The 69781-nt window shown below is 48.9% G+C and overlaps 1 long non-coding RNA gene across 1 annotated transcript; it reads left to right on the plus strand.

Annotated features, from left to right (window-relative positions):
• Positions 1 to 38197: 38197 nt before the first annotated feature.
• LOC117047606 lies at positions 38198 to 60594 on the plus strand. Its single transcript, XR_004426696.1, has 3 exons — positions 38198 to 38585; positions 38888 to 38889; positions 60425 to 60594. It is a non-coding gene; the product is annotated as an uncharacterized LOC117047606 (long non-coding RNA).
• Positions 60595 to 69781: the final 9187 nt, after the last annotated feature.

Raw genomic sequence — 69781 nt, forward strand, 5'->3', positions numbered from 1 at the left:
CTCTTAATATATATCCCTGCCCTTTGCCCTGTGCGATTTCTCAATCTCAAACCAATGCAACGTACCAACTCCACGCCCATTGCGACACAATCCCTCTGGCAATCTAATTGTCTGACGTGTTTCTTTTGCTCCTCGTCTGTGACCTGGGAAAATCCCGCCTGATCCCAATGGCGGTGGTTTTGTTGGCAAGCGCAGCGTGAGCGACACAGGAGAGAGGCGATACAGGAACGAGGTAAAGCGATATCTTTGTATCAGGGCATCTTCTGTTGGTGTAAAAGCTTTAACATGACACAGAGCTCGCTAGGCAGGCCTCAACAGCTGGGCCCAGGGATGATTTCTGTGCAGCCTAGAAATACACCCAAATAAGTTCTTCTGGCAAAAGATGGCAATTCATTGTCCTTGCTTTTTCCCTCTGACAGGGTACTGACAAGTTGGAACGTGTCCAGAGGAGGGCAACCAAAATGGTCAAAGGCCTGGAAACGATGCCTTGTGAGGAACGGCTTAGGGAGCTGGGTATGTTTAGCCTGGAGAAGAGAAGGTTAAGGGGGGATATGATAGCCATGTTCAAATATATCAAAGGATGTCATATGGAGGAGGGAGAAAGGTTGTTTTCTGCTGCTCCAGAGAAGCGGACACGGGGCAATGGATTCAAAATACAAGAAAGAAGGTTCCACCTAAACATTAAGAACTTCCTGACAGTAAGAGCTGTTTGACAGTGGAATTTGCTGCCAAGGAGTGTGGTGGAGTCTCCTTCTTTGGAGGTCTTTAAGCGGAGGCTTGACAGCCATCTGTCAGGAATGCTTTGATGGTGTTTCCTGCTTGGCAGGGGGTTGGACTGGATGGCCCTTGGGGTCTCTTCCAACTCTAGGATTCTATGAGCCACGCTATTCTCTACTTCGGGAAAAAAACAGGCCCCATCCCAGCTCCTCATCAGCGGCTCATCCCTTCTCAAGAGCCACCTCCTAGGTTTGCTAAAGCCCTTTCCCGTTTTAAGATAGGAGTGTGAAGCCTTTGACCTGCCAGTTATTGTTGGACTAAATTCCCATGAGCTCTGGTGCAACCTGTTGTTGTTTTTTTCTTAATGGTTGATGCCCAGAGAAAGGGAACTACATCATCCAAACTGGTTCCAAGCAACTTGAAGTTTTCCTCACGGCTTATATTGAAAAGCATTTGCATTCAAGGCAATGAGCGAAGCAGGGGTGCCTTCTGAGACAAGCAAAGGCAGTTTTAAATCAGTAAAAAAAAAGGAGAGATAAGTTTAAAACGAATGACTTAGCAACCTAAGGAGAGCCTTCTGGATCAGGCCAAAGGGGGCTAATCCAGTCCAGCATCTTGTTCCCACACTGGCTACCCAGATGCCACAAGGGAAACCTGCAAGCAGGATTTGAACACAAGATCACTCTCCCCTTCTTTGGTTTCCGGCAACTGGTACCCAGAAGCATCGCTGCCTCCGACCGCGGAGGAGAGAACACAGCCATCCTGGCTAGTATCCACCGAGAGCCTTATCCATGGATATCTCCAGTCCCCTATTTGCAACCATCCAAATTGGTGGCCATCACTTCCTCCTGTGGCAGTGAGTTCCACAGTTTAATCTAACCTCCTTGAACTCGGTTCCCTCCAGGATCTTGTTGGGCTCCCGATTCCCATCAGCTCCAGCTAGCAGGGTCCATAGTTAGGGAGGATGAGATTCTTTGGCCAAAACATCTGGAGGCCACCACACTGGGAAGAGCCAATCAAATATGAACACTTGCAGCCCGAGCAAAAGACTGGAGGACATGTTATGCATTTCCTTATTTCAGCCCAAGGGCTTTATTCCCTTGTGGGAAACCTTCCTGAGAGAGGTAGGACTCTCATCTCTTTGCAAGAAGCAACATTTTAGCCACGCTAAAGCTGGGTTTCAGTACCAAACCGGTTCAAGTCCTCTCCACCCAAGCAAGCAGTTCATTTTGTATCCCATTATAAAATACTTTACTGATATAACCCTGAAGAATGGCAGCCATCAAAACCACAGATTGGACTTTTTTGGGGGGGGGGCAAACTTAACTAGATTGAGCTGTCCTGGAGGGGGAAGGCGGGATTTCGTTTTTGCCCCCTTTCCATTTTGTTGCAATTGTTATATATTGCAAATTAATAAACCCCTTTTTTAATAAAAGGACACATCCCAGCCAGGCCAAAGCCCTTGAGGAGGGGGTGGTGTGTGCCCTGCAGTCACTCACAAGGCCTATCCACAAAGGCATGGAGGCCTGAAGTTCTCCACAAAGGGAGTCCTCCATCCCCAGCTGTTTGGTCCAAGCACCTGACGCCCGAGAGATATACTGCCACTAAACATGGAGGTTCCATTGAGCTTTGCCAGCTGGTCCAATCCGTTTGAAAAGCCACCGGAGGCCGCTGTGGCTTCTCAGGGCAACAAGCTCCACAAGGCACAGTTAGGCACGGGTCATTTCAACCAGACCATCTCTCTCTATCTGCAGAATCCCCTTGTGTTCCGGAGGGAGCAGTCCAAAAATGCTGCCTGCCTCTCCGGGAAAATCCCCCTTGCCAGAGGGTTTCTGGCATTTCCCCTGCCTGTTTTCCTCCAGCAGAGGTTGATTTGCCATGCTCACGCCTTACATGGTCAAAACGGCCTTCGGGGAAACATAGGAATTTTGGGTCCTGACGTCAGCCCGCAGCCAGGGTTTTGGGTAAAGTGCAGGAGGAGGCTCAAAGGGGGTGGGGAGAGGACAGGGGGGGGAGGCATTAGACCAAGAGCAGGAGCTCCAGGCACATTTCACATTCGCTTGGGGGGCTGACCTGGACGCCCCTCCCTCCCTCCCTCCCTCCCCTTCATTCCAGGGATTCACCTGGAGGAAAGGAAGCAGGCCAGGTAAGGTGTGGTGCCAGAAGATGCTGCTGGCAAGGTAGGAGATTTTAATGGGGGGGGGGCTAAGAAGGGTGGGATGTATATTGAAGTGATTCAGAAGGAAAAGACAATGGGAAGAAGGGAACAGAGTGGAAAAGTAGGAGAGGGAAAGGATTAAGGAGGAAGGAGGAGAGGCGAAGATGGAGCGGTCCATGGCAGGTGAATGAATGAGAACGAGAGGCAGGGTGGTGCAGTGGTTACAGTGTAGGACTAGGACCCGGGACACCGGGGTTTGAATCCCTCCCCCACCTATGGGGTACCAGTCGCTGCCTCTCTCAGCACAGCCTACCTGCTATGTATGCAGGCAATGCTTTGAACAGCTGCCGAGACGCAGCCTTTTATCCTGTCAACAGTCCTGTGGTATTGCTTTAGTGGCAAAGCGACAGAGGTCCCTGCCCCCAGGAAACTTACAATCTAAAGTGAGACAGCAGGCAGCCCAGTGGAGACAAGGGAAGCGAATGTTCAGAGGCAAATGAGTTTTGTTGCGTTCAGGGATAAGGACCGGGGAGGGGGGAGGGGGCTGATGAGAAGACTTCATGAGCCAGGCTTCATTGCATTTTTGTGCCAGTCGCTGCCTCTCAGCTGGACCCTACCTCGCAGGGTTGTTGTGGGGAGTAACTGAGGAGAGGGAGACCCATGAACACCACCTTGAGCTCCTTGGAGTGGAAGGTGAAGACATGAACGCTATATATGGTAAACAATACTACGCAAGCGACTCAAGTCTTGATAGCTCAGCAGGTTAGAGCGTGGGGCTGGTAACGCCAAGGTTACAGGTTTGATCCCCGTATGGGGGCAGGTGCAGATTCCAGTATTGCAGGGGGTTGGACTAGATGACCCTCAGGGTCCCTTCCAACTCTACAATTCTAGGATTCTATGAACTCAGTAAAGGCAGAATGTAATCTGGTCTCCGTTGTAAGCATCGCGCAAGCAAACCCTGGGATGGAGGTTGGCCACTGTGAGAACAGGATGCTGGACTAGTAGGGCTGCTGCTGGCCTGATCCAGCCAGGCTCTTCTTATGAGAAGGGAGGCCATGGAAGAGGAAATGAGCAAAAGGAAACTGGGGGGAAAGCAGAGCATGGCAAAAAGCGGGCTGGATTTCGAAAGCGGGAAAGAGAAGAAAGCAGTGAGCAGGAGGAGAGAGAGAGAGAGAAGGTTGAGGGCAGAGCAGGGCAGCACACCGCCATAACTCAGGCACGTGCTAGCTAAGTAGAACCTCCACGTATAGGCACAGTCTACCTGCCACAGTCCCAGAAGGCTGGGAGTGGTGTGGCCTTCCCTCCCTTGTCCTAGGCATCCTCTGGACTAGACGCACCTGGCTCCCAACCACCTTGGGAAGTGCAAGGCTGGGGTCGGGTGAGCCCTTCCTTGGTCCTACCCGGCAGGGCTCATTGCGGGGTGAAATGGGGCTGGACTGAGTGCAGAGGGCGAGGGAGCAGTAACACTCCCCCCCCACACACACAAAAGAGGCTCTGCCGTTTGTAACAGGCAGGAATTCGAAGGGCTAAGCCTCTGCTCGATGCAAGCCGGCCTTTTCCTCCCCAGGGGAAGTGAAAGCGGCAGGGGAAGTGGGGCGAGGAGTTAGGTTGGGGGCGTGGCACTGGGAGGCTGGAGTCGGGCGCACCCTTTCCCCCTCGGTCCCAACTTGCAGGGGAAAATGGGGCTGGGGTTCGCAGAAGGAGGCAGCAGAACCCCCCACCCTCCAGGCCCTTTCCAGAGGCTCTGTCCAGCGGCTTCAACCACGCTGGCATCTCCAGCGAGGGGCTGGGAGAGGCTCTCTCCTGGCTGATGCCCCGGAGTAGTAGTGCGGGAAATATTGAGCTGGGTGCAGCAACGGGCAGCTTCCTCCGTTGCAACAGGCGGGAATCCCACCGGTCGAGCTTCCCCCGGCGCCGGAGGGGGGCGGGAATAGGGACCGCGGCAGAGGCTGCATCCCTCCATCCTTCCAGCCTCCTCCTGCGCTCGGCGGCGGCGGGCGGAGCGAAGCGTCCGCGGGGCGGAGGCTGCTCTGCCGTCCGGGCTGCGCTGGGCTGGCTCGTCCGCCGGCTCCTCCTCCTCCTCCTCCGCTGCTCCGCCGCCTCCTCCTCCTCCTCCTCCGCCGCCGCCCGAGGCTCCCTCCCCGGGCCCGGCGCCGTCCTGCCCGCCCGCGCAACGCTCCGCTCCGCCCGGCGCAGGTACGCCAAGCTGCCGCGCCTCCCGGGCGCCGCGATCGCCGTCGAGGGCGCAGCATCGCCCGCTTGGGCTGCCCCCCCCTGCGGAGTCGCGGACGGGGGTGGGGGGGAGGGAAGGGGTGGGGTGGGGTGGGGGTTCCCAGAGGTCCCAGCTGTGCAAAAACCCCCCACTTTCTCCTCTCTCCGTCTGCGTGGGGATTTTAGGGAGGGGGAAAAGCTTGGGCGCCCCACCCCCCGGAAGGAGGATCCGGGAGGGGGGAGTTAAGGGAGTTGGGGGGAGGGAGGAAACGTGGGGGCACCGCCCCCAAGGAGGATCTGGGGAGGGAAGGGAGTTAAGAGAGTGGGGAGGGGGACTTTGGGCAGCCATAAACCCCCAAGGAGAATCTGGGGGAGGGAAGAGAGTTGTTTTGGGGAAGATATGGGGCAGCCATGCCATGAGGATTTTGGGAGGGCTTGTGGTGTTAAGGGAATGCAGGAGGGCACCTGGGACAGCTCCCCCCCCCATAAGGAGGACGTGGGAAGGGGAATTAAGGGAGTGGGGAGAGACTTGGGGCAGCCCCCCCCCCCGAAGGAGGGTGAGTTAAGGGAGGAAATATGCCCCCTCAAGGAGGGAGGACCTGGGATTTGGAGTTAAGGCACTGAGGGGTTGTGAGCCCTTTTGGGGTCCGGGGAGGGGGTGCCCAAAGAGTCAACGGGGGGGGGGGGGTGGCTGCGGCGGCTGCTGGCCTCCTTTGCAAGTGAATGTGGGCTCATGGCTCAAGGAAGAGACCTAGCTTTGTGGCTGAGAAGTTGCCTTTTTCAACTTTCAACTTTCCCAAACGAGGGATGCTAAAAAGTTGTATCTTGACTTATATATTGTGAGTTACAAAAGTTGTAATGTCAGCTATTTATTGCTTTTATTTATTTATCATTGTCATTGTTATTATTTAGCATTGCTCGACATTTTCAGAAGGCAGAATTAAACATTCTCTGGTTCCCCCCCCCCCCCTCGAAAGCAGCTGATGTGGTAAGCCTGTGCCAAGCTAAATGTTGCCCGGTTGCAAAAATAACAGCAGGTTTGAGTTCATCCCACTCAAAAAAATGTATTCTAAAGAAATTGGCAAAAGTTAAGTTTAATCCCCTGAAAATGATACGCCCTGAGTGAAGAAGGTTGGACTGGGTGAGACCCCTGGATTGAAACCCTGGAGAGCCACTGCTGCCGGCCAGTGCAGACACTGCTGGGCCAGATGGGTCCCATGGCTGGACTCAGTACAAGGCAGCTTCCTGGGCTCCTGCCTAAATCAGCCTGTTATCATGAGGACTAGAAGCTTACTTGGTTTTGAAGCTTAGCAGGGGAGCATCTGCTTGCCGCTTGCTGTGTTCTTAAGGGGGGGGAACAAGGAGAAGGAGCCCCCAGGCTGACCCATCTCCAGGCACCGTGCCCCCAATTTATTTATTTATTCCTAGAATCGCAGAGCTCTGTGATTTTATGAGTTGAAATGGGCTCCAAGGGTCATCTAGTCCAACCCCCTGCAATGCAGGGATTGCACTAAAAAATCGCCGACAGGTGGCCGTTCAACCTCTGCTTAAAAACCTCCAAGGAAGGAGAGTCCACACCTCCCAGAAAAGTCAAACAGTTCTTAGTGTCAGAAAGCTCTTCTGAATGTTTAATTGGAATCTCCCTTCTTGTAATTTGAAGCCATGGGTTCGAGTCCTACAATTCCAGAGCAGGAAAATACAAGCATGGTCCCTCTTCCATGTGACAGCCCTGGAGATATTTGATTTGTATACTGCCCTTTCATCCAAAGATTCCCAGGGCAGTGTACAACACGAAGAACATAAATTTATGGACCACCACCACCACCACCACCATCATCATCATAAAAATCATAGAATTGTAGAACTCCCTGCAGTGCAGGAATATTCCCCTGTGGGGATAGAACCCACAACATTGACAGCCCCACCATGGAGCTAACCTCCTTGCACATAATACAACAACAATAATAGATAGCATAATAAAATTATAATCACAATAACAGTCCCCTCAGCTATAACTTTAAAAGGACATAGATCATTTATAGGCCAAAGGCCTGGGGAAAGAGGAATGTTTTCTTCCCGCCAGGTGCCTAAAGACATGTAATGATGGCACCAGGCGGGCCTCTCTGGGGGAGAGCATTCCACAGTCAGGGAGCCACCACTGAGAAGGCCCTTTCTTATGTAGCCACCGTGCAAACCTCTTGAGATGGGGGGACATAGAGAAGGGCCACTGATGACAATCTCAGGGTCGGGTTGGTTTGTATGGGGAGAGGCGGTCCTTGAGATAATGTGGTCCTGAGTCACGTAAATAGCCGGAAACTCACCAGATAGCCGGAAAACATTATTATCATGGCTGTGAAGGTTATTGTGATTACTGGGTCATGCATTCAGACTAGATGATGCTGAACTTGCTAGGCCCGCGGAGGTCTGGCTCAGCCAAGGGGCCGTAGCTCAGCGGCAGGACATTTGCTTGGCTTGCAGAAGGTTCGTTCCCTGCTGGCATCTCCAGGTTGGGCTGAGAGAAAGGCCCTGCCTGAAATCCAGGACAGCTGCTGCCCGTCGGTGTAGACAATACTGAGCTGGGTGAACTAATGGTTTGAGGCAGCTTCGTAGGCTATCCTCACCTGCACAGAGTCAGGAGCAGAGACTGCCTTTCTCCTGGTTGCTGGGTGCGAATTGCAAAAAGGGTCCTGTGCATAAAAAAAAGAGAAATGGGCCTGTGATAGCTCAGCTGGTAGAGCATGAGACTCTTAATCTCAGGGTCGTGGGTTTGAACCCCACGTTGGGTAAAAGATTCCTGCGCCGCACGGGGTTGGACTAGATGACCCCTGGGGTCCCTTCCAACTCTCCGATTCTGTGATTTCTATGAACACGTGGCTGAGCATTTCCCTTTCTTCATTTAAGAAATCGTATGTGCCACCGAATTGACAAAAGCCTCCAAGCGGTTTCTTTGCCTATTCCGATCTATTGCGTTTCTATCCCGCCTCTTTTGTCCAAGGAGCTCAAGGCAAGCACACGTATTTTCCCCACAAACAGCAACCCTGCGAGGTAGGATGGCTGAGAGAAGGCCGTGACCGGTCTCACACCTAGTGCACTTCGTGGCTGAGTGGGGATTTGAACCCAGGTCTCAGCCTGACAACTGCAGCACACGGGCATCTGGTTTACATAGGAGGATACAAAACATTGGTTAAACACTCCAAAAAGAGGAGATGTAAAAATAAATTAATATTGAAATATAAACCTGAACAGAAGCTTAGAAAAAAAACCACACACACACAATGCATGTAATGGCATGTTAAAGTTGTGTGTCTGGGTTAGCTTGCCTAAATTAAATACATAAATACATAAATAAATAAATTATTTTGTCAGGCGCTGAAAAAATTCTGCACAAGTGTGTAGCAATCTTTCAGCTGCACTCTTTGCTGCAAGCGCAGAAGCTTATAATTTCAGAATGGGAAAGGGACCCCCAGGTGTCATCTAGCCTAACCCGCTTGCGAGGCAGCCACAACTTAATCTCATATCTGGGTAAAGGGTGTGATTGTGTGTGTAATATTGCCCCTATCTGAGTTTAAGGGGGATTTTTTTTTCCTGCATAGACTTGTGACCTGCCCAGCTGTCTGGCAGCCCCTCAAGGAAGGGCTCAAGAGACCTGCTTTTGGGGGGTTTGTGGTGCGCTACCTAAGACTGCATAGTCACAAAGGGAGGAGGTTGCAAGAAGCTTGTGGGTGACCATCAGTTGTGGTGACCATAGATGTAGAGTTTGAAAGGTGCCGAAATCCTTGTTAGGCTTTGTGCAGGCCTGTTTTATGGATGACGCCAGGTGTGCAGAGCTCAGGTGGGCTTTTTGTAGGGTGGGTGGGGGGTGTCCAAAGGAAAGGGTGTGGGCTCTCCATCTATTTGTGGCTGGAGAAGGGCAACGGTTTGGGTTTTTCCGTTGCCTGTGGCGATCTCGCTCATTTCGACTGTGCCGCTGTCTTTCTCGGCCGACCAGTTTGGTAGGTTCTAACTTTGCAAAAACCTCCGAAATCTGTTGAGCGGAGAAGAGGGAGGGATGAGTGTGTGAACCGCATCTAGCGGTGCTTCAGTCCAGCCGCTTATTCCCCCAAAAATCTCTCGGCAGCCCTTGCGGCCGCTGGTGTGTGTATTGATTTGACACATCCCAAAACACCCAGACGAGACTCCGTTCAACCTGTTGAACGGTTCGGCTTGCCCCACTTGGAAACTGGGACTGGTAACTTTGCCAGCTCGAAATTGTGTCTGCTGAAGTGGCTGAGTCAGCGAGAGGCTATCTATGTGCAAATTGATGCCAGAGATGTGCAAACGTGACAAAAACATACAGGTCTATGACACATCGATGTGAAAGAGAGTGTGTGTGTGTGTCGGGGGGGGGGAAGAGAAATGTCTGTTTTGAAATGCCAATCTCCAGATTGTTATGGCGGGGGCCGATGCCCTAGTTCATTTGGCTTGCGAAATAATTTTATGGCACAACATCTCTCGGTGTCAATAATCTAGAAAGAGTGCGCTTGTTTTGAGTGCCTGTTAACTATATGGGGTGTGTGTTTCGGGGCAGGGGAAGCATTTCCGCTGATAGAACTGAGCGAATGGTATGGGGGCAGGTGTGCTTCGACAGGCAGAGGCTGCGCATGCCAAGGTCATGCCATGCCAATATGTGCAGCAGATATGAGCAGGGAATGGCCGTAGCTCAGTGCTGGAGGAACATCTGCCTGGCAGGTAGAAGGTCGCAGGTTCAACCTGAGAGCCAGTGTGGTGTAGTGGTTAAGAGTGGTAGATTTGTAATCTGGTGAATCGGGTTCGCGTCTCCGCACCTCCCCATGCAGCTGCTGGGTGACCTTGGGCTAGTCACACTTCTCTGAAGTCTCTCAGCCCCACTCACCTCACAGAGTGTTTGTTGTGGGGGAGGAAGGGAAAGGAGAATGTGAGCCGCTTGGAGACTCCTTCGGGTAGTGAAAAGCGGGATATCAAATCCAAACTTTTCTTCAAGCCCCAGTGGCATCTCCGGGAACGACTGGGAGAGACTTCTGCTTGAAATCCTGGGTGTGGACAATTCTGCGGTAAACTTGAGCACAGAATCCTGATCTCACAGTGGCGAACCCATTGCCTCTTGTTTTCTCCTACTCTGGAGGGTAGGACTCGAACTCACGGCTTCAGGTTACAAGAAACAAGATTCCAATTCAAATTCAGTGGGGGGGGGAACTTTCTGACAGTAAGAGCTGTTCGACTGTGGAACAGTCTCCCCTGGGAGGTGGTGGACTCTCCTTCCGTGGAAGTTTTAAAGCAGAGGTTGGATGGCCATCTGTCTTGGAGCTTTAGCTGTTATTCCTGCATTGCAGGGGGTTGGACTGGATGACCCTTGGGGGTCCCTTCCAGCTTAAAGATTCTTCTGCAAGCAGGATTGTGCAGATAACGTTTAATGGATAGAGTTCTACAGGATGTGTTGCTAGTGGGTGCGAACGGCCAAGATCCGAGGACCGCCCAGGCACACACTTTCAGATGGTGCAGACGCCAGGCACCTTCACTTGGTCGCAAGGGGCTGATACCCAGGTGCTGAATGCGCCTGGCAAATTTCAAACACAGGAGCAGAGTTGGTGCGCTCGCCCCACAATGCTGTGTATTCCTGTATTAGAAGGGGGCTCGGCCGTCACATACAAGACTAGGTTAGCCTTCACCAGCTTTGCGCCTGATGGGCATTTGCTGGGAATGATGGGAATTGTAGTTCAAAATATCTGGAGGGCACCATGTCTGCAAAGGCTGAACTAAGTAGCCTTTTTTTGTAAATGATTTTTATTATTTTATACTATACTACTACTAAAAATAAAACATACATTCCCATACATTTTCCAATTCTGGCTAACATAGCTGTGACTTCCCTCAGACCTTCCACATGGCTTTCAGAATTATATCTTAATATTATACTTCTTTAATCTACCATTGCTTACATTATCATAAATCCCATGCATACTCTAACTACCATACTTACAATAATATTTCTACACATTAACTACAAAGCTTCTTGCAGTCCTATTAGCGTATTCAGCTGCAAATTGTCTTTCAAATAGTTCGTAAACTTAAACCAGTCTTTGATGAATTTCTGGTCCCGCTGTTCCCGGATTCTTCCTGTCATTTTGTCCAGTTTTGCATATTCCATCAATTTCAATGCCCAATCTTCTTTCGTCGGTATTTCTTCTTGTTTCCACCTTTGTGCTAGCAAAATCCTAGCTGCAGTCACTGCCTATTGGAAAAGTTTAACGTCCTGTTTTTCAATGTCTGTACCTATAATACCTAGTAAAAAGGCTTCAGGTTTCTTAACAAAATTATATTTCAACATTTTTCTCAACTCATGATATATCATGTCCCAATATGCCCTCACTAAACTAGGTAGCCTTATCCTTCTGCGCATAGTTGTGTGCATGGCGTTATGGACCCTGTTAGTCTGCGGTGTCTGTTTCCCTTGCTATTTCCTTGACAGGACAGGGTGCATGGTGTGTTCATCTCCCCATTTCCATGCCACGTCTCATCTGCCTTTCCACATGCGGGGGGAAAAGATATGGGGAGGGAGTGACTGTGTGTGTTTGTTTGTGGAAATGGGATTCAGTTTGCATCGAAAGGTGAACTTACCACATTTGCACTTTTCAAAACAATACGTGAACTGAAACGGAACCAGCCTTCAGAATTTGCAGTTCTCTATATCTTGTGGGTGCTGTTCTCTGGCTAAGGAGGGTGCAGAAAAATGCACCCGCTAGGGGACAAAATGTGTGTGTTGGTGAAAAGAGCATGCAATAATGCGTTACATTTGGGGAAATGGCTTTGCAGAAATATTCCTTGCAGTAGCACCTTAGAGACCAACTAAGTTTGTTATTGGTATGAGCTTTCGTGTGCATGCACACTTCTTCAGACACCTTCAGATACCTTCAGATACTTCTTCAGAAGTGTGCATGCACATGAAAACTCATACCAATAACAAACTTAATTGGTCTCTAATGTGCTACTGGAAGGATTTTTTTTAATTTTGTTTAGACTACGGCAGACCAACACGGCTACCTACCTATAACTTGCAGAAATATGTACAGGCAACCCTCATTTTAGGGGCTACTGATACATGCGCGATAGCTCACAGCGCCGATCCCGGAAGTAACCCGGAAATGTCATAAAAGGTGTTGCTAGAAGGGCAAAGTGTGGGAGGGGTGGGGTGGCATGGGGGAAGTAATAGTACCACTGTCTTCCGCTCTGGTCAGACCTCACCTGGAATGCTGTGTCCAGTTCTGGGCACCACAGTTCAAGAAGGATACGGACAAGCTGGAAGGTGTCCAGAGGAGGGCAACCAAAATGGTCCAAGGCCTGGAAACGATGCCTTGTGAGGAACGGCTTAGGGAGCTGGGTATGTTTAGCCTGGAGAAGAGAAGGTTAAGGGGTGATATGATAGCCATGTTCAAATATATAAAAGGATGTCATATAGAGGATGGTGAAAGGTTGTTTTCTGCTGCTCCAGAGAAGCGGACACGGGGCAATGGATTCAAACTACAAGAAAGAAGATTCCACCTAAACATTAGGAAGAACTTCCTGACAGTGAGAGCTGTTGGACAGTGGAATTTGCTGCCAAGGAGTGTGGTGGAGTCTCCTTCTTTGGAGGTCTTTAAGCGGAGGCTTGACAGCCATCTGTCAGGAATGCTTGGATGGTGTTTCCTGCTTGGCAGGGGGTTGGACTGGATGGCCCTTGGGGTCTCTTCCAACTCTAGGATTCTATGATTTTCAGACTGTTTCAGTCGTACTCAATATCACACAAGCTCGCAATGACCCGGAATGCAACCCGCAAGCAAATCAGGGGTTGCCTGTATATTAGGCATAACTGGGCATACCACGAAATATTTGTACCAGCAGAAATCCACATTCTCAATGGTACTTACTTTTGAGTAGATTTGTGCAGGACCATGGAATAAATGTACTTACGCATGAGCAAACCCTTCTGAGCTCTGAGACACCAGCTTCCCGTTGCTTAGGATTGCCATCTGAATTAAAGCTGTAAACGACACAGGTGATGGAAAAATGGAAGGCCCGGTGGTTTTTCCGAGGCATCTTATGTCTGGGCAGTTGGCCTGTCCCTTTCCTAAGGTGCAGGGTAGAGGACCAAAGATCTGATTCTCTCTCTGTCGCTTGCGGTTGCTTTTAGACAGAATGCTCTGGCAGAAGACCCTGGCAAAGTCTTAATGCACATGGACCTATCTGAATTGCCAGCAGGGCAGTGAAGGTCTCGAGGAGGAGGAGGAAGAGGGACCCTGCCAACTTTCTTACAGTTTACGAAAGCATCCTCAGCTCGTCAATTGTTGCTGGCTCTCTCGAGGCCGCCAGGTGAGTGGCTTCATTTCTGAAGGCTTCGTGGTTTATAGGTACTGGGTTGAGCTAGGCAAAGGACAGGACAGGTAGCCACGTTGGCTCAAGAAAAATGCCAGATCCATCGTCAGGCGAGCCTTTAATTAGACCTGCCAAATGTCACACAATAGCATTTCAACACTGTTTTTAACACTTTCCCGAGCTCTTAAGGCTAGAACTTGTGGATTTCCAGAAAAGCTGAATGTTGGAAGGTTTGGGAGCAGGGCCGGTTTGAGGTTTGATGAGGCCCTCAGCTCCTGAAGGTAATGGGGCCCTTTATATGTCCAGCTGTCCTTTGACAACAACAAATTTTCACTGTTTTTTTGTGTTGAATATATGCTGTATGGTAATTGATGGAACTAATAGGTATCTCAAGCAATTTGCACTTGTTGCCATGCAATCAGTCCATGCAGAATGTAGGCACCCTATATATAGAAAGGAGCAAACCAGTGATATTTGAGGGAGCAGGCAGGGCTCATGACTTACATCCTAGGAGCCTACACAACACAAAACATAGTTGCTATATGCAGGTTTTATTCTACTTGTATTTTATATTTTGGAAATGTACATCCAGTGTTTTTCTCCTTTAAATTTTTTGGGACCCCTAAGAGAGTGGGGCCCTAAGCTAGAGTTTGTTTACCTTATATGTAAATCTGGCACTGTTTGGGACAGATGAAAGGAGGGATGCCTCACAAAGCGCCTAATTAAACTGTGGAACTCCCTCCCACAGGAGGCCGTGACGGCCACCCATCTAGATGGCTCCATGGAATCGTAGAATTGTACAGTTGGGAGGGATCCTGAGGGTCATCTAGCCCAACCCCCCTGCAATGAAGGAATGGGAGGATCGGACAAATCCATGGGGCAGGAGAGGGCTATCAACGGCTTCTACAGTTGCAGGCAGCAACAGTTGCATGCTCACGTCCTGGTTGCGCCACTGTGGGAATAGGATGCTGGACTAGATTCCTGCATTTTGGGGTGTGGGTTGGACTGGATGACCCTTGGGGGTCCCTTCCAACCCTATGATTCTATGACTAGATGGGCCATCGGCCTGATCCACAGGGCTCTTCTTAGGTTTTCGATGTTGAAGCAAGTGGGAGGACAGTAGGAGGAAACAAAAGTGGTTGATATGGAGTTTTCATTTAGTCACAGGGTGTGTGGGAGGTGGCAGTGGATGACTAGATTATCCTGCACCATGCAGGTGCCAGGAAGCATGTGCCCTGAACCCAGGCTTGCTGGGACAAAGAAAATTACAGGGGTCGATCACTTTCGAAATTATAACATCCAGCTGTCCTTGGGATCTTAGGCAGAAGGCACAGATTGTCTGGAAGATTGAGAACAGAGGCAAAAGTGAAACTAGACAGCATTAATAATAATAATAATAATAATAATAATAATAATAATAATAATAATAATAATAATAATAATAATTTATTTATACCCCGTCCATCTGGCTGGGTTTCCCCAGCCACTCTGGGCGGCTTCCAACAGAAGGTTAAAATACAATAGTCTGTTGGTGTCGTGTTCGCCTCTTCGTGACCCCATGGAGCAGAGCATGCCAGGCTCCCCTATCCTCCACTGCCTCCCGCAGTTTGGCCAAACTCATGTTAGTAGCTTCGAGAACACTGTCCAGCCATCTCGTCCTCTGTCGTCCCCTTCTCCTTGTGCCCTCCATCTTTCCCAACATCAGGGTCTTTTCCAGGGAGTCTTCTCTTCTCATGAGGTGGCCAAAGTATTGGAGCCTCAACTTCAGGATCTGTCCTACCAGTGAGCACTCAGGGCTGATTTCCTTCAGAATGGAGAGGTTTGATATTCTTGCAGTCCATGGGACTCTCAAGAGTCTCCTCCAGCACCATAATTCAAAAGCATCAATTCTTCGGCGATCCCCAGCCACTCTGGGCGGCTTCCAACAGATGATTAAAATGCAATAATCTGTTAAACATTAAAAGCTTCCCTAAGCAGGGCTGCCTTCAGACGTCTCCTAAAAGTCTGGTAGTTGTTTTTCTCTTTGACATCTGGTGGGAGGGCGTTCCACAGGGCAGATGCCACCACCAAGAAGGCCCTCTGCCTGGTTCCCTGTAACTTGGCTTCTTGCAGCGAGGGAACCGTCAGAAGGCCCTCAGCACTGGACCCCCCCCCCCAAGGCATGGGAAGGTCAGGTGGTACCCGGTGCGGAAAATTTCTTGTCAACCCCCCCATTGATTCCCCCCTGCAAAAATGGTTTTACGTTATTTCATATTTTCTTACAAAGGAATAATAACAAGTAATAATAATAATAATAACCTTTTATTTATATGCCGCCCTCCCCGGCCGAAGTCGGGCTCAGGGTGGCTAACATCAGATACATAACATTGGTATGAAAACAAACAATAATTAAATTACCTCCTAAAAACATCTCAAAATCACATTAAAGTCTAATTAGATGGCTTTCCACAGGGTTAGGGTTGGGAACAGTAAGTGCTCCACTGAACTGAAATTTCAGCCTTCACGACATAGGAAAACAGCCACATAAATTTTGGTGGAGGAGGGTCAAGATATTAACCGATTTGCATGAAATTTCATATATAGCTATATAATCCCTAGTATAGTAAGATAAAACCTTTGGAGCAGGCATTTTCAAAAAAGTTTTTTTTATGAACCGCCCTAGTAAGGCAGTAATTGTTCCTTGATAATTTGTCACCCCTCCATTATGGAACACGGGGCTGTCCACCCCCTACGCCCCCCCTTGCTATGCCCCTGCCAACAGGTAGATTGTGATCTATCGGTAGATCACTGGACGTCTGCGCTAGATCACTGGTAGATCACTGGCTCTCCCCAAAGAAGCTGAACAACTCTGGCTCTCCTAAAAAAGGCTCAACATTTTACCTCCTCCCTGAAAAAACTCAACAACTTTGACCCAAACCCCAAAAAGGAAGGTAGATCACTGCCAGTTTTTAACTCTGTGAGTAGATCGCAGTCTCTTGGGAGTTGGCCACCCCTGCTCTATCAGATCCCAGGATTCTGGCCAGGGGAAAAAAACTCATTTGGGGCTTTAATTCCTCCCAGCACAATTACAAAACTGAAGAGCGAAGACTGACATAAATTCTCTAGATTCAGGTATCTGAAGAAGTGTGCATGCACACGAAAGCTCATACCAAGAACAATTAGGGCAGTAATTGTTCCTTGATAATTTGTCACCCCCTCCATTATGGAACATGGGGCGGCCCGCCCCCTACGCCCCCCCCTTGCTACACCCCTGTGTGGCTTGTCATCAGCTCCCGAGAACTACCTAGGCAGGGCATGGGAAAAAGCACCCCACGATCTCCGCAGTGCCAACACGCTCCTCTCCAAATGGTCCACACCCTTCCGATTGCTGCAGACAGTTTCCTGCCTCCTTCCCTGTTTTCTTGCCTGACAGCCGTGTGAATTTCTTCAATGCAAATCCTCTGGCGGGATGTTCTGCGCTGTGCCTTTTGGCGCTGTCCCTGCTGGATTTATGGATTTCGTTTGTGGGAGAGCAGAAATCGGAAGGGCGTTCCTCCCCCTCGTGGCGGGAGAAGCATCCTTGCTGTATCCAGACCTTCCTCGAGAGGCTTTCTATTCTGACCGCCTCGTCTTCCCTTCTGAATGTGACCGTTGACCCAACTTGGTGCCCCAGCTTGACAGATCTTTAGCTGTGGCCTCGCGATCTACAACCAAGTCACTAGAACCATGGGCTCCCATCGAAGCTGAATTTTGGAAGATTCAGGACAGATAGAATGAAAGGTCTTCTTCTTTTCGCGGCAGGTTGTTAAACTATGGAACTCCTTCCCACAGGAGGCAATGATGGCCACCAACCTAGATGGTTTTAAAAGCTTTTCACAGAGGCGAAAGAAGTGTGGCTCATTGGACATGACATTGTATGTTGCTTCCTGGCCAACAACACAGAGTGAAAGCTCATTAAATCACCAAAATCATCCAATCCCTCTGCAAACAATTTAGGACGAAGGCTTAACAAACAGGTCATTGGGAAGCACCTCTCAGATCTCATGAAAATGATCGACTCGTGCCTGGGCTGTAGTGCTTTAGACCATTTGAGAAGTCCCACCCAAGGAGGGAAAAAATGTGCATGTAGAAAAGCAAGATGTCAGGGAGAGCTTCCCCCTGAGTTGCTGACTTTCTGCATGCAAGGAAATTTTTATTTGTGGGATGGAGCATTGGTTTGAACTAGGTCACACCCTGTTTTAGTGATGACCCACTGCTTAGAACTCTTTGTTCACACACTCAGCGCCTGGCTAGAGGACAGGCAACTTGACGGAAAACAGCAGGCGATAAAGAGTTTTCCAAACATGGGCATGAGACAGCAGAATGTTGCAAGCGTTTTATATCGAAGGAATTGTGGGCGAAATCTGAAAAGAAGAAGAAGAAGAAGACGTTTCGAATGTGTGTCCATGTGCCCCTCCCTCTCCCCCTCCTGGAGAGCTTCTGTCTTTTGCAAAATAGAAGCAAAACCAGCCCCAAACAGAAGATAAAGTCAAACTGAAAACCACAGACCCCAAAACCCCCCTTGAGACAACATGTTTTTGGTGCTGCAAGTGCATGCCCGAGAAACTGGGTTAGGCGGGTGTGATAATTTGGTTGCTTCTGCTCAGGAGGCCTGGAGGAATACAGCATGCGGTTATGTTACTAATCCTGATACCAAGAAGGTTGCCTGATTGTCGAGATTAAAGAGCATTTAAGATGAATGTCGGAGACACTTGAGTTGCAATCCTGCCTTAATCCCGAGGAGATTAAGCTCGGCGGTAAAGCGCAAGTTTTGCAAGCAGAAGGGCTCAGCCTCAACCTTTGGCATCGCCATCTGAAAGGTCTGTAGAATCATAGAATCACAGATACGCAGAGGTTGAAGGGGCCCCAAGGGTCATCCAGTCCAACCCCCTGCAATGCAGGAATCTCAGTTACAGCATCAATGACAGATGGCCACCCAACCTCTGCTTGAAAATCTCCAAGGAAGGAGAGTTCACAACCTCCTGATGGAGTCCATTCTGAGCAATTCTTACTGTCAGAATCATAGAATCATAGAGTTGGAAGAGACCACAAGGGCCATCCAGTCCAACCCCCTGACTTATAGTTGCGATCTCCTTCTTTGTCCTACGCTCCAGAGCAGTTTGTTCCCTCTTCCGTGTGATAGCGCTTCAGATATTTGAAAATGGCTCTCATATCTCCTCTTAGTCCTCTCTTTCCCCGGCTAAACATACCCAGCTCCTTCAACCGTTCCTCATCAGGTTTGGCTTCCAGGCCCTTGATCATCTTGGTCTCCCTCCTCTGCACACCTTCCAGCTTAGAATCCTAGAATCCTAGAGTTGGAAGAGACCCCAAGGGCCATCCAGTCCAGCCCCCTGCCAAGCAGGAAACACCACCAAAGCATTCCTGACAGATGGCTGTCAAGCCTCCGCTTCAAGACCTCCAAAGAAGGAGACTCCACCACACTCCTTGGCAGCAAATTCCACTGTCCAACAGCTCTTACAGTCAGGAAGTTCTTCCTAATGTTTAGGTGGAATCTTCTTTCTTGTAGTTTGAATCCATTGCCCCGTGTCCGCTTCTCTGGAGCAGCAGGAAACAACCTTTCACCCTCCTCTATATGACACCCTTTGATATATTTGAACATGGCTATCATATCACCCCTCAACCTTCTCTTCTCCAGGCTAAACATACCCAGCTCCCTAAGCCGCTCCTCCTAAGGCATCGTTTCCAGGCCTTGGACCATTTTGGTTGCCCTCCTCTGGACACGTTCCAGCTTGTCAGTATCCTTCTTGTCAACATCCTTCTTAAATTGTGGTGCCCAGAACTGGACACAGGGCACCAGATTTGTTTCCTAGATGTCAAAAGACCAAAGGAAGCAGTGCTGGTGGTTCCAGATATCTGACATGCAGTTTCATAACCTTTTAGAAGGAGGCTGAAACTCACTGGGAGGGCAAATGTTCTGCATGTGAACAGCTTCTCTCAAAAGGACTTCAGGCAGTTAGATAACTCTGCATTGGTGGTTCCCAAACATTTCTGGGCTGCTGCCCCCTTGGTTCCACAAACTCACCCCCAGCTTCCCCTGTAAAAAGCATTATTCAAAACAGTGGTTTGCACAACCCCCTTATCTAGCAGGCAATTCCTATGTTCTTTATAAAGAGCTCTGAGTCTCCATTTTGGCTTCTGGGATCTTTCAAACTGTATTTGCGAATTTTGTAAACCACAACAGCAACATGCCCACCCGGGGGGGGGGGGAGGCTGAGTGCTTTCGCTTGGTTTCCACTTGGCGGCTGTAACGTTTAAATGGGGAATCTTCAAATATCCGCAACTCTGACGATTGTGAAGCAAACAAGGTGCATTTGCTTGTTGCAGATAAATACTCCAAGGAGCTTTGGGGAAAGTGTGTGTGTGTGTGTGTGTGTGAGAGAGAGAGAGAGAGAGAGAGAGAGAGAGGGAGAGAGAGAGAGAGAGAGAGAGAAAGAGAAAGAGTGAGAGCGAGCCAGTGGCCCACCTAGTCCAGCATCCTGCTCTCACAGCTGAACAGTTGACTGTGGGAAACCTGCAAGCGGGATTCGAACCCAAGAGCACTCTCCTCTCCTGCGGTTTCCAGCAACTGGTGGTCAGAAGCATGGCTGCCTCTGCCTGCGGCTCATACTTTTGCAAAGGAAAAGAGCACAGTGCAAGAAGCCGGCAGCTACCTTGGAAGATGGAAGAGCAATGATGAAAGCAACTTACTTGCAAATGCTGACCAGATGGGGTCACGCTGACTTTGGGAAGATACGAGAAGGGTGCGAGGCTTCGAGCAACCTTGGGCGTTAACTCTCCCTTAGCCACAGCGTTGCAGGAGTTTAAAAAATGGAGTTTAAAAGCCAGGAGGGTCCTCGGAGCTCAGCCCAGTCAGTGCAGCGATCTTGCAACTGCAGCCTTCTCCCCGATAGATGGCTGACCAATGTCTGTGTAAATACTTCTATCAAAGGAGAGCAGGCCACCCGAGGGTGTCAATCGTGTATTCTTGCTGGGGAGATGCCTCTTGCGCTCGGATCCTGCATGCAGGTTTCCCACAGGCATCTGGTTGGCCCTTGGGAGAACAGGCTGCCGTTCTGGCCTGATCCGGCAGGCTTTTCTTCCGTCCTCAAAATTTCGCTGCAATCTGTTTCCCCCCGATGTTTCCACCTCCTGGTTTCTCCCCTGTCCTCCGGAGCGATAGAGAGTCGCCCTGCTCCTCCTTCCACATTGCAAGCCTTACGGTATTTCAAGATGGCAGCTCTCAGGTCTCCTCCTTCGTCCTCCGGGTGAAACGGACGCTGCCCTTCCACGCCTTCCACACCGGACTTGGTTCCTCGAAGCTTCTCCATTTCACACCCACGTCTTCTCTTAGCTGTACGCTCGGGCCAGGCCAGGGGGAAAAGAGAACATATCCGATGGCTTAAAACGGAGGCAGGGGTCTTGCGACGGAGAAAAATACCCCGGGTCTTCCTGTGTTCTTTGCACATGCCTTCCTGGTACTTGCAGGTCTCTGCTGGCTGAGATCCGCCTGTTTCCTAATTTCTTCTCCTGCAAGCAGGTGTCATAATTACATGGTTGTAACAGCAGCGAAGTGGGTGGAACCCGGTTACCGGATCAAAAACGCGCTCGAGGGTTTCCTTCATCCAGATCCTTGGCAGTCCCCATTAAATCTGAATATCCACCGGCAGTCTCTGATTGGTCTGCTTGCAAATTTGCAGCTTCCTTGGGGCAGGGGACCTGGCTATCTCCCTGCGCAACTGGCAAGGCAGGTGCTGTCGGGGATGGTGTTAAATGGCGCCCCTGTGTGGTAGGCCAGTAGCTTAGCAGAAGGGGTTCAGCTGTCGTCTGTCCACATACTCAGTAATGACATTGATGGTGAAGCCTGGAGATGGGAATATAGATATCATGTGACGCCTGTCAGTTCCGCTGATCAAAGCGACCAAGAGGTTGCAAATGGGGTAAGGCGATCGAGTATGTAGACTGGCCCCAAGCTACAATCTTTGAATAACAGAATTTGGAAGGATCATTTAGTCCAGCCTCTAGCAATCGAGGGAGTTTGGTATGTTTAGCCAGGAAGACTGTTTGCCATCTTCAAATATCTCAAGGGCTGTCACATGGAAGACGGAGCAAGTTTGTTTTCTCTTGCTCCAGAGGGCATTGCAGGGGGTTGGACTAGATGACTGGATGTCCATGGAGGCGCAGGTCAAGTCTGTGTCCATGGCAGCTGTCTCCCAGCTCCATCTGGTACGCAGGCTGAGACCCTCCCTGGCCGCAGACTGTCTCGCCAGAGTGGTGCATGCTCTGGTTATCTCCCGCTTGGACTACTGCAGTACTCTCTACGTGGGGCTACCTTTGAAGGTGACCTGGAAACTACAACTAATCCAGAATGCGGCAGCTAGACTGGGGACAGGGAGCGGTCGCCGAGACCACATCACACCGGTCTTGAAAGACCTGCATTGGCTCCCAGGATGTTTCCGAGCACAATTCAAAGTGTTGGTGCTGACCCATAAAGCCCTAAATAGCCTCAAAGACCCAGTAGAACCGAAGGAGCATCTCCACCCCCATCGTCCAGCCCGGACACTGAGATCCAGCTCCGAGGTCCTTCTGGCGGTTCCCTCCCTTCGAGAAGCGAGGTTACAGGGAACCAGGCAGAGGGCCTTATTGGTAGTGGCGCCCGCTCTATGGAACACCCTCCCATCAGGTGTCAAGGAAATGAACAACTATCTGACTTTTAGAAGATATCTGAAGGCAGCCTTGTTTAGGGAAGTTTTTAATGTTGGATGGTTGTTTTAATTGTGTTTTTAATATTGGGAGCAGAATATTTAATATTCTGTTGGGAGTAGCCCAGAGTGGCTGGGGAAACCCAACCAGATGGGCAGGGTAATAATAATAATAATAATAATAATAATAATAATAATAATGACTCTTAGGGTCCCTTCCAACTCTACAATTCTATTCCATGAATGCAGGAATCTCAACTGAAGCATCCATGGCAGATGACCGTTCAACCTCTGCTTAAAAACCTCCAAGGAAGGAGACTCCACCACACTCCTTGGCAGCAAATTCCACTGTCCAACAGCTCTTACCGTCAGAAAGTTCTTCCTAATGTTTAGTCGGAGTCTCCTTCCTTGTCGTTTGGAGCCATTGGTTCGGGTCCTCCCCTCTGGGGCAGGAGAAAACAAGTTTACTCCCTCTTCCACGTGACAGCCCTTAAAATATTTGAAGATGGCTAGCATATCTATTTAACTTATCCATCCTTAAAGAAATCAGCCCTGAGTGCTCACTCACTGGTAGGGCAGATCCTGAAGCTGAGGCTCCAAGACTTTGGCCACCTCATGAGAAGAGAAGACTCCCTGGAAAAGACCCTGATGTTGGGAAAGATGGAGGGCACAAGGAGAAGAGGACGACAGAGGATGAGGTGGTTGGACAGTGTTCTTGAAGCGACTGGCATGAGTTTGGCCAAACTGCTGGAGGCAGTGGAGGATAGGGGTGCCTGGCGTGCTCTGGTCCATGGGGCCACGAAGAGTCGGGCACGACTGAACGACTGAACAACAACAGCATATCTCCTCTCAGTCCCCTATTTCCCGTGCGAAACATACCCAACTCCTTTGGAAAGAGCAACACCCGTATGAAGAATGTGTTTTTTTGTGATGGTGTGATATCTGTAAAAGAATTGGAAGGTCCCGTTCCTGCACGTGGAAGGGGCCTGGGTGAAAGATGTGGCTTAGCTCTGGAGCTGGACTTTTCGGGAAGTGAGACGTGTGGCGGACCAACTCCTCCAGGGACAAATGGCCCCTGCGTGCACCCCAAGGCTTTCTGATTCCCCTTTTTTCTTTAATTAACAGTTTTTCTGACGTCCGGCATGCGTAGCTGGACCAGGGGGCGGTCGCAGGTTTTGTTTTCCCTGCGCAGCCCCTGCTAATAAGAGAGTCGCGTTTGATTTGGTTATTTCAGCTAATTGCGAGGCACCAGGAGAGGCTGCCTTTCCACAGTAATTATCCGGGATAAAAAGAAGAAAATTGCACCTATTACCAATTTGCTTCCTCACTCCTACTGGGCCTTGATCTGCAGAGCCCGAGAGACTAATGCGGTTGCCAGCAGTTTTCATTATGAATCGTGTCAATTTAAAAGGGACTGTAAAAGCCCTCCTCTCCACGGCTCCAAGCCTGACAGGGGTAATTTTGTGCGGTGCTCCGGGGAAGGCTAGGGATTGGTCTAGGCTTGGGGTGGGTGGGGGGGTACCTGATGATTGGCTGGCTGCCAGCCTCTTCTGCAGGCAGATTGGACAGTTGGGGGGAAGCTAGACTGCTCTCCCCCCTGGTTTTAAGCCTTGCAAAAGCAGCTTCCTCTAACCAGGAGCCCCCTAAATGTTTCTAAAGACAAATCAAAAGAGCATAAGGTGATCTTACGGTGGCTGTTTCGGTTTCTCTCAAGTTCCGCTCTCGACATCATTGTTCAAATCCACATTTCCCCAAAACGCACATCATTCCACATAGATTTGCCTGATACGTGCATTTTTGGAAGCCAACCCCCTAGGAAAAAAACCCCCGTTTCTTGCAACTCAATCCTACTCAGAGTAGACCCATTGAAATGGTTGGGCCAGGTTAGTTACGTCCTTTGATTTCCATGGGTCCCATCTGAGTATGACTTTGTTACTTTTTTTTACCGGTACACATTTTCCGCACACGCTTCCCCCTAAAGCACAGCTTTTGGTAGACATGCTGGCGTTTCAAAACTGCATTTCAGAATTCGGAGAAATGAAGGGGTAGCTGTGTTTCATTTCACATCATAGAATCGTAGAGTTGGAAAGGGACTCCAGGGGTCATCCAGTCCAACCCCCTGCAATGCAGGAATCTCAGCTAAAGCATCCTTGACCACCCAACCTCTGCTTAAAAACCTCCAAGGAAGGAGAGTCCGCAACCTCCGAGGGAGACCGTTCCTCTGTCAAACAGCTCTTACTGTCAGAAAGTTCTTCCTAACGTTTAGTCGGAGTCTCCTGTCTTGAATGCATTGCCTCGAGTCCTACCTTCCAGAGCAGGAGAAAACAAGCTTGCTCCATCTTCCATGAGACAGTCCTTAAGAAATTTGAAGATGGCTCTCATTTCTCCTCTCAGTCTCCTCTTTCTCAGACTAAAGACACCCAGCTCCTTCAACCGTTTCTTCCCAGACCCTTGATCATCTTGGCCGCTCTCCTCTGCACACCTTCCAGCTTGTCAACATCTTTCTTAGATTGTGTTGCTGGACAGAGTATTCCAGGTGTGTTCTGGCCAAGGCGGAACGTACTATTATTTTCCTTGATCCAGACAGGGGTAGGCAACCTAAGTCCCAGGGGCCAGATGCGGCCCAATCGCCTTCTCAATCTGGCCCGCAGACGGTCCGGGAATCAGTGTGTTTTTACATGAGTAGAATGTGCCCTTTAAAAAAAAATGCATCTCTGGGTTATTTTTGGGGCCTGCCTGGTTTTTTTTTTTATATGAATAGAATGTGCGCTTTTATTTAGTTACAGGTAGGTAGCCGTGTGTTGGTCTGCCATAGTCGAAACAAAATGAAAAAAAATTCCTTCCAGTAGCACCTTAGAGACCAACTAAGTTTGTTATTGGTATGAGCTTTCGTGTGCATGCACACTTTTTCAAATACACTGAAACAGAAGTCACCAGAGCCTTATATATATAGTGAGAGGGTGGGGTGGGGTTTTTCTCAGGAGGGTAGTAGGAGATGGGTGATTGGCTCAATGGGTATGGTCAACCTGTTGACAACTGTTAACATCTACAATTAGTCCTACAGGAAAAAGCAAGGGATAGTATGCGGATGATTAGCATATGTAATGAGACAGGAATCCAATATCTCTGTTAAGACCAGGTCTCTCTCTAGTTTTCAGTTTAGTGATAAGTTGTAATTCCTAAATTCAGAATTCAGTGTATCTGAAGAAGTGTGCATGCACACGAAAGCTTATACCAAGAACAAACTTAGTTGGTCTCGTAAGGTGCTACTGGACACACACACACACACACACACACACACAACTCTTGACTGCTGTGATTGGCTGATAGGTGTGGTGACTTCTGTTTCAGTGTATCTGAAGAAGTGTGCATGCACACGAAAGCACATACCAAGAACAAACTTAGTTGGTCTCTAAGGTGCTACTGGAAGGAATTTTTAAAATTTATCTTGCTTTTATTTAAAATGCATCTCTGGGTTATTTGTGGGGCATAGGAATTCATTCATCCCCCCCCCCAATAGTCCGGCCCACCACATGGTCTGAGGAACAGTGGACCGGCCCATGGCTGAAAAAGGTTGCTGACCACTGAACCCTGGATTTCTGTTCTGTTCACCCTAGAGTAGCATTTGCTGCTGCATCTCACTGTGGACTCATGTTTTAGCTGAGATTTCTGCACTGCAGATGGTGGGACTCGATGTCCCTTGGGGTCCCTTCCAACTTTATCATTCTGTGATTCTAAGCTTGTGGTGCTTTGCTGCCAGCTGTATGTGTGAAGGGGGCCTTAGTTAAACTGCAAAAGGGATGTGCTTCTCTGCAAGGACCGTGGCTCAGTGGCAGAGCATCTTCCTAGAATCATAGAATAGAATCATAGAATCCTAGAGTTGGAAGAGACCCCAAGGGCCATCCAGTCCAACCCCCGGCCAAGCAGGAAACCCCATCAAAGCATTCCTGACAGATGGCTGTCAAGCCTCCGCTTCAAGACCTCCAAAGAAGGAGACTCCACCACACTCCTTGGCAGCAAATTCCACTGTCCAACAGCTCTTACTGGCAGCAAGTTCTTCCTAATGTTTAGGTGGAATCTTCTTTCTTGTAGTTTGAATCCATTGCTCCGTGTCCGCTTCTCTGGAGCAGCAGAAAACAACCTTTCTCCCTCCTCTATATGATATCCTTTGATATATTTGAACATGGCTATCATATCACCCCTTAACCTTCTCTTCTCCAGGCTAAACATACCCAGCTCCCTAAGCCGTTCCTCATAAGGCATCGTTTCCAGGCCTTTTACCATTTTAGTTGCCCTCCTCTGGACACGTTCCAGCTTGTCAGTATCCTTCTTGAACTGTGGTGCCCAGAACTGGACACAGTATTCCAGGTGAGGTCTGACCAGAGCAGAATATAGTGGTACTATTACTTCCCTTGATCTAGATGCTATACTCATATTGATGCAGCCCAGAATTGCATTGGCTTTTTTAGTTGCTGCATCACACTGTTGACTCATGTCAAGTTTATGGTCTACCAAGACCCCTAGATCCTTTTCACATGTACTGCTCTCAAGCCAGGTGTCACCCATCCTGTATTTGTGCCTTTCATTTTTTTTGCCCAAGTGTAGTACTTTACATTTCTCCTTGTTAAAATTCATCTTGTTTGCTTTGGCCTAGTTCTCTAATCTGTGAAGGTCATTTTGAAGTGTGATCCTGTCCTCTGGGGTATTAGCCACCCCTCCTAATTTGGTGTCATCTGCAAACTTGATCAGGATGCCCTCAAGCCCATCATCCAAGTCATTGATGAAGATGTTGAATAAGACTGGGCCCAAGACAGAACCCTGTGGCACCCCACTAGTCACTTCTCTCCAGGATGAAGAGGAGCCATTCATGAGTACCCTTTGGGTTCAGTCAGTCAGCCAGTTACAAATCCACTGAATGGTAGCATTGTCTAGTCCGCATTTTACCAGCTTCTTTACAAGAATATCATGGGGCACCTTGTCAAAGGCCTTGCTGAAATCAAGATAGGCTACATCCACAGCGTTCCCTTCATCTACCATTCCTGGATGCAGAATGTCCCAAGCTGGATTCCCCAACATCATTTGCAGGCAGGGACGGGGAGACGACTTGGCCAGGCAAATCTCGGAAATACTGAGCTGGACGGATGACGCGTGAAGGCAGTTCCTCCGAGGACAGTTGCCTGGAGGAGATGGGTATGTTTTAGGCCGGAGAAAAGGAGATTAAAGAGGCCGTGCTGACAGCTTCCAAGTATTTAAAAGTACGTCGGGAAGGAGCCAGGGAATAGTTGTTTTCGCCCATCAAGCGAGGATCAGACAAGAGGCAGGGGATTTGAAATCGATGTTGCCGTTACGCGGGGAGATCAGCGCGATTTCGCCTGTCCTGTGAGGTTGCTCGCCTGCAAATATTAAGAGAGGTATGCGGATCTTTCAAGACCAGTTTAAACTGCAGACAATTGGAATGGGGCTCCCCTTAGGATAAGTGTTCCAACCTTCAAGATCAGCTCACCATGCAGACAAGTGGAATATCGTCTCCTTCCATGGAGCTTTTTCTAAGAGAAAGCTGATCCAGTTGTTGTTGTTTTTAAAGAGCATTTTTATTTTTAAAAGAACACACCCATATACAATTTTAAAAATAATAATATTTTATTAATTTTCCAAAAATAACAAAAATAAAACAATACAATTTCATAACCGGACATAGAAAAATTGACTTCTCCCAGTCCCTTCCGTGGTTCCATTATTTATCATTGTACTGCATGTCCATTGTAAATTTTAAAAAAAACCCATTGAAATTACTTATTGTCCATTCATAATATCATTACAAGTAGTTCTAGAATCCTGCTAATACCTGCGTGCATTGCTTCTGTATATATGCAATAAGTCCTTCCGATTTTCCTTAAATTCACTGTCGTCTCTTTCTCTTAGTTTCATTGTCAGTCTTGCCATTTCAGCATCTTCCTTTCGTTTGACTTGCAAATCTCCTTTGGCTGGGACACTTTTTTCTTTCCAATGTTGTGCCAGCCATATTAGTGCGGCCAAAGTTGCATACATTTTGTAGTCCTGGTATGTCCACTCCTATAATACCTAGTAGGAAAGCTTCTGGTTTTTAAACAAAAGTTATTTTAAACATCTTCATTTAATTATAAATCATTTTTCAATATTTCTTTACAATTTTACAATCCCACCAAATATGGAAAAATGTCCCTTCTGTTGATTTACATTTCCAACGCTTTCCTTCTTTATTTTTGTACATCTTTGCTAATTTTACTGGAGTTAGATACCATCTATACATCATTTTCATATAATTTTCTTGAATCGCCACACATGCTGTAAGTTTTATTTCAGTCTTCCACAATTTCCCCCATTCCTCCATCTATATATTGTGTCCCACATCTTGTGCCCATTTAATCATAACTGATTTAACCTCTTCAGCTTTCGTTTCCCATTCTAGCAACAGATTGACACACATATACAAGTAATAATAATAATAATAATAATAATAATAATAATAATAATAATAATTTATTTGTACCCCGCTCATCTGGCTGGGTCCCCCCAAGTCGATCAGATGCAGTCGTTAACAGTTGTCAACAGGTTTTCCACACCCATCAGCCGATCACCCATTCCCACCACCCTTCTGAGTAATACCCCTCCCCACTCCCTCACTATATTTAAGGGTCTGGTGACTTCCGTTTCAGTGTATCTGAAGAAGTGTGCATGCACACGAAAGCTCCTACCAAGAACAAACTTAGTTGGTCTCTAAGGTGCTACTGGAAGGAATTTTTTATTTTGTTTTGTTTTGACTATGGCAGACCAACACGCCTACCTACCTATGCCTGGTTCCCTGTAACCTAACTTCTTGCAGCGAGGGAACTGCATTTTCCGGGGACATGAGATGAAATCCGGGGACATTCCGGGGATGGAATTTGTCCGGGGACTTATTCGCAAATCCGGGGACTGGAAACGGGAACGTCAGATAACCCTAGTTTATTTTTTTATTTTTTTAAATCATATTTATTGATTTTCCAATATATATTTCCAATTACCAATCAAATTACAATCCAAATTAATTATACAATTCCAATTAAAACAATTCCAATTATACCAAATTTTATAATTTGTGGATTCCCCATGTCTCGGACTCCGGAGCGCTTTTCTTATTTATCTCTTCCAGTTGCTTTCACAGTCCAATATTTTCACAGCCTCTGATAAAAGCCAGCAAGCAGACACGATTGTAAAAAATAATGTCTCTGTATGGATAAAGCCATCTTCCTTCCAAATGTCACATTTCGGCCGGCAGATAACCCTAGTTTAGATGTCACGTGAAAGCTCAAATATAATGCGGGAATTAGCAGGGGAACGTTGTGAAGACGGAATGAAACTGCCGTGGGAATGCATTCATGGTTGGCAGGGGCTGGGATCCTGCGCTGGTGTCACCCAAGCTGGGCCTCTGCCGGAGCCACAAACCCTTTTATTGTTTTTGGAGTTATTATACCTGCGCCTTTGTCACCTGATTCACAGGGGAGAGAGATAAGGAGAGCCTCTCTCTGCTCAGGGTGCAGCAACTGTTGCTCAAAGGCTTGCTTGCCTTGGCTGGGCGTGGAAGCCGCAAACTCTGGGGTTAAGGGGAAAGGTTGACACTTAGTCATTCTGCTCTTGCCAGCAAGGCATTCGCTTTCCGGGAGAGACTCCCTGAGGCGGACACACTCGGTGCCTCTTTCACACTTCACCACTTGACTCGATTTCACCCAGCGGCGCCGCCGATTCAGCGGATCTCTCCCGCTGCCTCTCTCCGAGGGTTGTCTTGTCGCCACGAACTGGTGGAGGCGTTGAGTCCCAGTACATCCAACAGTGGCACATCTGTTGCCCTGAGCAACGGAGGAGCCGGGCCGGGCACCAAATTAAAAGAAACTGAGCTTTTAATGTCATGGAACCAGTCCGGTGGAACTCCCCGCCACTGGAGATTCAGCGGGCGCCTTCTGTGCCAATTTCTAAGCGCCTGCTGGCAGTGGCAGAGGAACTGTCTCTGGCACCCGGGGAAGGGCAGCCCATACAGAGTGCGCATGTGCGGTGTCCCGTATGGTCGCCGTGCGAGAGGCAGTTTGTATGGATGCCGCATGAGCGGCGCCCATACAAACTGCATGCGCCCTCGGCGGCTCTACAGCTAGGGGGAGTCAGGGGCCATCTTATCACCCCCCAGAGTGGCACCCGGGACGAACCTCCCCCTCCGCCCCCCCATTTCGTGCGCCCCTGCCTGCTGGGAACTTTTCTATTCCTTCAGGCCTGTGCAGCCAACTCAGAATGCATCCTTTCACAATGGTTTATTGAGGCTTGCTCCTTTAAAATTTGTGGCTTTTAATTTTTAAAGAAGTTTTCATGCTTTTATTGTACGGTTGTTAACCTTTTAATGCTGTAAACCGCTTTGACTTTTCAATGATTTATTGGTATATAAATAAATAAATAAATAAATAAATTTGTGTATCCAAAGCCATTAATTAATAAGTGTAATTTGCAGAGGCCATTCATATTGCACATAGTAACCGGGGATCAATTCATTAGATGCACATTTTAACGGGAACATAGCTAATCCTCATTTCCTGGACCCGTATGCCAACTGAAACACAGCCATCCTTTGACATTTGCACCGCTCTGCATTTTGCAATGCCTTTCTCCAGCAGCAGTGCACGGGGAAATGTGCATATTTGGAAAAATAGCACACAGAACACAGCAGACGTAAGGATAACTGATTGCAAAATTTGTGTGTTAGTCAGAAGTTCCTATTAAAGTTCTTAGTAATTTTTTATATATATACTTTCAGTATTTTTTAAAATACTTTTCATAGTTTTTATTCCTGTGAGCTGCATTGGACCAAATCGTATCTCTCCCCTATACCTAACTCTGACGTCCCTCCTTTCTGGTTCAAGCTGGAGAATTGTTGAGAATATCTTTCCTGTTGTTGCAGTAGCTCGGTTGTTGTTGTTTAGTCGTTTAGTCGTGGCCGACTCTTTGTGACACCCTGGACCGGAGCACGACAGGCACTCCTGTCTTCCACTGCCTCCCGCAGTTTGGACAGACTCATGTTGGTAGCTTCGAGAACACTGTCCAACCATCTCGTCCTCTGTCGTCCCCTTCTCCTTGTGCCCTCCATCTTCCCCAACACCAGGGACTTTTCCAGGGAGTCTTCTCTTCTCATGAGGTGGCCAGATATCTTTCCTACTCCTCTCCAAAGACGACAAGCCCCTCAGGTGGTGCCTTGCTCTCTCCACCTCTCCTGCACCTTGCGGGCGAGATCCCGATTGCGGAGAGCTGTCCATCATTTCTAAAATGGCAGAAGTAAACACCGCTGCCTTTCGCGCTTCCCTTGCAACCTGCGTCTTCTTGTTGATGGATGGGGCGAAAGGACTTGTGTGCCTGAGAATGGAGGTCAAGGGGGTTTGATGTCATGCCATTTCTCTCCACTCCTCTGGCCTTTGAGAGGCGGATTCTGTTTCGATGAAGGGAGAGGCATCGCTGAGTGGCAAGGGGACTGCGGCTTTCGGAGAGCTTATGGGGTTGAGAGAGGGGGCCATGGAAGTCGGCTTCTCTGCTGAAAGGGTGGGGAATCTTCCTCCCCCCCAAGCGAGGCACCTCTTTGGGGAAACTTTTTGAGACTGGGTGGGCTGAGAGGCAGCAGTGGGTGGAGCGATGGATCTGACCCTCTGTACAGCCTGCCCTGCAAAAGTTACAAGGTTTTTACATCTTGAATTTTACATTTAAGCAGATAGATGGCCTTCTGTCCTGGATGCTTTAGCTGAGATTCCTGCATTGCACGGGGTTGGACTAGATGACCCCTGGAGTCCATTCCAGCTCTACAGTTCTGTGATTCTATTATCTCCACCAGTTTCTGTCCAGTCCAGCAAGACGCATTGTCACCTACCGTACCCCTGATCCAGTTCCCACCCACCAAAAAGAAGAAAAGCAAGCTAGCCATGGCTGATCCTGGTAGTGCATGGAATCATAGAATCGTAGAATTGGAAGGGACCCCCAAGAGTCATCTAGTCCAGCCCCCTGCAATGCATGAATCTCAGCTAAAGCATCCGAGACACATGACCATCCAACCTCTGCTTAAAAAACCTCCAAGGCTGGAGAGTCCACAACCTCCCAGGGAGGTCAATTCCACTGTGAAACAGCTCTCCCTGTCAGAAAGTTATTTCTGATGTTGAGTCGGAATCCACTTTCTTGTAATTTGAAGCCATGGGTTCGAGTCCTACGCTCCAGAGCAGGAGAGCCCTGTTAAGGTGACCTGGAATCACAGAACTATAGAGCTAGAAGGGACCCTAAGGGCCATATAGTTCAACCCATGGGTAGGCAAACTAAGGCCCAGGGGACGGATCCGGCCCAATCACCTTCTAAATCCGGGAATCAGTGTGTTTTTACATGAGCAGAATGTGCCCTTTTATTTAAAATGCATCTCTGGGTTATTTGTGGGGCATAGGAATTTGTTCATTTTTTTTTTCCAAAATACAGTCCGCCCCCCCACAAGATCTGAGGGGACAGTGGACCGGCCCCCTGCTGAAAAAGTTTGCTGACCCCTGGCAACCCTCTGCAATGCTGATGTGGCAGCCTGTTGCAGCCATGGCACAGCCGACTTGGGACACAGCCATAGACTCATAAAATTGTAGAGTTGAAAGGGACCCCGAGGGCCATCTAGTCCAACCCACTGCGAGGCAGGAACCTCCGTGACAGATGGCCACCCAACCTCTGCTTAAAAACCTCCAAGGAAGGAGAGATCACCTGAAGAGCTTCTGGCAGAATACCTTTTCAGGAGTTGCGTGTGTCTGTGTGTGTGTGTAGGGCTCGATACGATCCTGTTCCGCACCGTCCTGTGTCAGGCTGGCGTGTGCTTGCGTGGGTGCGCCCCACCTCTGGGTCTGTTGTGCCGCCTAGGGATCAGTTGTGCAGACTGACAACGCCCCTGGCACACACGCACAGCCTGACTTCCCTATCTCTCCCTGTGAAATCTGAGCGATGTCCTGCGGTTCCGTGTTGCGTCCTCCCTGCCTGCCCTGCTGCCTCCAGATCCTCTCTGCTGCTGGCCTAAGCCCCCCCCCCCCCTGAGCCCTGCAGAAGTACATCACGAAGCCAGTTTCTGAGCAGATCCTTGCCATATATGGCCAAAATGCAGGACTCCTTCTCCTTGCCTGCAGAACTGATAAGTGTCTTGTTTTAAGAGAGCGGCCACAGCCTGCCCCCGCAATCTCCAGCTGCGTCGCAGCCCCTTTTTTCTCCCTGGCTTGCGCATTCTTTAGATTTTCGGTCCTCCAATCGTGGAGAGAGGACTGTTTGCACTGGGAGGGCTGTCTTGTGTTCTGCAACTGGCCCCCAGGGAAAATAGATAGATAAAATAGAAGGAGGGCATATAGAGGCTGCAGTCCCATTGAACTCTCTCACCCCAGGGACCAAGGAGGAGAAAATCCGAAGGCTTCCCAATCCGGGGAGAGGGGAGAGTTACATTTGCAAGGCAAAGCATTGTAAGCCACTCTCAGGCTCTCTCTCTGTGTCCTCTTTTCCGTTTGAGCTGCAGAGGGGGTATATGGAAACATTATTTATTAATTTATTTATTAATTTATTATTATTATTATTATTATTATTATTATTATTATTATTATTATTATTATTAAATTTATATACCGCCCTATACCCGGAGATATATATATACCCAGTAATACCCTCCCCCCCCCAAGATCAGTGGGGGCTGATCATATACATTCTCATTTCTTTTTTTTGATGGAGTTACAAACTTGATAGATCAGGGGAATGCTGCGGACATAGTGTATCTTGATTTCAGAAAGGCTTTTGACAAAGTGTCCAGTTCTGGGCACCACTGTTCAAGAAGGATACTGACAAGCTGGAACGTGTCCAGAGGAGGGCAACCAAAATGGTCCAAGGCCTGGAAACGATGCCTTATGAGGAACGGCTTAGGGAGCTGGGTATGTTTAGCCTGGAGAAGAGAAGGTTAAGGGGTGATATGATAGCCATGTTCAAATATATAAAAGGATGTCATCTAGAGGAGGGAGAAAGGTTGTTTTCTGCTGCTCCAGAGAAGCGGACACGGAGCAATGGATTCAAAGTACAAGAAAGAAGATTCCACCTAAACATTAGGAAGAACTTCCTGACAGTAAGAGCTGTTGGACAGTGGAATTTGCTGCCCAGGAGTGTGGTGGAGTCTCCTTCTTTGGAGGTCTTTAAGCGGAGGCTTGACAGTCATCTGTCAGGAATGCTTTGATGGTGTTTCCTGCTTGGCAGGGGGTTGGACTGGATGGCCCTTGTGGTCTCTTCCAACTCTAGGATTCTAGGATTCTATGATTCTATGATTCGAAAGTTCCCCATGATGTTCTTGTAAGGAAGCTGGTGACACGTGGGTTGAACGAGGGAACTGTTAGGTGGATTTGTAGCTGGTTGACTGACCGAACCCAAATGGTTCCTTGTCGTCCTGTGAAAAAGTGACAAGTGGGGTGCCGCAGGGTTCTGTCCTGGGCCTCTGTTATTGTTCAATGTCTTTATAAATGACTCGGATGAAGGAATTGAGGGGATGCTCATCCTATTTGCAGATGACACCAAACTGGGAGGGGTAGCTAATGCTGCAGAAGACAGAATCAGAATTCAAAATGACCATAACAGATTGGAGAACTGGGCGCAAGCTAATGAGTTGAATTTCAGAAGGTACAAATGTAAGGTTCTGCACTTAGGCAGGGAGAACCAGATGCACAAATATAGGATGGGGGACACCTGGCTTACTAGCAGTACATGTGAAAAGGATCTCGGGGCCTTGGTGGACCACAAGTCAACAGTTCCAATCATCCCCAGCCAGCATGGCTGCTGTACAGGGATGATGGACGTTTGAGGGTTCCAGCAACACCTGAAGAACACCATGTTGGTCTCTCCTGCCATGTTGAATCATAGATATTGAGAAGAAGTTGTTTCAGTTACTTATGAGCCATAGGTCAGTGGCAGAGTGTCGTTTTTTAATTCAGAAGGCGCCAGCTTCTGTCCTCCAAAGCATCTCCAGGGTTCTGGATTTAGGGCAGTTTGGGCGGTTCCCTGTACTTGGCGCAAAATTGAGAAGATCCAACTGAGATGGCTCAGTTGGTAGAGCATGAGACTCTTCATCTCAGGGTTGTGGGTTCGAGGCCCACGTTGGGCAATAGATTCCTGCATTGCAGGGGTTTGGACAAGACAACCCGAGTGGTCCCCTGCAGCTCTACAATTCTGTGATTCTTCGATTCTATATTGGTGTTGCTCAGGTGACCATATTACCAAAGAGTGCCAAGGTCTGCCCCTGCTGGAGAGCTGCTATCAGTCAGTAAGGAAAGAAGAGGAGGCTGCTGGATCAGGCCAAACAGAACCCTTCTAGTCCAGCATCCTCTTCTCATGGTGGCCATCCAGATACCTCAAGTGGCTGGGGAAATCCAGCCAGATGGGCGGGGTACAAATAATAAATATTATTATTATTATTAAAGGGAAACCTGCAAGGAGGGTCTGAGCACCAGAGCCCTCTCCCCTCCTGTGGTTTTCAGCAACCGGGAATGAGATTCGTTATGGCTTCCAGCCATGGCCTGGCTCAGGAAAAGGCAGCTTCCCATGTTCTTAGAAGGTTGGAGAGCAAGGTTGGAGATACAATCTACAATCTATACAAGGTTGGAGAGCAATCTACCAGGAAGCTGAAGATCAGGGGTTTGGAACTCAGGCTCAGAGGGTGAAGGCAGTCTTCTAGGCCTCTCTACCAGCTCCCAGCATCTGTAGGAGAAGGCTATTAGCCAGGATCATGGAAGCGTAGAACTGTAGAGTCGAAATGGACCCCTAGGGTCATCTAGTCCAACCCCTTGCAATGCAGGTATCTCAGCTAAAGTACCCCTGACAGATCCAACCTCTGCTTAAAAACCTCCACCGGTGGTTCTGAACACCAGTTGCTGGAAACCGCAGGAGGGGAGAGTTGCTCTTGGACTTGAATCCTGCTGCTCAGGGGCGTAATGTCCCCCTGGATCAGTCTTCAACACCTTCAGGGAGGGCCGGGAGATCCCCTTGGCTGAAACCCTGGAGACATGGGGCCAGCCAGAGGCTCCAGCTGTGGTGGACCAACAAATGCTTCGGTGCAAGGCAGTTCAAAAGACCGTGGAAGGGCAGAAGTTACTCCAAGGTCACCATCCAGCGTGTCGAGACTTAGTTTTGAATCCAGGCCAGAAGCCAGATTGAAATGGGCCGAGATAATCCTGTTTCCTCCAACCATGTCCAAAACTGAGTCGACAATCTTGCCCGCCCACCCGAAATGCTTTTTAAAAGCATAGTTCCGTGTTTGTGTTTGCCGTGTTGAACAGTGACGGATTGGGTAACCGGCAGCTAATCCGTTTGTTGTTATTCTGGAGTAAGGTTCCTTGTGATTAGGAACTACCCTGGCAACACCTTGAGCTACCATGACTTTCTTGAGCTGTGTTAATTGTTTTAATGATTTTGCTGTTTGCTTTATACACTGTCGTGTTTGACATCATAGCGGTGGCAGAGTATGTTGGTTTCTCTGATGTTACTGCGGTTATTGTGAGCTGCTTTAAGCTCAACATTTCTTACTGGAAAAGTGGAATACAAAGAATAAACCAACTCAACGTGGTTGCATGTTGTAGAATGCATTGCATACGCTCCGATGCACCAGAGGCAAAAACCGCAATGCCACCTTCCTCTTGAGAGTATGGTGTCCACTTTGGGAGCTGTGATCTTGTGCAATTTAGTGGTGGAAAAGTGCTTTCTTTGGGCATGGTGCCCCAGAACGTGTTTTGGGGGGCATTGCATGAGATCGCAGCCCTGAAGAAAAGCGCTTTTTAAGGGAGAAATCGTGGTGCAAAATTGCATGAGATCACGGCGCCATCCTTTTGCGAGAAAAAACAGGTTGTCCCAGTTTTTCCGGGACACTGGCGGGGTATGGCATTGTCTCGCTGCATCCCTGGAGGCGAAGCGTGTGAGGCTGCGCAACAGGGTTTTCAGAATATGTATTGTGGATACAAAGATAAGCCATTACTTCATGACTTGGCCCCACCAGGCCTCCCCATTTGGCCCCTGAGCCGTATAGGCAATGCAGTGCCCATGTGCCCAACCCCAGGTGTGGAACTGGTAAAGTCACTGCTTTGCTGAAAGCTCTGTTGTCTATGCCGGAGCTACTGTGGCCGTCAGCACATGGCAAAACCTTTGGCTTTGCAGGTGTACCCATCTGCCAACGGCTGCCCGCGAAGCCCTGTGCTTTGTGAGAGCTGCTAATCAGTTGGGGTTGGCACTTGGTTTCTGCCAGGTGATGGGCAGATAGGCCACCCCCCGCAACCTCTCCAATGTGGGAGAGATAAGGATTCAGCCAGCTGCCCGGATCCAATTGCCCACCTGTGCTGTTGCTACAGGAGTGAATGGATGCACATAGTCTGAAGAAAGTCCTTTCCAGGTCTGGATTCGACAGTCTGCAAATACCTGTAAAGAGCATGGCAGTAGCCCTGTTGCATCAGATGGAATCGTGGAGTCGTAGAGTTGAAAGGGACCACTGAGGGCCATCTAGTCCAGCCCCCTGCAATGCAGGAATCACTGCTAAAGCATCCCAGACAACCTCGACTTAAATACTTCCAAGGAAGGAGAGTCCACTACCTTCCGAGGGAGACGGTTGCACTGTTGAGCAGCTCTCCGAAAGTGCTTCCTAATGTTGAGACGGGATCGCCTTTCTTTGCCGTCCGCATGCCCTTCGGAGATCCCCACAGTGGCTAAGCAGATGCTCTCAGGAATGGCAACCGTCGTCGAGAGGTGCGCTGCCTCTGAGCGTGAGACTTCCATTTTGCATTTTGCTAAGAGCCTCTGATAAGACTCTCAGGGCTCGCTGAACCCATTAAGGAAGAGAAACCTGCAGGAGCTGGTGGCCTTTGCATCGCCTTCCGCAGCCTCGGGTTCCGGGTCCGCTTTCCCCACGAACGGGAGCGCAGCCAAGCTTGCAACGTTGTGTAGGCGCTGGCCTGCGAGGTCAACAAGGCGCAGCACCCGGCTCAACGTTAATCATTGACCCACAGCGGGGGAATTCCGCCTCTGGAGCGGCCGTCCCCAAGTTGCCCGAAGAAGGGCGATTTTCCTGACATCCTTTGGTAGTCGTGATCTCCATATTTGGAAATGTTTACCCATGCTCTGATCTATTGGAAGGGGAGGGGAGTGACTCAGGGCCTGGTGGAAGCGAGATTTGAATTCCTGCAGGCAGGATAATTTTTTTCCCTCTTCCTTCTTTCTTTCTTTCTTTCTGTCTGCCTCTCTCCCTCTTCCGTGTGCTTGTGGTCACTCCGGCAGTTTCGCTCACTCCCGGAGCCAGTTCCAAATTTGTTCCGCTCTAGGACAAGGCGTCCCCCCAGGGAGGGAGAGCAGCCCAGCCTCCAGTAAGTACCTCCTTATTGGCCTCGTGAGCGGAATGGCGAACAACCAGGGTGGCAGGGTGTGGGGTCACGACGGAGCTTGCATTGTGCCATGCGGGTCTGGTTAGCAAAGAGGCGAAATGCCCAGTGCCGGACGGCAAGGGAGGGTGAGGGGAGGAGGAGACAGGTAGCTGTGCTTCGGAATCCTTCCTGGCAGACCGTCTAGGTCCCTGCCAGTGAGGCTCAAGGCTGGCCTTTGGCATAAGTTGGTGGTGCCAGCCATGGTTTGCAGCCTGTTGCTGCCATTTGCCTTGAGTCCCATGAAGGCGTCAAAACAGCCTTTATGGTTCCTGACATGCCTTGTCTTGAGAAAGAGCTGCTGCCCATGTATGGTCTGTTAAGCTGGAGGACTTGTTCGTTGCCTGAGTGAATATTTATCTCTGACCCATCGAAGGAATGGAGATCTCAACAGGAACAGTTTCTTCAGCTCGCAACTTCTTTTCTGTTTGTGCCGCAATCGTCTCTTGTTTTCCTCCAGCGTGCCAGCCCACATTTTGCATGCAAAAATTTAGAAATCTGACCAGATAGGGAGAACGTAGGAAGCTACCTTGCACCGAGGGAGACCATCTAGCTTAGTATTTTCTACACTGACTGGCAGCAACGGTGTTCCAAGGTTTTGGGCAGGAGGGTCTTGCAATCCTGCTCGGAGATGCTGTTGCAGATTGAACCTGGAACCTTCTGCATTCAAGGCAGATGCTTTGGCCCTGAGCTACGGCACATCCCCTGAACCCCTCTCTTTCCCTTTTTCCTGAAAGGAAATTGTTTTGTGGACAGTCAGGGAGCCAGCAGGAAACCCTGGATCCCCTACTGCTTCCTGGCTCCTAGGGGGAAATGGAGGCAAGCCCCAGATTCAGGGCATGCAGGAGAAAGTTCCCATAGTGCATCGTTCTCCTGTGGAACTCACTGGCACATGAATGTGATGGTTGCAGGATTTGGTGGAGAAGGCGGGATTGTGCAAGAGGGGCTCTGAATGTGGTGGGGGTGGAATACCCAGAGGACTGGGAAGGACTGTTCTAGATGGTCCTGCTTGATCTAAACCAGTGTCCTTAAGATTTTAGGGTGCATGCCAAACCTCTTATCTGGTGTGTGTGTTGGAAGGGGTGGAGATCTGATTCCCCCCAGCCTAGAACACCTACGAGGGACGTGGGTGGCGCTGTGGGTTAAACCACAGAGCCTCGGGCTTGCCAATCAGAAGGTCAGCACTTTGAATCCCCATGATGGGGTGAGCTCCCGTTGCTCGGTCCCTGCTCCTGCCAACCTAGCAGTTTGAAAGCACATCAAAGTGCAAGTAGATAAATAGATACCGCTCTGGCCGGAAGGTAAACAGCGTTTCCGTGTGCTGCTCTGGTTCACCGGAAGCGGCTTAGTCATGCTGGCCACATGACCTGGAAGCTGTATGCCGGCTCCCTCAGCCAGTAAAGTGAGATGAGCGCCGCAACCCCAGAGTCGGACACGGCTGGACCTAATGGTCAGGGGTCCCTTTACCTTTACCTTTAGACACCTACACTGGCTTCTGCCTATGGAGGGGTGGCATTTCTCTGCTGGTGTCCAGCTCCCTGCTCTGCCCAGGTTGAATTTCTGTGAAATGGGGCATTACAGGGGAGGAGCTGAACTGCTCAGGATCCTCTGGGTCGTGAGTCGCCCCCAATTCTGTCACTTGATGCAGCGGGCCCAATTCGGGCCCGATGACTAGGCCAGCTCCAAATTGGCACCTTGTTTTTATTATTGTTACGATTGACAGCATTTATACCTCGACTTTTCCTCCCAAGGAACTCAAGGTGGTGTACGTGGTTTCCTTGTTCCTCAACTGATCCACACAACAACCCTGCGAGGTAGGCTAAGCGGATAGGCAGTGGGACTGGCCCCCAAGGTCAGCTCAGTCAGCCCCATGGCCGAGTGGGGATTTGAACCCTGATCTTCCCCAGGTCCTAGTCTGGCACTCTAACCATTACGCCATAGTGGCGCAGAACATAGCCCAGAACAGATTTTCACTTGCCCCCTGCCTCTTGCCCCAGTTGGAGTGTTTAACCCCCACCCCACTGCCTTGCCAAGGTCCCAGGTTCAGTTCCTGGCATCTCCAGGTAGGAGGATAAAACTTTCCTCTTCGTTTTAGTTCCGTCCCCTTGGTGTGTTTATCTTCATAGGCTCACAGAATTGCTGGAAGGGTCCGCAAGATCCATCATGCCATCCCCTTGCTATGCAGGAATCTCTTGCCCAACGTGGGCCTCGGACCTACAGCCGTGAGATGAAGAGTCTCACGCTATCCCAGATTCCAGCTGTTTGCGTCATTTCGTTCTTTGCTTTGGTAAACCCCTTTCTGGGTCACATTTGATGGACTTGGGAGGGCGAGATGTAAAACGTTCTGAAAGTGAAAAAAAAAGCAATAAGAAAATGTTTCTGCCACTTTGAACTCTTATAAGGGCCAAGTGTCCTTGATCCAAATATCAGTTGCTGGAAGGCACAGGAAGGGAGAGTTGCTCTCGTGCTGGGATCCTGCTTGCTGGTTTCCCACTGGGGCACCTGGTAGATTCCTACAAGAATAGGACTATGGACTTGATGGCTTGCTGGCCTGATTCAGAAGATGGTCCTTATGCCCTTATGCCAGTTCTAGGAGGTGGAGAGGAACACACACCTTCATCCCAGAGATTCCTGTTGGATGAGCAGTGCCATAATATGTTGTTGTTGTTGTTGTTGTTGTTGTTGTTGTTGTTGTTGAGTCATTTAGTTGTGTCCAACTCTTCGTGACCCCATGGACCAGAGCATGCCAGGCCCTCCTGTCTTCCACTGCCTCCCGCAGTTTGGTCAGACTCATCTTGGTAGCTTTGAGAACACTGTCCAACCACCTCGTCCTCTGTCGTCCCCTTCTCCTTGTGCCCTCCATCTTCCCCAACATCAGGGTCTTTTCCAGGGAGTCTTCTCTTCTCATGAGGTGGCCAAAGTATCGTTGCCTTGTTGTGGCGAAGGGGCTTGAATAACTCAGAGAAGCTGAGAGCTACGCCATGCAGGGCCACCCAAGATGGACAGGTCATAGTGGAGAGTTTTGACTAAACGTGACCCACCTGGAGCAGGAACTGGCACGCCACTCCAGTATCCCTGTCAAGAAAACTCCATGGACAAAGACAACAGGTCATAATACATTGGGTGACCCCAAAGGGAGAGGAGAAGGAGAAGAAGAAGAAGAAGAAGAAGAAGAAGAAGAAGAAGAAGAAGAAGAAGAAGAAGAAGAAGAAGAAGTAGTAGTAGTAGAAGTTTGGATTTGATATCCCGCTTTTCACTACCCGAAGGAGTCTCAAAGCAGCTAGCATTCTCCTTTCCCTTCCTTCCCCACAACAAACACTCTGTGAGGTGAGTGGGGCTGAGAGACTTCAAAGAAGTGTGACTAGCCCAAGGTCACCCAGCAGCTGCATGTGGAGGAGCGGAGACACGAACCCGGTTCACCAGATTTCAAGTCTACTGCTCTTAACCACTACACCACACTGGTTCTCACCCCAAAGGACATCACCCCTTTGGGGTTGGCCCCTCGGGGTCTCCAAAGGGTGAAGGCGCTACCCTCCCTTCTTTTGTGTGTTTGTTTGTGCTTGTGCATGCACATTTTCACTCTCTTTTGTCATCGTGGAACAAGGGGGGTGGGAGGTTTCTGCTGTGGGTGTTGTGGGCAATGACTCACTCCGGAGCCCAGGTGGGTGAGGAGTGGGGTTGGAAGTTGTGAAGATGCTCACAAGCCACAGAGCGGGGCGCACATGGTGTGAGAGACAGCGGAAGGCTGAGTGGGATGGCCCAGGTGATTGAGGGGGCGAGAACTGTCGATCGGGGTGTTTTCTAGTTTCAGTCCGCCAAATGGCCTGTTTTTTTAATCTGTGTCTTCGATTTAATTGGAAATTCTGGGTGTTGCTCTCGTCGTTGTTTTTATGCTGGAGTTGTTAATTTGTTAGTTATTTCTTGCATTTGGATTTAATGGGTGTAACTTTTGCTTCTTGTTATCTTGTGTGTTGCATGTATATTATACTGCTATTTTGTTTCATTGTTTGCTCTGGGATTGAAATATTCAGTGGGACGCCAGTGATAAATATGTGCTGGCTGATAAATATCCATCTTCAAGGGCGAAAAGCCATTTCAAGGGGGTACTTTTTTTTTTTTTACCTTTAACACCTGTAGAAATGGGGGAGGGAATTCAAGAGATTTCAAAAAAGAGGATGGATTTTGTAATTCAACCAAAATGCAACAGTTTGCATTTCAGTTTAATCCCCAAATTTTGAGTTTTATCTTCAAAACGTTGCATTTGAATAGTGAGCTTGCAAAAACCAGGCCTGCAGCCAGATATCCTATGGTGAATGATTTAACCTCAGGGCCTAATCCCACTGTAGTTAGATTAAGTTGTGATTAGTGCTATATAGGAGGGAGGTAGAAATTTAATTGGATTGGTTAATTTAATGGTATTATTGATGCAGGGTGGCCCAAAAATGAGTTGATTTTCTTTTGCCTAATTTTCTCCCATGTTAATTTTTTTTTAAAAAAAAACGTTGAATTTTGTACTTCATAGCTGACCTTCCTTTGTAATACTTTTCATGGTTGTTTTCTCTGCTTATTAGGAACTTTCATTGTATTTTTGCAGCTGATCTTTTAAGGTGCAATGTTTATTTTGGTTCTTGAAAGAGGACGCTCTGTTTAGTTGTTCATTGTGTTTTGCAAAACGTAGCCACTCCCTGTTTTTTGTTTTTGTTTTCAATAAACCATAATAATGGCCAAGGGACTGACCGCGTGCAAAGTCTCTCACTACAGAAGGGCACCTTCTCATATGTGTGTGCTAATTTTTTAATATATATATAAAAGTTACAAAACAGCCACTTATCAAATGCTCCCCTTTCCCTGTATTTGCCATTTACGATATTTTAACCTATGCTGCAAACTGCGGAGAGTTTTGTTTTAATATGCGCAGTATATAAACTGTCGGATGAAATGAAATGCATTCAAAAGGTTCTCCCAGCTTAGGAAGTTCCACGCACTTCTGTATGGAAAATAACAGGTTGAAGAGGTGAATTCAAGCGTGCTGAAGGGGTCATTGTCTACCGGGTGTCCTTTTTCAGGTGAAGCAATTCTCTCTACGAAGTAGGCAAAGTTGACAAGACTGGAATTGGAAAGGCTGTTGTTGTTGTTGTTGTTTTAAAACCCCCTGCAGCTAAATGATGGGGTGAATGTGGAGGAGCCTCTGTTTTGGAGAAGCATCCGAAGGGTTTTGGTGAAAGTTAGAAATCAAAAGGGCGGTATTTGTTTGGGGTCTGAGGCAGGCCAGTCTCTAAGGGTGTGCATCTCTGATTTTGATGCACTGGACAGACACCTTCCTCAGGCAGACCGCACAGCTTTTAAAAAAATAATGTTCGAGGAGGAGGAGAACGCTAGCACTGCGTCGTAAAAGTGAATTTATGCTGCATATCGGATGCTGTCTAATGAGGTTTACGGTGTATAAGGATGGTCAGTGGTTTGTTAATGGCGCCATGGATGGCTGAGTGCTGCTGAAAGTATTCTATCGCAGGCACGTCCAACAGGTAGATCGTGATCTACCAGTAGATCACTGGACGTCTGTGGTAGATCACTGGTAGATCACTGGCTCCCCCCGAAGAAGCTCAACAGCTTTGGCTCCCCTAAAAAAATGCTCACCCCCCCAAAAAAACAGGGCTTTCCTCCTGCCTCAGAAAATCTCAACAACTTTGACCTGAACCCCTTAAAAACGGGGCTTTCCTCCTCCCTAAAAAAGCTTAACAACTTTGACCTGAACCCCCCCCCCAAGGGGTAGATCACTGCCCGTTTTTAACTCTGTGAGTAGATCGCAGTCTCTTCGGAGTTGGCCACCCCTGATCTATCGGAATCGTGTGGATTAGGAGGGTTTTGGTGCTTGGCAATGAATTGGGAGAGCTGCATACTCCCCCCCCCCCCGCAATTTCCTACATGCTACAGTGAGTGAATCTTTTTGTAAGTAAGTCTGTATGCATCGCATAGTTAAACCGTGGAACTCCCTGCCACAGGAGGCAGTGGTGGCCACCAACCTGAACGGCTCTGAGAGTGGATTAGACAAATTCCTGGAGGAAGAGAGGGCTATCAATGGCTGCTGGCCCAAATGGCTGTGCTCTGACGCCGCAGTTGGAGGCAGCCGTGCTTCTGAATTGCTGGAAACCACGGAAGGGGAGAGGGCTCTTGGGGTGGAATCCCACAGGCAACTGTGAGAACAGGATGCTGGACTAGATGGGCCATTGGCCTGATCCAGCACACACTTTTTATGTTCTAATGTACTTACGTATTATTAATTAATTTATTGTACCCCGCCCATCTGGCTGAGTTTCCCCAGCCCCTCTGGGCGGCTCCCAATCAAGTGTTAATAACAATACAGCATTAAACATTAAAAAGCTTCCCTAAACAGGGCTGCCTTCAGATGTCTTCTAAAAGTCTGGTAGTTGTTTTTCTCTTTGACATCTGGTGGGAGGGCGTTCCACAGGGCGGGTGCCACCACCGAGAAGGCCCTCTGCCTGGTTCCCGGTAACCTTGCTTCTCGCAGGGAGGGAACCACCAGAAGGCCCTCAGCGCTGGACCTCAGTGTCCGGGCAGAACGATGGGGGTGGAGACGCTCCTTCAGGTATACAGGACCGAGGCCATTTAGGGCTTTCAAAGTCAGCACCAACACTTTGAATTGTGCTCAGAAACGTACTGGGAGCCAACATAGGTCTTTCAGGACCAGTGTTATGTGGTCTTGGCAGCCACTCCCAGTCACCAGTCTAGCTGCCACATTCTGGATTAATTGCAGTTTCCAGGTCACCTTCAAAGGTAGCCCCACGTAGAGCGCATGGCAGTAGTCTAAGCGGGAAGTAACCAGAGCATGCACCACTCTGGCGAGAAACTCTGCGGCATTATGTAGATAATAGCAGACTCTTTGCTGCCTTGGTATGTTTTTAGGTGATATTCTGCCACCATGAGGACTAGTAACGTAAGCATGCATGATGGAAATGGGAAGATTTTGAGATTTCCCTTTTTACACATCTAGCATGAGATGGCCGTGCTTTGCATTGCGTGGTGATTCATAGTAAGGCACATTGGTAAATTCCCACCTCTCCTTCTTTGAGTAGGAGTCCCTTTACTGCTGCTGCCCTTTAAAAACGAAAGCAAAATTGCAATTAACCCGCTTAGCAGAGCGATCTCTCGGTTTCTGCCTTGACGGTGGTCCCATTTATCTTCCTTTTTTAGTTCCCTCATCCCTGCCACGAACAACTCTTTTGCGGGCAAAGGAAGATAAACCTTTCTAAACCTGAGATGCCTCACAGCTTTGCTGCAAGAAGAAGAGGCCTGATTTGCCCGTAAACTGGGCAGCAGAGGGCAAGACTGGGGTTCATAAGTGGCGGCCCAACCAGCTTTGACTGGCCTGTTGTTGTTCAGTCGTTCAGTCATGTCCGACTCTTCGTGACCCCATGGACCAGAGCACGCCAGGCACTCCTGTCTTCCACTTCCTCTCGCAGTCTCCTTCTTTGGAGGTCTTCAAGCGGAGGTTTGACAGCCATCTGTCAGGAATGGAAGAGACCCCAAGGGCCATCCAGTCCAACCCCCTGCCAAGCAGGAAACACCATCCAAGCATTCCTGACGGACGGCTGTCAAGCCTCCGCTTCAAGACCTCCAAAGAGTCCATGGGACTCTCAAGAGTCTCCTCCAGCACCATAATTCAAAAGCATCAATTCTTCGGCGATCAGCCTTCTTGATGGTCCAGTTCTCACTTCCATACATCACTGCTGGGAAAACCATAGCTTTAACTATATGGACCTTTGTTGGCAAGGTGATGTCTTTGCTTTTTAAGGTGCTGTCCAGGTTTGTCATTGCTTTTCTCCCAAGAAGCAGGCGTCTTCTAATTTCGTGACTGCTGTCACCATCTGCAGTGATCATGGAGCCCAAGAAAGTAAAATCTCTCTCTGCCTCCATTTCTTCCCCTTCTGTTTGCCATGAAGTGATTCTCTGCTTGGCCTCTGTTATTTTCTCCTACTGGTAGAAAACCTGCATAAGGACTCTATACAGCTCTTGGGTACCCCATAAGGGAAAGGGAAAGGAGCAGGTTTTACTTATAACAAAGGATTCCCTCCCTAAGGATGGATGAAGCTGCCAGGTTGGGTTTTGATCAGTTCCTCCTTTTTACCAGGTGCCAGTTCACTTCACATCACATCTCCACATCAGCTTGCAATTTTCTCTCTCTCTCAAATGGAGAAACCCTCACAAAAAACCTGCAACGTTTCAGTGTGCCTTTCTCTCAATGTGCCTGTTTTGTATGCCGTTTCGACTGCCAAGCCCAGTTTTGCAAGCAATCGCAAAGACGCAACGCCGTTTTATATCTCATGTTCTGCACTATATAGACATTTTTGTACACATGTCATTTTGTCCGGAGAAGCACATTACAAAATTCAGAAGAGGTGCAAATTTCAAAGGACGGCTGTGTTTCAGTTCGGTTTTCTGTTTCGAAAAGTGCCGATAAGCGCAAACAGAATCTAACCCTATCCCTAATCCTAGCACCAACATTAGTGACTCACAACACCCACCCACCCTTGCAGGTCACCCTAAGTTGCTAACTTTCCCCATGACCTTTGGACACCACCTTAAAACTGAATCTGGCTCCTTAAGCCTTTGCTGCCCCTTATCCCTCAACTGCAGCCTTCCTATACTTTATCCCTCCATAACCATGAGGACTAGAATCCTAACTATGATTTTCATTCTTTAATAAAGTTGCCATTTTTCACAAACTGCTGCTGCGTCACCTGACATTTGTTCCTATTCGCATTGCACTTCCCCGCACCCCCGCGGGATAAATTTTAAGCCAAGCGTCATATCAACCAAGTTACTTTTACGGTATTTTATTTTTAAAGCTGTTGTGGCAGCCCAGGCTGCCAAAAATGCAAAGAAACCTGTCAGCCTAACACTTTTTTGCACGCTCGACGCTGCTTGAGGCTCTCGGCGAGGCCTCTCAGGTAGTCGCGCGGAGAGTGCAATCCCTCCGAGCTGGATTTATTTTGAGGGAGATCAAGAGGGAGAGAGACGAGCTCGCAAAAACAAAACAAAACACCAAAGGCCTTGTTATCTCCATTGCAGACGGGAAAGAGCTGAAGCCTACGGAGACGAGCTGACGAGCAGGATCCCCAGATTATTATTGCTTTTTTTAAATTTTTGATACATTTCCCTCCCCACCTAGCCCACATGGTCTCACTCATGCAATGGATTAACTGCCTTGTTCCGTCAGGCGAGGAGACGTTCTCTCCAGGAAACCCAAGAGAGCTTTTTGCAAGGAAGCAGACCAGTTCAGGCGGTTTTTTTGAGGAAATGAGAAAATCCCGCAGAAGGAAAGGCAGAGGGGCGTGTGGGCTTCTGGGTTTTAAATAATGGTGGCTTTGTGGATCGTTGTTGAAAGGGCTTCCCTGGCTACCAGATAGCTGTCGAGGAAGTTCAAAGCAGCCAGATCAAACGTCTCAGGAACACGCATGACACACACACCCCTTCTCCCCTCATTGCCACGTCTGTGGTTCTTGCAGGGGAACCCTGTCATTGAAATAAGGCTCAATGTGGTGCCTTCCATAGCTCCAGTTACAGGTGGGTAGCCGTGTTGGTCTGCCACAGTCAAAACAAAATAAAATAAAAAATTCTTTCCAGTAGCACCTTAGAGACCAACTAAGTTTGTTCTTGGTATGAGCTTTCATGTGCATGTATCTGAAGAAGTGTGCATGCACACGAAAGCTCATACCAAGAACAAACTTAGTTGGTCTCTAAGGTGCTACTGGAAGGGAATTTTTTATTTTGTTTTGTTTTGACTGTGGCAGACCAACACGGCTACCCACCTGTAATTGAAATAAGGGCCAGTAGAGGCAGCGTGGTATAGTGGTCACAGTTTCAGACTGTGACCAGAGAGCGCAGGGTTCAGGTCTCTACTTGGTCACACCGTGACCTTGGGGCAGTCACATCCCAGCCCGGCCCACATCGCAGGGTTGCTGGGAGGATAAAGGGGAACAATGCGCATCCCTCGGAGGATGAGAGGTATATAATGAAATTAAGAACATAAGAAGGAGCCCACTGGATCAGGGATCCGTTGATAGCCCTCTCCTCCACAGATCCCTGCATGCAGAAGACTAGCATGTCAGCGGGAGGGCTAGGTTGATGAACTGTATGTAGACATATGTGGAGTGGCACATGTGTTTTGGGTGCCGCAAAGCTTCTAAATACCAGTTGCTGGAGGGCAGAGGAGGGGAAAGGGCTCTTGTGTTCGAATCCTGCTTGCGGGTTTCCCATTAGGGCATCCCGCTGGCCACTGTGAGATCAGGATGTTGGAATGGATGGGCCACTGGCCTGATCCGGCAGGCTCTCCTGGGACTCTTACACCTCTGTTTCAGCCCTCCCATAAATAATATGAGAGCTATATTAACGACCTACCTTGCAGGGCTGTTGTATTCCTACAATTAGGACTTCGTCCTTGAAATTATCCTGCATTGCAGTTTAAACCCACGGCTCTCTTGACCCACCCTTAGCGACAACGCTGCCGCTCAGCTGTCTCTGAGATCATGAGGACCAGAACCATGCCTTTTCTGTGCAATAACATTCAGCGGCGTGAGCCCTCTTTTGCCCTCTGGAGCAATGCAGCCCAAAGAGAGTGTGGCCGACCCCCAGAGGAGGCGGCCTGCATTTCTAGGAGCAGCTCTTATCACACGGCAGCAATATTATTGCTCCCTCTACCTGTCTGGGCTCCTCTGGGGCTGTAAATTTCCCAGGCCTGGAATTTTTGGCCCTCCTCTGCTTGCTAAGTGCCATATACATTTATGACGGTCGTTTGCAGCAAGGCAATAAATAAGGAAGATCGGCATTCCAGGAGCGCCCTGAGCTTTGCACTCGCGGTGTCTCTCTTGCTGCAAGGCCAAATCAAGAGAGGGGGGATTTGCACAGCTACCCCCCCAACCTCTCCTAATCTCCTCTCCCCATGCAAGATTGCGATCGCCTGAGGTTTAACTCAGGGGGCCTTTGGATGTTACAACCAGGAGGTTGGGGCTTACCCAACCCCTGACTTTTAACTTGTATTGCTAAGCCACAAACCTCAGACCTCTCTAATGCGCAACAGTTTGTGGGCTTGAAAAAGTGTGTGCATGACACCTGGCTTGAGAGCAGTACATGTGAAAAGGATCTAGGAGTCTTGGTAGACCACAAACTTGACATGAGTCAACAGTGTGATGCAGCAGCTAAAAAAGCCAATGCAATTCTGGGCTGTATCAATAGGAGTATAGCGTCTAGATCAGTGTTTTTCAACCTTTTTTGGACAAAGGCACACTTGTTTCATGAAAAAAATCACGAGGCACACCACCATTAGAAAATGTTAAAAAATTTAACTCTGTGCCTATATTGACTATATATAAAGTAATTCTCTTGAATTTTTCAATTTTTCCCACGGCACACCAGGCAACATCTCGCGGCACACTAGTGTGCCGCGGAACAGTGGTTGAAGAACACTGGTCTAGATCGAGGGAGGTAATAGTACCACTGTATTCCGCTCTGGTCAGACCTCACCTGGAATATAGTGTCCAGTTCTGGGCACCACAGTTCAAGAAGGATACTGACAAGCTGGAACGTGTCCAGAGGAGGGCAACCAAAATGGTCCAAGGCCTGGAAACGATGCCTTATGAGGAACGGCTTAGGGAGCTGGGTATGTTTAGCCTGGAGAAGAGAAGGTTAAGGGGTGATATGATAGCCATGTTCAAATATATCAAAGGATGTCATATAGAGGAGGGAGAAAGGTTGTTTTCTGCTGCTCCAGAGAAGCGGACACAGGGCAATGGATTCAAACTACAAGAAAGAAGATTCCACCTAAACATTAGGAAGAACTTCCTGACAGTGAGAGCTGTTGGACAGTGGGATTTGCTACCAAGGAGTGTGGTGGAGTCTCCTTCTTTGGACAGTGTTCTCAAAGTGACTGGCATGAGTTTGGCCAAACTGCGGGAGGCAGTGGAGGATAGGGATGCCTGGCGTGCTCTGGTCCATGGGGTCACGAAGAGTCGGACACGACTAAACAACAACAACAAAACATGGTTTGGTTCCATGTTGATCTTGGAATTGGTCCGGTCTGCCTTTGCGATCCGCCAACAAATCAGGAGCTGGAAACATTTTTTGAAGAGGATTTGCAAAGCATAGTGTAGGCCAACATTGCCCACCATGGTGTCCTACAAATGTTTGGGGGCAGTGCCCTGTCTAGGGAGTGATGGGGATTGGAGTGCAGGATTTCTACAGGCCTCCAGTTTGGTGAAGCCTGGTGTGGGCTCTTCTGTGGCTTAGGGGGAAAACGCATAAAACCCCAGGTCAATCTTGACTCCTGCCATTGGAGGTGTCTTGTCCAAGAAGGCTCTCCACGGTCACTTGCTGGAGGGTTGGCCCTTGACCCTTGCTGACCCCTGGTGCCATCCTTGGGCAGCCGAACCCACTCCCCTGTCTAAGAGACAGGACATCTCTCTTCCTCCTGTCAACAAGATATATGCATCTCCCTCCCTGACCCCTTTAGGGGCTTCGCCAAGGAGGATCCTTCCAGTTGTGCCGCCGGGTTTGAACTCAGCGGGACCCCCTCTGAAGCCCCTGCGCTGCAGATTCCTACAACCTGACCTGCGTTGGCTGCAAATGTTGTACATCGTATCTGCGCTCCCTGGCTGTGCGCAGATCTATATATAACTCCCCTCGGTGGGAGGTATTTTGGCTGATACACTCGCAGCTATGATCCGCGGCGAGAGATTTAAAAATATCTCGCTGAGAGCACATGGTGACAGAAGCCGTCGAGAGGGCTGTGCGTGGCAGAGACCGCAGAAAGAGGCTCATGAAAGGGAGGAGAGAGAGAGAGAGCTTGTTGCTATCACTCTCTGCATTTGTCTCCTGGATTGTTTGCTACTTTTCTCCCCTGGCAAAGCTCCTTGTTTTTCTCCTGCCAGAAACGTTTTGTCCTTCCAGGCGGGGGGAGCAGCTGTCTCTCTATCCCTCCCTCCTAATTCCCACTTCACTGGTTCTGATCTCGGTGGGCAGCTCATAGGCAGTCTCTCTGGAGCCAAGGAAACCCCGAGCCAGAGGAGCAGAGGAGAGGTCTGGGCTGCTCTTGCATTTAGCCAACAGCCAGGGTGGCACATGGTTGGAGAGGGTGCATCCGGCCTGATGAACCTCTCCGGCCAGAAGGAAGGATCGGTTTTCTTTCCAGAGAGCTGGGAAGTGGGTCGTTTTGCCAAAGGGATCTTGCTTGCTTGCTTCAAAGAGGCACATTCTAGGGCTTTAGCGTTTGAGGAAACAGGACTCGCTAAGCTCAGATATTTCCAGGCCGAAGGAAGTTCGGATGCACTGGGAGCACTGGGCACAACCCTGAAGAGTGCGCAGAGAGAGGATCAAACTACACGCAATGTTCACCGCATGTTCTTTCCACCCAGGCACCCCTTTTAGTGTGAATCCATGATGATTTGTGCTCATGATGGTTTGGGGGTGCTCATACACGATCCCACTTTTAGTTCCGTTTGCAGCTGCAAAGGTTTTGGGGCTTCGTTTCCATCCAGTACGTGACCCCGTAACGTTCTGCTGAAACCCCATAACGTTGCATAGCGCAAATGAGGGGCTTTCGGCCCCACTTTTGGGGTGCTATAGCGTAAGGCAGCACCCCCTGCAGGCACAGTAATGTGTTAACATTGCAGGAGAAATGAATAAAGCAAAATGATGTGTGGACAGTCCCGTATAAATCCGCCACATGTTGTTGTTGTTCAGTCGTTCAGTCATGTCCGACTCTTCGTGACCCCATGGACCAGAGCACAACCAGGCACCCCTATCCTTCACTGCCTCTCGCAGTTTGGCCAAACTCATGTTGGTAGCTTCGAGAACACTGTCCAACCATCTCCTCCTCTGTTGTCCCCTTCTCCTTGTGCCCTCCATCTTTCCCAACATCAGGGTCTTTTCATTGCAGTCATTCATGGCAGTCATTAACAGTCGTCAACAGGTTTTCCACACCCATCAGCCAATCACCCATTCCCACCACCCTTCTGAGTCATACCCCTCCCCACCCTCTCACTATATTTAAGGGTCTGCTGACTTCAGTTTCAGTGTATCTGAAGAAGTGTGCATGCACACGAAAGCTTATACCAAGAACAAACTTTGTTGGTCTCTAAGGTACTACTGGAAAGATTTTTTTTTTAATTTTTAATTTTTTTTTTTGACTGTGGCAGACCAACACGGCTACATACCTGTAACTGCCCCATGGGGTAGTTGTCGGGATTAAATGAGGAGGGGGAGAACCATGTTTTCTAGACCTTGAGCTCCGTGGACAAAAAGGAGGGATTTAAATGCAATGAATGAATGAATGAATGAATGACTGGGTCTCTAATAAGGAAAAGGAAAGGGACCACGTAAAATGGAAGTGACCCCACCCGTGGTCTAGTAGAGAGATGCTGTGAGTCACAACAAAGGTGGTAAATGCAACTGATGGGCCTCTCTTTATTCAGCTCAAAGTTGTAGCCCAATCAGTTGTGGTTCCTCTGCCTCGATGATAGCTTGCCCGAATCCTTGAGGACTCCTATATATATATATATATATATATATATATATATATATATATATATATATATATATTAATTTTTATTAGATTTTCAGCTTTACAATTTCGAATACTCATTTAAACAACCTTAAAATATCAACGACTTCCCTTCTCCTCTTTCCACGGTTCATTTTGCATACCATAAATCCCTGCATATTTTACATAAACTAAACCATTCCGTATTCCATTATTGCATCCATCAAAACTTATTTACCCTGTTGAATTTATCTTAATGCTACCAACGTTGTCAAGCGTACACAACTCCACCCCCCCCCCCGCCAACATGCTCTTGAGGGCAGCCCTGAAGGTTGAAGGTTCAAATCTTCTTCTGGCTCCCAAATGCAGCTCACTCCGTTGCAAGCATGTCACAGACGCTACCAGGGATCTGGGCATCCGCGAAAAATTTTGAGGTGGGTGACAAAACGACTCCTGGCACAGCCAGGGGCACGGGCTAGCCGTGGCGTGTGAAAAACGAGCCCAGGGCAGAGTCGGACGAGAACACCTAAGTCGGAGGCCCCATGCGACGCGGCTGGGCACCCTCCCCTGCCATGCGCTCGCTCTGGAAGCTGTCGGCAGCTGCGAGACCCAGAGCACATCTTGTACATTCCCCCGGCTTCTCGGAGACAGCAATGTAAGCCTCCTGTCCCCAGCCTCCGTTGTAGGAAGGCACGGGATGAGCCGGAGGAGACGAGAGCGGCCGTGGCAGTTTTATGTTCCCCTGCCGGGCGTCTAACGTAGCCGGCACTTAATTATGGTGGCACCTGCTTCTCTTGCTCGGATTCCCCTCCCCGGAGCGAGACACCGTGGGCTTGTTTTGCCAGCCCGGAGGCGCTGCCTGTAAACAGGACGGGCTGTGGGGTTTCCGCTTAGCCTTGTCGGTGTAACCTTAGACCCTTCTTCCCAGGGAGAGCTGACACTCGAAAATAATCCCTCTCGTCATGCGCCTCGCCTGAGCTCATCTCCAGAGATGCTTCTGACCTTGTTCGCACCAGCGGAAAGGCGCCTTTGCCGGGGGGCTTAGCCCCAGAACCTATTTGCAACGGGAGGGGCTAGATCTGCTCTGTTTAACATAAAAAAGCTGCTTCTCTTTCCTGGTCGGCCTGTTAATGTTTGAGTACTGTGGTGAGACACCTTCTTCTAAAATCTATTTAAAACTAATAATCTTATAATATTTTTAAAAATTATTTGTACCCCACCCATCTGTTGCCCGTCTAGTCCAGCATCCAATTTATTATGGTTTAGAGTAAGGTGGATCAATCAATTTCAGTTTCTTTCCATTCTCATCCCCCCCCCCAACACTTCAATTTTCTGCATTTGTTTGTTCCTTCTTCTTGTTCCTTTTAAAAATCCTCACGAGAACTCACCAGCATTTCACTGTGATATGTCTCATGGTGTACACTTTTTATATGCCACTTTGCACGATATACACTTCCCCCCAAAAAAACATTTCCCCCTCCCATAATGCACATTTGTATGTTATTTCCACCAATTCATGCATTGTTGTGCACACTTTCCCCATGTCTATTCATTTTTGCACACATTAATTGGCTTCAGAAATACACAGCCAGATTTGGAGAAATGTGGATTTCTTCGGATACCTATGTTTTGTTTCACGTACAGTTTGGGAAGGCACAAAGTGGATTAAAAAGCTAAAGGGACCCCTGACCATTAAGTCCAGTCGCGAACGACTCTGGGGTGGCGGCGCTCATCTCGCGTTACTGGCCGAGGGAGCCGGCGTACAGCTTCCGGGTCATGTGGCCAGCATGACTAAGCTGCTTCTGGCGAACCAGAGCAGTGCACGGAAACGCCGTTTACCTTCCCGCTGGAGTGATACCTATTTATCTTCTTGCACTTTGGCGTTCTTTCGAACTGCTAGGTTGGCAGGTGCAGGGACCGAGCAACGGGAGCTCACCCCGTCGCGGGGATTCGAACCGGCGGCCTTCTGATCGGCAAGCCCTAGGCTCTGTGGTTTAACCCACAGCGCCACCCGCGTCCCTTCTACAAAGTGGATTACTTTCCCTTTAAATGAGAATTATCTCCATCCTTTTCCGTGATGGCAAGCAGGACATGAGCTCAAATGCGCCCTTCCAAATTTGCTACCCTTGCATGGCTGCTGTCACTTCTTGGCCTGCCAGGCCTCCAGCCCCAACCAAACCAAATACTGTTTTGCTCCACAAGTGTCTCTAAACCAATTCGAATTCCATGATAGATGTGATACCTTTCAGATGCCTCGATCTCAGTAAGGGGAGTCTGTGCTTTATTAAAGTCCTCTCTCTATTGGTTCTCTGTAGTACCATATCCCATGCCCACTATCGACCATAGACTCATAGAGTTGGGAGGAACCTCAGCGGTCATCTAGTCCAACCCCCTGAAATGCAGGAATCTCAGCTGAAGAATCCCAGACAGGAGGCCACCCAACCTCTGCTTAAAATGCTCCAATGAAGGAGAGTCCACCTTCCAGGGAGTCCGTTCCCTGATCAGCTGGACAGCTCAGTTGGTTAGAGTATGGCACTGCTGCTGATGCCAAGGTTGCAGGTTTGATCCCCGTTTGGGACAGTTGCATATTCCTGCCTTGGACTGAATGATCTTCAGGGTCCCTTCCAACTCTGTGATTCCATGGTTCTCCTATCAAAACAGCTCTCACAGTCGCAAAGTTCTTCCTGGCTGGAGAAATCTCCTTTCTTGTCATTTGAATCCTTTGGTTCGGGTCCTGCCCTTTGGAGCAGCAGAAAGCCAGCTTCTCCATGACCCCACAATCCCATTTGACAGCACTCCAGATCCTGGAAGATGCCTATCAGCTCTCGGTCTCCTCTTCTCCAGGCTAAACATACCCAGCTCCCTCAACCATTCCTCATAAGGCTCGGTTTACATGTCAGTAACACGACACAGCCTGTGGGATCTAAGCTACTTCCAATTGGGCTGAGCGGAGTCTCTGATTCCTCGCTCCTTCTGCACACCCTGTGCTCTGCGGGGTGACAGGATGGCCGAATGTAGCTGGGGTGTGTGTGTGTGTGAGTTGAGAGCTTAGAAGGGAGGGAGACCAGCCACCTTCCTGTGTGCACAGAAATAGCATTCAATCTCTTCTGCAGCAGGATCTCTCTGGATCCAAACTGTTGGGAATATTCAGGGTTAAAGAGACACACGTTCCTGACACCTTGCGTTAAACAATGGGCTCAACATCTCTAGAGTTAAGTACGTAAGGGAGCCAGGGACATGGGTGGCTGGTGTATCAGAGTAGATCTGGTGGGACCCACTTTCCCGGGCGCAGAGTGAGCAAGGCTGGAATCAAAAATGGGACTACAGTGTAGCATTGTGGGTGGGTGATGGGGCACATTCGCCACCCTGGCAATTTGAAAAGGAGCCTTGAAAAGTGACATCAGTTATCTTAAATTTAGACTCCCAATTTACATTTTTGCAAGAACGAGCTGGCGTTGAGAAACCCAAGAGCAATAGAAACGTATTTCTCGGACCCAGATCCAAAAAAAGTAAATAAATCGGCGTGAATAGCCTGAAAGTAAAACTGGCCGGGAGCCAGTGGGAAAACCAATTTGGTTAGTGTTTTTCCTCTCCTCCCCAAATTCTTGAGGCTGAAAGGAGAAGAGAGAAGAAAATAAGAATTCAAAAGAGCTGAATTCAGAGGGAGGGGAAGAGACATGCGGAAGCCCAGTGTGGGAAAGTTTCATTTTGTTTCTTTCAATACAGCTGCATTTCTTCCCAAGCACCTAACTCAGATTCCACATAGCATCCTACAAATAATTGAGTGGACACGATCCGCCGGGGGCGTCGTTTGCACAAGCCCTTGCAAATGGCTGGGACTTGTGCAAGTCCTGCTTTTGTGTAGCTTCTAAAGAAAAAGAAAGTTTAGGACAACTAATGGCACAAACAGGGAGGTGTTAGGGAGCAAGAAATTGAACCCCTAGTTCCTCTAAACTTCCCCATAAGTACATGTTTGAAGGAGAACCACTGTTTGGGGGGTGCCTCCTCTCAAGGCTATTTTGACACGGAGTTTTTTGTTTTTTGTTTGTCTGCTGTGCGGATGCCTTGGAAATGCAAACATTTCGCTGGCTGCAAAGGCATTTCTCGGCTCGCTCGCCATGAGGCCAGCGATGCTGGGATGCTTTGAGCCTGGCTGTTCGGTTCGTGGAAAACAGGATCGAGTTTCGCCGTGCCTGCCTCTAGTAAACACATTGCTCGCCTTTCTGGAAGCTGATGTGACTCGAATACAAGGCCAACTTTGTACGTTCCTTTGGGGGGGGGAGAGAAGAGGGGGCGATAATGCAGCGGCAGAACACACGCCCAGCCTCCAAAAGGGCTCCAGGTCCTCAGCATCTCCAGTTACAAGGCTCAGGGGAGGGTCCTTACCTGCCCAAGTCCCCAGAGAGCCGCATTAGACCACGCAGAGGTTGAGTAGCCCTGCCTGTAAAAGGTAGCGCCGAATGTTCATACTTCGCGGTTTGGAAAAGCGCCAAAGTATGTTCGACCTCCTTTGCAGCGGCTCGATCTGGCGTTGCTGAAATTGTGCAAAGTCACCGTCTCACTTGAGCTTGCTGTGAATTGCTGGTTGCTGCAAAATTCAGGGAAGCGATTTGCACGTGTTTCTGCTGAGCGGCCTCCGACATGCCTGTGGGCACATTGTGGGTCATGCTCAGTGCGCACAGTTCCAGTGGCACTCTGGGGGGGGGAGGGGATTGCTTTTGCTCCCCCACCCCACCCCGAATCCTGAGCTAGAACACCCCCAAGGCTCTCCTGCGGCTACAGATGGATGTCTTGCCTTTGGGGAAATTTTGTACAACATTTCTAAAATGAGGCGTCCTAGGCTAATGCCCTGATCTTCTGGAAGTTAGGCATGCTTACCGGAGGTGTTTCGGCTGCCGTTACTTATGGGTTCAGGGCAGCAGGCTTGAGCGCTGGCATGGAAAAGAGAATGTCGAACTGAGCCCTGGCTCAAGCTGTAGCACAGGGGCCAGCAAGGTTTACCTCACCTGGATCGGTTCACTCCAGCGGACATCCCTCTATGGGCCGGATCACGCGTGCGCCCACGATTTCCGGCGTCTGTGCAGAAATCATTTCCGGCATCTGAGCATGTGCAGACGTCATTTCCGGCACTGCGGAAGCGAGTCACCACGCCGCGCTGCACCAGTTTAGCACAGTGCGCGGGGACTTGCCGAGTGGGTGGCTTGGTTCGGGGGTGGCTTGTGGGCTGGTTAAACGACCCCTGTGGGCCACTTGTGGCCCATGGGCCTTAGGTTGCCGACCCCTGCTGTAACACTTCAGCCTTGCAGTCCCAGTTTGGTTATTTGAAAAGGTCACCTGAATGGGGGAGCTTTTATGTGCATCTCTGTGTGTGCAGCTGCCATTCATTTGGGGGGGGGGGCTCATGCAAAGGATAATAATAATAATAATAATAATAATAATAATTTTATTATTTGTGCCCCGCCCATCTGGCCGGGTCCCCCCAGCCACTCTGGGCGGCTTCCAACAAATATTAAAATACATTAAAATATCACAGATTAAAAACTTCCCTAAACAGGATGGTCCTGATGTATTTACCTGGTAAAGTTTCCTCCAGGCCATATTCTCCTATCCAGTTTCTGGAAATGTTTGTTTCAGAACTGCTGGGATTTGGACCCTCCGAGAATCTACTCTAACAACGCAGGTTCCTAGTCCTCATTTGTTAAGAGTTTGAAACCAGGAGGTGGTGCCCGTGAAAGGTTCAGGCAGTCTTGCCAAATGGTTACAGACCCTTTAAAATACCAGAGTTCAAAATGAATCCCATAACTTTGGCGATTGCTTTGCAAACAGTGGTTTAACAATTTGCACGGCACATTTTGACCGAGGAACTTGGAGCTGGATTTGGTGGTTGTCAATTGTATTTTCCTCAGGAATCACTATCCTTTCAGGCTTAATAGCTTATTGTTGAGGTCTGCTGTAGTCGGAGCTTTTTATATTCCTTGCATCTGTTCTTGCAACACGTGCTTCAGATATTTTATTCCCGGGGGGCGGGGAGCACTCAGCTTTTGTTTGAAAAATGCCTAGCCCCTTATATTGAGGTCTACCACTTAACAAAAGTTGCAGCTGGCTGTGTTGGTCTGTTAGGAAAACATACAGACCTTCCCCCAATACAACAGGAGGATAATGTCTTTATTATCTCACAAAGGGAAAGTTGTTCAGATGAACTTCACTGGACATTCGAATCACGCAGAAGAGGGCTGTTTGAGCCTGAAATTGCATTGACCATGCATTGAGCAAGTGTGAGAATCATAGAATTGTCGAGTTGGAAGGGACCTCCAAGGGTCCTATAGTCCAGCCCCGTGCAATGCAGGAATCTCAACTAAAGCATCTCTGGCAGATGGCCACCTAACTTCTGCTTAAAAACCTCCAAGGAAGGAGAGTCGACCACCTACCTCCCGAGGGAGTCCGCTCCACTGTTGTACAGTTTTTTGTGTCAAAAAGTTCTTCCTAGCGTTTAGAGTCCATTGGTTTGGGTTCTCTGGAGCAGCAGAGGACAAGCTTGTTCCATGTGACAGCGCTTCAGTTATCTGAAGATGACATGACGGCCCTTATATTAGCAACGCTGAAGATGAGTTTTGAGGGTGTGTCGATATCTTAGCATTGCCGAGTGCTTAAGCTGGTTAACAATAATGGCTTTCTTTCAAAATAGTCAAAGTCCAAAATGGTCCAAGGCCTGGAAACGATGCCTTATGAGGAACGGCTTAGGGAGCTGGGTATGTTTAGCCTGGAGAAGAGAAGGTTAAGGGGTGATATGACAGCCATGTTCAAAGATATAAAAGGATGTCATATAGAGGAGGGTGAAAGGTTGTTTTCTGCTGCTCCAGAGAAGCGGACACGGGGCAATGGATTCAAACTACAAGAAAGAAGATTCCACCTAAACATTAGGAAGAACTTCCTGACAGTAAGAGCTGTTGGACAGTGGAATTTGCTGCCAAGGAGTGTGGTGGAGTCTCCTTCTTTGGAGGTCTTTAAGCAGAGGCTTGACAGCCATCTGTCAGGAATGCTTTGATGGTGTTTCCTGCTTGGCAGGGGGTTGGACTGGATGGCCCTTGGGGTCTCTTCCAGCTCTATGATTCTATGATTCTATTTCCGCAACACCCTGTCCCTGCGAGGTAGGCTGAACAGCCCGTCGATGTTTGAACTCAGGACTGTTTTGAGACTAAACCTCTTGCTTCTGTTTGCTTGCTAGGTCCAGCCAGTCGGTTCTCCAGAGCTCTCCTCCTGGAATCGCTTCCCAACAGACAACATTCCTTTTTCGACTGTGGGGCCCAGAACTGAGCAGCAGACTCCAGGTAAATCCTTGCCAAAACTGAAATCTGCGATGCTGATTAACTATTGTATCTTCTGATCTGCACAAGGAACAGCTAATATTGGTTTAAAGGCGTGAGGCACTGGATTCAAATCCTCATGCAATCCCCAAAATCACTGTCTGATCTTGGTCCAGTCCTGATTTTGGGCCAGTCCTGATTTTGATCTTGCAGCCTCTCCTAACTCGGAGGGCTGTTGTGAGGCTAAAACAGGCGATCCCTCAGATTCCTGGAGCAAAGGCAGGATAAAACTGCCAAAGACCATTGCATGGCATTATTGTGTGTGGACCTCCATGCAAAACAAAATCCCTTCCTTTAAAAAAAAAAAATCCACATCAGGGAGAAGGCTGAGAGCAAGAGAACGCATCTCCCTAACACCTGACATTTGCATGTCCTTGCATCACACGTTACTCTCTCGTTTATTTTGCGGTCCAAGGTTGAATGTTTCTCGTTTCTGCTGTTCTGGTAGCTTTGCGGCCCTGGCAAAGTTGGTTCGGGGTCAGCAGAGCGGCTTTATAATGTGTGTGTACACAAAAAAAAACCTCTCCGAAGTGATGGAGCATTGATTTGTTCAAAGGCTTGCCATTTGCCACGGCTCCCGTTGCCCTTCGTTTGCTGCGTGTCTCTCTCTCTCTCTCTCTCTCTCTCTCTCTCTCTCTCTCTCTCTCTCTCTCTCTCTTTCTCTCCGCTCTTTAGTAAAGTAAATAATGCATGCAGGATGCAAACGAGGGCTGAAATTTTAGAAGGGCTGACCCAACACATTTCTGCAGATCAATCCCTTCGGTTACGCGAAGCACATCTTTGGAGGAGGAGGAGGAGGAAAGGAACTCTGGTTTCGACAAAAGCACTGGGGTTTATTTTGGGACTCTGTTTAGCTGCTTCTCCCTGCATCTGGGGCAGAGGGGCAAAGATTCCTCTTCAGCAAACAACAAGCGCCCTCTGCGCCCCTGGCCCCATTCCCTCGCGCTGCCCAGATTCATACCTTGGAACTATTAGGGCGCAAAGCCAGGGGTGCCCCAACCTTTTTGCTCCTGGCGAGAATGCAAAGAGGGCAGGAAATACTGTATATTCTGGCGTATAAGACGACTTTTTAATCCAGGAAAATCTTCTCAAAAGTCGGGGGTCGTCTTATACGCCGGGTGGAGAATCTGCGGTCGAGTATATCTCAAACTCTGTATTTTATATGCCGGAAAATACGGTAATCTGCAGCTGGGCAGGGGCGTAGCAAGGGGGGGGCAGGGGGGGTGGTTTCCCCCCCCCCGGGTTCCATAATTGAGGGGGTGACAAATTATCAGGAACAAATTTTTTTGGGGGGGGAATGTGATTTTTTTTTTGAATTTTTTTTTTAAATTCCTGCTCCAAAGGTCTTATCTTACTGTACTAGGGGTTATATAGCTATATATGAAATTTCATGCATATCGGTTAATATCTTGACCCTCCTCCACCAAAATAGCTGTTCACTTGGCTGTTTTCCTATGTCTCGAAGGCTGAAATTTCAGTACAGTGGAGCACTTACTGTTCCCAACCCTAACCCTGTGGAAAGCCATCTAATTAGACTTTACTTTGATTTGCTAATATTGTCATATTGTCAGGCCATTGATGAAGGGGAATAATAATAACAGGGATCAAAACTAGGTGGGGGGGGCAAGCCATGGTCGTTCAGGTTGTGACATTTCAGCACGGAAAGGCGAATGAAACCAAAATTTTAGGAAAATTATATATAATTATAGCAGTGCTTTATTACGGTAGTTATTACAATTATTTGCTTGAATTTATTTATTTTTTAATTCTAGTTACATGTCTTATACCAGGGGTGGCCAACTCCCAAGAGACTGTGATCTACTTTCAGCAGTGATCTACCCCCGTTTTTGGGGGGTTCAGCTCAAAGTTGTTGACCTTTTTTGGGGATGAGGAATGCCCCGTTTTTTAGGGGTTCAGTTCGTTTTTAGATTACTGACCATATTATGTAAACAGCAAACAAAAGCAGCTTCAAACAAGAGAAAAACTCCCCCCCCCCAAACAGAAAGCCCCCAAATGGCTGAAAAATTCAGTTTCCTAGGATCCTCAGCCATTGCAACTCACCATGCAAGGGAACTGTTTCCAAAGCTCCTTTGCAACGATCAGCCGGCGCAACACACACACACACACACACACACACACACACACGCAGTGGCCGGCTGCCGGTCCAGAGCTCCATTGTTATTTAGATTTTGGGAGGGGGAGAAAGACCAGTAGTTGAACTTTTTAGGAGAGCTTTTTTTTCCTTTTAGGCTGCCGATAACCATTTAATTATTATTTGCTTCTGGGAGGGGGCAGGTGCCCCCTCCTGCCCCCCCTGGGTACGCCCATTAATAATAATAATAATAATAATAATAATAATTTATTTATACCCCGCCCATAAAAACACGATAAAACATCAAACGTTCAAAACTTCCCTAAACAGGGCTGCCTTCAGATGTCTTCTAAAAGCCAGAGAGTTGTTTATTTCCTTGACATCTGATGGGAGGGCGTTCCACAGGGCAGGCGCCACCACAGAGAAGGCCCTCTGCCTGGTTCTCTATTCTTCTAGTTCACCAGTTTCAATCTCTTAGCCATCATTACTGGACCCACCGTTCCGTCAGCAGCAACCGACCTGCCTTTCAGCCTTATCCCCAAGATCATGAGGACCAGAAACTTGCCTTTTATAAAAGGGCCGGTTGTCTGAATGCCGTTCTGCTCTGATCTGAGCTCGTGCTGGGCTCTTCCTGTTCCGTCTATAGCTCCCTAGACTTGGGAAGCTAAGATGATGGTGAGAATTGTTTGTGGAAGGCAGACGCAGCTGTTATCTAAGCCCACTTAGCCTTAAAAACAAGTCCTTGAAGAGTTTGCCTGCAGCAGTCTGAATGTTTTCAGCTGTTTGAGCTGTTCCCCGGTCAGACAAAAGCAATCTGTTGCGTGTTCTATAAAGGGAGGTTTAAGAGCGGAGAGTCTCAAGCTCAGAAAAAAGGGCTTTGGAAACGGAGGGGAGATGATGGTTATTTATAAAAACGAGGACGGCGTGGAGAGGATGAATTCTGGGGCAAATTCTGCTGACTCCCCTTTGAATCACCCGCTGACTGGCGGCATGTCTTGGGTGAGCAGGTCAACACTCAAGACATAAACGCGAGGAACGGATTGCCGCAGGTGTGTTCTGGTAGCTGCCGGCAAAAAAGCGCTTTTGGGGAGAGAAGAAAATATCAGAAAGGAGAAAGGATTAGGCAACTTGACAGAGGTTTGATAGAACCTCCATAGCCAGAGGCAGTTTAGCTTAGGTTACCAAACGTCAGGGAGGAGATTGCTGAAGATGTAGGAAAATTTCCTGCCGGCCTTTTTGCTATTCTCACTTAAACTGTCTTTGGGAAGCTAGGGAGGTGTCTTAATAGTTCCTATGACCATTGCTCCATCTAGCTCAGGCATCCCCAAACTCAGCCCTTCAGATGTTTTGGGACTACAACTCCCATCATCCCTAGCTAACAGGACCAGTGTTCAGGGATGATGGGAATTGTAGTCCCAAAACATCTGGAGGGCCTAGTTTGAGGATGCCTGATCCAGCTCAATAATATCTATCCTGACTGGCAGTGGCTGGCCAAGTTTTCCGACAGGGAATCCTTCCCAGCCCTACCCAGAGATCACTGAATGATAGAACTGCAGAGTTGGAAGGGACCCCCGAGGGTCATCTAGTCCAACCCCCTGCAATGCAGGGATTTCAGCTACAGCGTCCCTGACAAATGGCCGGTGGATCTCTGCTTAAAAACCTTCAGCGGAGGAGAGTCCACCACTTTCATGCTTTCCTGGCTGGGGCTAATGGTTGTTGTAGCCCACAACTGGACCACTGCAATGTGCCATATGCTTAGCTTCACTTGGGCTCAGTCTGGAAGCTGCAGTCATTGCAGGATGCTGCAGCACGATTGCTGACAGGAGTGAGGCCTTGTCCGCCTATGACACTTGGGCTCAGATTTGTGACTGGGCAAATTTCAAGTTCTTATTTTTAGTCTACAAAGCCCATAAGAAATTGGGGCCAGTTTACCTGCAAGATCTCCTTTCCCCATATTTTCCCACCCGACTACTTCAGTTGGAACAACTGGCCGGATAATCCTTGCTTTGTAAGAACTCAGTCTTGCAGCACCTTAACTTTGGAACTCCCTGCCTATTGATATCTGGCCAGGCCCCTTCCCTGTACTCTTTTCGGCACCTGCTAAAAGCGTTTTTCTGTAGGCAAGCCTACCAGATGTTTGAAAATTGAATATTCAGCCACTTATTATTGAGGGGAAGTGTGTGGAACAGTACTGGGTGTTTTGATTTCTGGGAATGGAGCTGAGAGATGACCTAACGTGGGGAGAAAACAGCACAGACCTGATGAAGAGAGCACAGCAGAGGTGATATTTTTCTGAGAATCCTCCGGAAAAATAATCTCTCAAAGGACCTGTTGGTGGCATTTTACCATTCTACTGTTGAGAGTGTATTAGCTTATGGTCTGTGTGTGTGGTTTGGGAGTTGCACGGTCAGGGAAAGAACAACGCTGTCCAGGGTTGTAAAGACTGCGGAGAGAATAATTGGGTGTGCTCTTCTTCCCACCTTGGATCAAATCTGTGCCTCCAGGTGCCATAAGAAAGTTGCAGGGATAGTGCATGACAGTGCACATCCCGGAAATGATCTCTTTCAGCTTCTGCCTTCTGGAAGAAGGTACAGGGTTATAGAAACCAGGACTAGCTGCCTGAGAAACAGTTTCTATCCAAAAGCGATTTTGATTTTAAACAGAGCCTAGGGCTTGCTGATCAGAAGGTCGGCGGTTCGAATCCCATGACGGGGTGAGCTCCTGTTGTTCGGTCCCTGCTCCTGCCAACATAGTGCAAGTAGATAAATAGGTACCGCTCTGGCGGGAAGGTAAACGGCGTTTCCATGCGCTGCTCTGGTTCGCCAGAAGCGGCTTTGTCATGCTGGCCACACAACCCGGAAGCTGTACGCCGGCTCCCTCGGCCAGTAAAGCGAGATGAGCGCCGCAACCCCAGAGTCGTCCACGACTGGATCTAATGGACAGGGGTCCCTTTACTTTTACCTAAGGCAGTCTCTAAGGGAGTATCTGTATTTAGTTGCGGGGCATCAGAGTTTTTAGGGTGCTAACCAGGTGTAGATTTTTCAATTTCGTTGTTCTGTATGGGACAATGACAATAAAGATTATCGAAAGCTGATGCCCTTTTTAACCCTTCAAATGTTTGGAGTCATTGCTGACAATTCTCCCTTGATTGCAGCTTTATTGTTTCCTCTGTTTGGTGAACCGCTCTGCGGTCTCCCCCTTTGCATTCAAGGGGCGTATTATCGTTCTACGAAGCAAACCGATGTCTGGAAGGCGCCCGGTTGGGGAAGCTGGCCCCCTTTGCTCACGCGCCTCCTATTCCTAGAGGGAGCCGCTGGATTTCCAGCAAAGACAAACAGAGGCGGAAACCTGAGCGCTCCTTGTTTCCGCATGTGGCTGCTCCGTGACCCGGGGCCTCGGCACCATATACGGCCCGGAGGAGCGAGATGATGTGGAGGCGCTGGGAACGAGAGCGCAGCGCTGAATACCAGACATACATCAAATTCTTCCCGGCTGCGCTTCCCCCTCTCCTTCCCCATTAATTCAGAACATGAGCAGGGCGTCGCAGACAGAGAGAATCCAATGTTCCGAGTGTCACCTCCAGGGAACACTTAACTCCCGAGCACGTGTGTGCTTAAAAAAACCAACAACAGTCTTCTGCATATTTGCAGGCCAGATTGTCCCCAAACGTCCAGGGGCTTCTTGGCAGGTAGGGTCTTGGGGGAGGATGAATCTCGCTCTCTTTCGCTGTCTGGCTCTGCATCCTCCCTGCTCCTCGCTCCTCGCTCCCTCGGCCTCCTCTCACGGGCAGCTGCCAGCAGAGGGTGAAGGGAGCCAGGCTGCAAGAGATATCCGCCCAGAAAGCCCCAAGCTGGTCATCCAAATACAGTCATACCTAACTGTATGCGAACGCTGCGGGTTACTTTTTTTGGGTTACACTAGCGCCAAACCCAAATGTACCGGAATGGGTTACTTCTGGGTTTGGGCACTCATGCATGCGCAGGAGTGCTAAATCGCGCTTCGCACATGCACAGAAGCGCCGAATTGTGACCCACGTGTGTGCAGAAGCAACGCTGCGGGTTGCGAACGCTGCGGGTTACTTTTTTGGGGTTGCACTAGCGCTGAACCCAAAAGTGCCGGAATGGGTTACTTCCGGGTTTGGGCGCTCACACATTCGCAGCAGCGCTAAATCGCGCTTTGCACATGCGCTGAAGCGCCGAATCGCGACCCACACATGTGCAGAAGCAACACTGCGTGTTGCGAACGCTGCGGGGTGCGAACGTGCCTCCTGCACGGATCACGTTCACAACCTGAGCGTCCACTGTAGAGCCCTGCCAAATCAAGTCAGTGGTCCATCCATTCCAGCATCCTGTTCTCACACCGGCCAACCAGATGCCTCTTTTGGGAAACCTGCAAGCAGGACCCGAGTGCGACGGAGACTCTCCCCTCCCGTTGGTTTTCCAGCAACGGGGATTCAGAAGCGTCGCTGTCTCCAAATATGGGTGCAGAGCGTGGTCATTGTGGCTCCATTGCAAGGAGGATGGGGGCAGACAGGAAGAGTGTCCATACTGGACAGGACCTAGTTAGGAAGGGGCATGTAGAATCATACAATGGCGGAGTTGGAAGGGACCCCAAGGGTCATCTAGGCTGACCCCGTGCCATGGAGGGATCACAACAAAAGCATCGCTGGCAGATTTCGGCGCACTAACTCCGGCTTCCATCTCCGGGGGAAGCGGGTTCAGGTGGTGTTCCCCTCTGCTTGAGAACTTGGTCAAGGCCTTACGAGAACGGGCACAGCATCATCCCTCGGCGAGCGGATGAGAGAGGGAGGGAGAGATCGTGGCGAGGCCCTGCCCGTTCCAAAATCAATTGAGGAAGGAGCAAAGTGTCTCATTACCGTCTCTCATCCCTCCTGCAGCAACAATAGGTGGTGAAATTGTGAGAGGAAATTAATCACGGAGACCAAACCCCTTATAGCCTCTCTGTGTTTTCCCGGAACCGTGGAAAGGTAATTAGCAGGTCTGACTATCCCCTGGGTTCAATACGAGATTAGCTGTGTGACGTAAATGGAGGTGGGTTTTCTTTTTCTTTCTTTTTTGTCCTTCTGGGGGTAAATTTGAAGGAACGGATTGCTGCAAAGTTCAGCGGTGCCGATTCTGATTTAACCTTGCGGAGACGGCTAAAAGAAACAACAACCAACCCCATATATCTGCGGCAATTTAAAATTTAATTCAACGTGCCGCCTCCCCCTCCTTTGCCACTTGAAACCTTGTTTTCTTATGAATCATTCCTTTAATTGAATATGGTGAAATTGGGGGACCTTCCTAGCAAGAAAAGGCGTTTTATTTTGGCCTGGGCCAAAAAGTTCTTGTAGGAGACAACCCTCGTAGGCTCAGGCAACAATTGCAGAGCCAGTGAAATCTCTGTTATAACATTGGTAGATGCGATGGCTCTGCTCTGGCTCGACGGCCAGAGGCAGCACTGCTTCTGAATACCATACAATCACAGAACCGTAGAGTTGGAAGGGACCCCCAACGGTCATCTAGTCCAGCCCCCCGCGGTGCGGGAATCACAGCTAAAGACTCTCTTGCAGACGGCCATCCAACCTTTGCTTCAAAACCTTGGTGTGTGTGTGGGGGGGAGGAGAAACCTTTAAAAATGGGCATAATTGTGTACGCTGCCTGGTTTTGCCAGAGTCCCCATGCCTGAGGCTTTGGGGAAAGGCGGAAGGGGTGGAGGATGCCCCCAGAGGCAGGTATATCTTGGTCTTCCTCCTTAGTCTGAGAACCTACGCCTGCTTCTGGGTAAAGGACCTGTGCTGCCTCCTTCGGCCGCTGCTGGGAATGCCAGCCTTGCGGGTTGTGCAAAAACCAACAGGCCGTCACGGAAATAACAATCCAATATGAAATACACCAAACCGTGAGCCTTTGCCAGAGTGATGAACGTTGGAGCTTTTTAGCCATGGTTAAATTTCATTATTCTGTATTTGTGTCAATGAAGTCCGTCCCTTTGAAGAAACTGTACCATTGAAATGTGGAGACCTCAAGCTAGCCACCTGTCGGAGGACAGAGGAGGACGTTTGAGAGACCATATCTATGAGCATTCATTGTACAATCACTCTACAGCACATAGTATTGCATATGGAACTTTGCACTTTAAGAGCTGATTATATTTGGAAAGTATGCCATAGGCTACGCCTTGGAGGAGATACTTGCAGATATGTTTTTGTTGTTGTTCAGTTGTTCAGACGTGTCCGACTCTTCGTGACCCCATGGACCAGAGCACGCCAGGCACTCCTGTCTTCCACTGCCTCCTGCAATTTGGTCAGACTCATGTTGGTCGCTTCGAGAACACTGTCCAACCATCTCATCCGGTTTTAACAGTTGGTCTGTAAGTGACTGTGGAGGCCAATTCTGGATCCACACGTCCTTCCACAGTGGGGACATTGGTTTCCGGGCAGGAGTTGATCATAGTGAAGGTTTGCCAAGCGTGCCTTCCTCTTAGCCTATTTTTCCCTTGCGTTCTGAGTTCGAGTGTCTTCAAAGCCCACTACAGGTGGGTAGCCGTGTTGGTCTGCCATAGTCAAAACAAAATAAAAAATTCTTTCCACTAGCACCTTAGAGACCAACTAAGTTTGTTCTTGGTATGAGCTTTCGTGTGCATGCACACTTCTTCAGATACACTGAAAAAGAAGTCACCAGATCCTTAAATATAGTGAGGGAGTGGGGAGGGGTATTACTCAGAGGGTGGTGGGAATGGGTGATCAGCTGATAGGTGTGGAAAACCTGCTCGCAGGCCAGTGTTTCCCATTGTCGGTGTTTGTTGTTGTTTAGTGGTTCAGTTGTGTCTGACTCTTCGTGACCCCATGGACCAGAGCACGCCAGGCACTCCTGTCTTCCACTGCCTCCCGCAGTTTGGTCAGACTCAGGTTGGTAGCTTCGAGAACACTGTCCAAACATCTCGTCCTCTGTCGTCCCCTTCTCCTTGTGCCCTCCATCTTTCCCAACATCAGGGTCTTTTCCAGGGAGTCTTCTCTTCTCATGAGGTGGCCAAAGTACTGGAGCCTCGACTTCAGGATCTGTCCTTCCAGTGAGCACTCAGGCCTGATTTCTTTAAGGATGGATAGGTTTGTTCTTCTTGCAGTCCATGGGAC

The sequence above is a fragment of the Lacerta agilis genome, chromosome 5 (assembly GCF_009819535.1).
Source record: "Lacerta agilis isolate rLacAgi1 chromosome 5, rLacAgi1.pri, whole genome shotgun sequence".
In the NCBI taxonomy this organism is placed as follows: Eukaryota; Metazoa; Chordata; class Lepidosauria; order Squamata; family Lacertidae; genus Lacerta; species Lacerta agilis.